At 47.0% G+C, this 71,609-nt stretch overlaps 2 protein-coding genes across 2 annotated transcripts; both read right to left on the bottom strand.

The window, feature by feature from the left end:
• Positions 1 to 22,868: 22,868 nt before the first annotated feature.
• CH25H (cholesterol 25-hydroxylase) lies at positions 22,869 to 27,441 on the bottom strand. The gene has a single exon (XM_082750878.1). The coding sequence runs from the start codon at positions 24,245 to 24,247 to the stop codon at positions 23,435 to 23,437; it is 813 nt and encodes a 270-aa protein (XP_082607004.1). The 5' UTR covers positions 24,248 to 27,441; the 3' UTR covers positions 22,869 to 23,434.
• Positions 27,442 to 32,058: 4,617 nt separating this feature from the next.
• Positions 32,059 to 63,963, bottom strand: LIPA (lipase A, lysosomal acid type). Its single transcript, XM_082750879.1, has 10 exons — positions 63,758 to 63,963; positions 60,278 to 60,386; positions 57,566 to 57,683; positions 43,894 to 44,092; positions 42,710 to 42,819; positions 41,092 to 41,228; positions 37,418 to 37,564; positions 36,362 to 36,433; positions 34,158 to 34,229; positions 32,059 to 33,523 (listed from the first exon to the last, which is right to left on the bottom strand). Exons 2-10 carry the CDS (start codon positions 60,377 to 60,379, stop codon positions 33,290 to 33,292), a joined length of 1,191 nt encoding a protein of 396 aa, XP_082607005.1. The 5' UTR covers positions 60,380 to 60,386; positions 63,758 to 63,963; the 3' UTR covers positions 32,059 to 33,289.
• Positions 63,964 to 71,609: the final 7,646 nt, after the last annotated feature.

The raw sequence follows: 71,609 nt of genomic DNA, 5'->3' as shown, positions 1-71,609 counted from the left end.
AATCTTCTCTGGCATTTCTGTAACTCTGACACAACTTTGTTAGAAAACCGCTTTTTTAAATTTGCTCTGTAATCCATGATTCACCTTCTGGAAGTGCAACATTTTCCAGAAATTTCAGTGTCTGATTGTTATCTCAAACACAGTTTTTACAGAGAAAGTGAGGTTTGCATTTGACAAGCATATACAACCTCCACAAATTCTTTTCTTCTCCCACTCATGATAGAACTGCTGGATCTCAAATCCCTCATTCTGGTTCTGGCTACGTTATTAATGTGGAGAATGCCATTCTAGCATTGTGTGCTCGAGAGGGAGCAGAGACTTTGAATAACACAGGACCAAATGATTTGTCGTAAGGAGAATTTAAGGGATATTCCAGAAAGACACAAGAGACTCGTCTTCAAGATGTTGTACTCTAATCCCGCCACCTAGTCTCACTCTGTTTCCTACCCCTCCCCATTCCCTGTACACTGAAATGAAATCAGCTCTTGGACTTATCACTTATGGTCCGCAAAATCACCATTATCTCTATCCTTTCTTTGTAAGGATTCCATTCACCACTGAAACCTGGATGTCTCCTTAGAATACTTCTTCCCCAACAGCTCTCTCTTTTTTAAATATATATATTTTATTTATTTATTTGACAGACAGATCACAAGTAGTCAGAAAGGCAGGCAGAGAGAGGGGGGGAAAGCAGGCTCCCCGCTGAGCAGGGATCCTGATTTAGGGTTTGATCTCAGAACCCTGAGACCATGACCTGAGCTGAAGGCAGAGGCTTAACCCACTGAGCCACCCAGGTGCCCCCCTCCCCACGACTCTCTTAAATACTGCCCTCCCAACCCCATAGACTGGATCTGAAGATGGGTGAACAGATGTCTTTCTTGCCCTTCCTTACAACTTGCAACCATTCTCCCTCATTCCTCCCCAAATCACCTAGCTTTTATTTCCACATGACCAGATGACAACCATACCATCCTCTATTCAGCTGTCACAGTCATCTGAGGACCCCTGGGACACTCCTCCTCATTCCATATTTAACTCCTGGCTCACTGTCACTTTCTCCAAATCTCTATTTTAAAAAACTCACCTTTCAAATTCCCTGATTCCTGAGTTTCATGACCTTCTGTCCTACAATGATCTTGTACACAACACTACCTTAGTCACTCACTTTCATAGTCATGACCTAGACCTTGTCATGACCTATAGCTTCATTCCTACCAGAATCTAATGTCAACCATCCCATTTTTTCCAACCACCCCACTGCCTACCTCTGCACCTGACTCTCCTTAAAAACGCACCTCCGTGAGTCCTTTGACCCCCAACCAAGGCCTACAATGCATAGATTCTTCTCAGGTTTCAGGAGTCCTGCTCAGTCATGTCTTTACTCTTCTCCTTCCCCAGGCTAGATGTCACAATCATTCATTATAACCATTCTCTTGCTTTCTCCTCCTTTTCTTTACATTCTGTTTGACAGACTGGCTTGGCAAAATTTTAAGCTTTGTTCAGTCGGGATCTCTACCTACTTTGTACCTGCTCCCACACAGCCACTTGGAGTAGAGGGAAAAGACACAATCATGTTGATGGTCACGTTCAATTCCTAACCACTAACTCCAAATGGAAACTTAACGTTGCTTGGCAATCACACTGTTCTCCCCTAGTCTGTTCACTTTTTCGCTCCCTGAGATGGTTGTTTTACTCCCTGCCCTCTTTCCTCAAACTTCCAACCCCTCTCCCTCATCTTCTCTCTCAGCTGATAATCTTGACTCGTACCTCACTGACAAAATAGAAGCCAGCATAAGGACACTTCCACCGGTTGGTCCTACTGTGTCTACTTGTTGGCGTGACCACCCACATGGCTGCCTTGCCCTCCCCCCGGTTGGTGTAGAGAAGAACTTCCCATGCTTCCGGTGAAAGCCGGCACCTCCCTGAGGAGGACTCTCCCATCCTCAGGGATGCTTGCCCACACAGCTCTCCACCTCCCTGCATCATGAATCCTGGCGGCCATAGACTCTGCTGTTCTGTCACTTATCTTTGAAGAATTCTCAACTCCACCTTCCGCATTCTCTCTTTTCTTCATAGTAAAGTTCTATGAGAATTTTCCAAATTCACTGCTTCTAATTTTTCTCTTCCCATTATCTCTTGACCACACTCTAATCAGACTTTCGCTCTGACCACTCAACCAAAACGTCTCTTGTTGAGATCGCCACGTATTTCTACATTGCAAAATCCAGTAGGCAATGCTCACTTGTCTCCTCTCTCGAACCACTGGGGGCATCTGACACAGGAGCTCCCTTCCTCCTATGAGCTAATTTCTCTTCGCTTGGCTTCGAAGATGTGTCATGCACCTGGCCCTCTTCCTATGTTTCTACCCACTCCTCTTCTATTCATTCTTCTCTCTTTTGGAGGAATCCCAAGGCAGGTTGAGAAAGCTAAGAATATAGGGTGAACAGCCTCTTTGTGTCGAGGAAGCTTGGATTTGATTAATCAAGGCTGAACTGATCTGAGATAGAAGCACTCCCATGTTCATTGCGCATTATTCACAATAGCCAACATGTGATAGCAAGCCAAACGCCTGCCAGTGGATGAATGGATTAAAAATGTGATGCATTTACACAATGGAATATTATCTGGCCATGAGAAGGAAGGCTATCCTCCCATTTGGGCCTTGAGTATATTATGCTAAGTGAGGTAAGCCAAAGAGAGGAAAAAAAGTGTTGTATGATATCACTTATATGTAATAAAGTCAAACCTGCAAAACACAGAGGAGAGTAAAATGGTGGTTACCAGGTGATGTTGGGGGGTAAGGGTGATGGTATGTAGGGGTACAAACTTATAATGAGTATTAAGTAAGCCACAGAGATCTATGCACAGTATAGTGAAAGTAGATAACAATATTGTGCTCTGATCATAACATGTAACAAATATTGCTACACTGGCAGTCATATTGTACAATATAAACAAAGCAAAGTTACATGCTATACATCTTAAACTTATACAACATTACCTGTTAGATTTATTCAATAAAAAAAGAGAATCAGAAAATAAATAAACAAAAATGTAGCAACTTCAAACAACCTCCCAGTTCAGATCTTGAAGTTGGTATGTGGTCTGTAGTGAAACTGAATGGAGGATCTGTTAAGAATATGACCTCAGGGTCAACATTTTAAGCTAGGTCAAGCAAAGGATATTTTCATCTAGGTGCATAGCTTTTAATCCAGTAGTCCTTAAGAGCTTTTGCATTCCATGACTGGATGAAAATCAGTTTATTAAACTTTGTGAAAGCATATTTAATATGGGGAGGGGAAGGAGAGACATGAAGGGGACAGACCAGTCCCAAAAAGGCCACTCGGTTGAGTAACCCTTATGTGGTTGTAGAAGAAAGAGCCCCAGGGTTAAGAAGCAAGGTCTCATCAACAAGTGGGATTCCTTTGTTGTGGGGAGGGAGGATAGAGGCTAATATTACCTTAGCTTATCAAAGTGACCTTTTGGAAGAGGTTGAATATTTGACAGGCTCACAGAATGGGAAACACCCCTAGGAAAAGGGTAAAAAGGGGCAAAAGAGGTAGTAATTTGCCTCTACAACATGGCAGTCTACCAAAACGACTGGTTGATGTCCGTGCTTCCCTCCAGGAAATAAAGCCCCCCATGATCCACAACTCACCAAATGAACTTTTATTCAGTAAAAGTTGTGTGCGTGCTTTCCTCTCAAAGAGCGCATGTGTGACAGAGGAGAGACAACTCTAGAAAAAAAGAACAATTTTGTTAAAACAACGAATACCCTGACATCCATGAATTTTCAGCCAATGTCCTAGGACATCTAGGGTCCTGACAAATGAGACTGAGTTTCAGAATTCTTAAGTTCCCAGGGTTCCAAGTTAAAAGAGAGAGAAAAGGCAAAGTGCTCAGAGGTGAAGAAAAAATCTGATTATTGAGATGAGACTCCAGAATTTGCCACATTAGGATTATTTTAGGGGTTAGATGCCACTGAGAGAATTAAGGTTTTGTAGCAATGGAACATTGAAGAAGTGTCCTGATTTTATTAATGAGTTGATTCCTAAGGCACCAGAGTCTCAAAACACCTGTGTTCAAATCCTGGCTTTGCCATATACTGACCACAATGACCTTGGGTCAGTCACCAAACCTTGATAAGCCTCCTCCTAAGTTGGTTAAATGCGAATAATGCATGTTCCACTCTCAAAGGGGATGGGGGAATGAAAACAAACAAGGCAGGCAGAGTACCGAGCCCAAAACCAGGCACAGAGAAAGACCTCCAAGATCATTAACAAGTATCATTTCACTCCATTTCCCATAACATGCAAATAACATCTGCTTATGTTTTGAAAATTGGAAATCAAAGAGCATATTGGAAATACAGCCTGGTCTTTCAGGTCTTCGGTTTTCTTCTAAAGTCATAATCACATGACTTAAAATAAATCTCTTTCTGTATGTATTTAAAAAAATAGGAAAGAAAGCAATTGTAACCTTTAAAAAAAAAAGATTTTATTTATTTACTTGTCAGATAGAGAGAGAGCACAAGCAGGCAGAGCAGCAGGCAGAGGCAGAGAGAGAACCAGGCTCCCCACTGACCAAGGAGCCCAGTGAGAGACTCGATCCCAGGACCCTCGGATCATGACCCGAGCTGAAGGCAGCAGCTTAACCGACTGAGCTGCCCAAGTGTCCCAGCAATTGTAATCTTATCATCCAGATGATCTCTTTAAAAATTTAGGTGTACATTTTTTAGACCAGGTATATTATTACAAACAATATCTACAAATGTCGTAGACACTTCATATGTAATTGGAGGGGTAAAAAGCACACATTGCAATTCTTTCATGAGGAAAACAATTGGTCTCCCAGCGATTTCCTGGAGTAAAGATCTGAAGTGTTGTTCATCTGCAGAGAATTTGAGAATCGGAAGGCAGGTATCCATCAAGTGCAAATTTCACAGAAATGCCAACAATTATCTAGAAGGAAATTCTAGCCCCGTGACTCTTCCTGCCATGGGTCTGTCTCCACAGAGCCCTGAGTTTATATACTGTCATTGCTTGATTCTAACTTATCAGATAGCTGCAGGATGGCCGGTCTAGGGAGCATTCCCGAAAGGGAAAGGACCACTCAACCCTTGTCAGAACACCGCAGCTTTGCTTTTGGCCCAGAGAACCGCTGCAAACTGTCTAGGACCTATGTGCCAAGGGAAGAAAACTCTTCCCCGCCCTTCCCATGATAGCAGAGCTTCCATCGTGGGTGAAATTTTTCACAGCAGTGCTTTGAGTAGAGCTCAGCTTTCTGGGCAGGGGAAGAGCGCTTTCCTCTTGGACTGACATGGTTCTGTATTTGCCTAACTATGTGGGCATCCATGTTCCCGTACCTGATCTTTTCTAGATAACGAGCAAGCACTGATCGGACTCTTGATACTTGTTTCCTGCTCCTTCCCATACAGTGACTTGCTCTCCAGGGTCCCCTCTGAGAAAATTATCTGCCTGGGAAACAAGCCAGCTACTTTACATTTCCCATCAGTCGTCATGACAATTTATAACCGTTGTATCTCTGATGGTGTAATAGAACGTATCAGAGCTGGAAGGAAGTTAAAGATTGAGGTTCATAAGTGAAAAATGTCAGAACACATACCAAAGACTAAAGAAGGAGGTGAGTTGCACAAGGCTATATTTCATGAAGTAAGGTCATATACGTGAATAAAACTCATCTTTTTTTTTTAACTTCTACTCTCGAGATCTTTATTCTATTCTGTACTTGCAGAAGATTATTTTTAAAAGAATCCCTGTTCAGGACACCTGGGTGGCCCAGTTGGTTAAGTGACTGCCTTCAGCTCAGGCCATGATCTTGGAGTCCTGGGATCGTGTCCCACATCTGCTCTCTGCTCAGCAGGGAGTCTGCTTCCCCTCTGACCCTCCCCCTTCTCATGCTCTCTCTCTGTCATTCTCTCTCTCTCTCTCTCAAATAAATAAATATAAATAAAAGCTTTGAAAAAAAAAAAATCCCTGTTCACAGAAAATCCCATCCATGAAATTTAGTGATTCTCAAAGGAAGAAGTGTCAAAATATTGAATTGGGACAAGACAGAATTTGAGATTTCTAATGTTAATTAAAAGGGAGACCTATGGGGAAGCCTGGGTGACTCATTCGGTTAAGTGTCTGCCTTCAGCTCAGGTCATGATCCCGGGGTCCTGGGTTCAAGTCCCCCATCAGGTTCCCCTGCTCAGCAGAGAGCCTGCTTCTTCCTCTCCCTGAACCTGCCCTTCCCCCCCTTGTGGTCTCTCTCTCTCTCTCTCTCTCTCTCTCTGACAAATAAATAAATAAAACCTTAAAAAAAAAAAAAAAAAGGAGACATATGTTCCAAAAGACTGAAAAACATTGTTTTTGTAAGAGAACTCTAAGTATCAAAAAGATTCTTGGCAGAAATCTTCAGGTGCATGTGTGTTATGTTTATAAGGTCAGTGAATTTTGGTGTGGTGTTTCCCACTTAGCTATGAGTAAGAGCTGACAAGATTGAGGGATGATTGAGGGATGAGAGACCTCATCAGTAATCTGGGGATGTTTGGGCTGTAAAAAGGCTGTTCAGTATTTGCTTGAAACAAAAGATACCATCACTGATGCATTCCAATGAGACACAATGTGACTAATTCACACCTCCTATAAAGAAACCAGAGTTGCTCAGAATATTTTGGAGTTGGGGGTGCTGGGGAAGGGAGTTCCCTTTGTAACCTGCCTCAGAGGCTTTTGTCTGCTACATACTATTTCAACCATGCTTTAAGGTCTTAATTTTTTTTTTTTACATTGAAACTGAAGATGGAACCGGCATCATTTCAGATATTTCTTTGTTTCAAAAATTACTTAATATTCTAGATTTCAGTCATATGTGAAATTTAAGAAACGAAACCAGCAACCAAAGAAAGAAAGAAACAAACAAACAAAAACAGACTCTTAACTACGGAGAATAAACTGGCCGTAACCTGGGGTGGGGGAGGGGAGGACGGAGGGGGGCTGGGTGAAACAGGTGATGGGGTTGAAGGAGGGCACGTGCTGTGATGAGCACAGGGTAAGGTATGGAATTGTTGGAACACTGTACTGCACACCTGAAACTAACATAACATCGTATGTTAACTATACTGGAAATAAAATAAAATTAAATTAATATTCTTAAATCAAATGTAATGTTATATCTACCTCTCAAGGCGGCTCTGCCAACTAATTGATTAGAATAGCCCTTCCTAAATATTTATCATACAAATATCAGTTGTTATTACCATCTAAAGAGCACGCCTTTATAGTCATAATTCTTAGCTCCTAGGAAAATATCATAAATCACAGAGGAATTTGATTTTTCCTCCTGTCCTGCCGGTAGATTTCAATAGTCTCCCAAGGAAATGGCTTTCTGGAGAAAATGCGGTTGCAGAGATCCTGTAACCTGTAACTGCATTGCTCTGCTGCTCTCTCCCTACGTTCTTCTGAACACATTCCAGCTACAACTTTTGGGGCGATCCCTGGGTTTGAATAGAATTGTGTCAAGACAGCAAATCAGGCAATGGCTTTAGTTGGGGTCACCTTCCCAAGGCCTCCGCCGAGCGAGCCCCCCAGCAGAGGATGGGCTAGAAAGCTTACAAGGTGGAACTTCCCACCGTAGGAACCTCTGGACAACTCGAATGCACTGGGGCTGCCTTCCAAGTTGCTGCAGGGATTCTTACTTTGCCCAGAATTCAGGAAATCTAGGAGAGCTGTCAGCTCCAAGAACACACAGTTCCCTCCCATCTCCTGCACCTTCCGCCCTCGGCTATCAGGGCCTGTGAGCCTTTTGGAAAAGGGCTCCTGCTTCCTACCAGGGACCTGCTGGATCTGACCCTCTAATATACCACCCGAATTTTTTTTTTAATTTTTTAATTTCTTTTCAGCGTAACAGTATTCATTGTTTTTGCACCACACCCAGTGTTCCATGCAATCCCTGTCCTCCCTAATACCTACCACCTGGTTATACCATCAGAAATTTATCACTTCCTGAAGTGATTCTCAGGCACTCTAAAATTTGAAAAACATGCTTTACAGGTTCTTACAGCCAACTTCAAGGAAAAGTATGAACTCAGCCTGACAATAGATCCAAGTACAGCTTCATTAAGCTGGAAAATTGATTAGTGTTAACCTATTTTCTTCCTCGGTAGGACTCATTTTCTCCAGGGAGGCGACCCACGAGGACCTCAGGTCCCATAAGGTTCGCATGCCTTCTCCTTAAGATGCTTACTTTCCTGTGCTCCCTTGGTTTTAGGTACTCTTGTCACTCAACTGCAGATTTTGAAAATGCAGCCACTTAACAGATGGCTGAATTAATTAGCACCTATCATGAGCCTGGTCTCTGGTCAACAATAGTAAGTTAGAAACCTTCCCATAAAGGGTTCACACTTGAATCCCCTCTTCCTCACTTCCTCTGGCAATTGCTCAAGAACAAACACCTCATTCCCCACAGTGAAATTCTAGAGACTCCCTAGTCCGCTGGATTTTCTCTGTGTTCACTCAAGCTCTTGAAGTGCCTCAGATGTTCCCCCAGAGGATATATGGGTGACACATCAAGTAGGCTCTGTGTGACCACCTCCCATTCAACCATAACAGCTCCGACTCTCTCTACCTATGTTTTATATCATGGCCCCACGGAATTTCCATTAAGACAAGAAAGAAAAGTGGCAAACCATCACCCTAGAACATTCCCAAGTATTTCAAGTCTTCGTCTCCAGCAAAGACTTTCCGATGCCATATATGCCACTCATCCCTCTTGTCTTGTTTGGCATTTCTGGTTAATCAGAGGGAACACCTCCCATGGTGCTTTTGCATTAAAAACTCTCTCCCCACTAGCTAAGACTTGATTAAAGGCAAATGCCCTCAAGGGACCTAGAGGTAGTCAGAAAAACTAATATTCAGCAGAACTACTGCCTTTGTATTTCACTTGGAAGACGATTTTGGAACCATGTCAAGTCAAACAAGGAACTTACTTGAAAACCTCAAAACTTAACTCTCCACCTCCTGAATTCTCTCTTTCATTTCAACCTATCCCAGGCTGATGTCTGTGCTCAACAATTCCTCGAGCTGCGGGTCCGCACCAGCTTCCCCTGAATTAAAAGACGTTATCTGTTTTCAACGATACTATTTACCTTCCCCATCAAGTGCAGCCTACTTCAAGTTCATCCGATTGTTCACAACCACTTAGAGGTTGAAAGAGAACAAGACATCCCTCTTTGTCATCCGCTCAGGATGGGCTTTAATGCATATGGTTCTATCAACATACACATTTAGAGGCAAAAGACTCAAGCCCCCCTGAAGACCACATTGTAAGACAGAAGTGGGAGAGGGAACCATGTAGGGATGGGAGCACAGTTTTCTGAGGGGATAAAGTGATTTCCACATCCCTGAGAAACAGTATATCATAATCTGGCTGAGTGGGGCGCCTGGGTGGCTCAGTTGGTTAAGTGTCTGCCTTCGGTTCAGGTCAGGATCCCAGGGTCCTGGGATCGAGCCCCACATCGGGCTCTCTGCTCAGCAAGGAGTCTTCTACTCCCTCTCCCTCGTCCTGCTGCTCCCCCTGCTTGGGCTCTCTTTCTCTCTGCCAACTAAATCAATAAAATCTTAAAAAATAATAATAATCTAGCTGGCCCTGTTTGTGCTCCACCCCTGCAATGCTCTGTAGGTCACAGCGGGTTATGAACACCTGCTTGGTCTTGGGGTAGTTCCTGTTGATGTAATTCTTAGCAGATAACAGTTGTAGATCTGCCCCTATTATTTACGTCTCCTCTTGTAAATGAGGCAAACGGGGTAGAGAATTACAGAAAGGGCTATTTCTGGATGAGGCAGTTTACAGAGACATGGATTTATCCTTCCAGAATTCTCTCTGGACTTAGCCAACATCTCTGTGATAATTTGGAGAGGCTTTAAGTGTTCCCCACATTGCCATAGGGAATCTTTTCACTTAGGAGTTGAAAAAAGCAAAGATTTTCAGTCTCCATGACCTCCAAATGGATACAGCGGTCACTATGGGAATCCCAGAAAGGAAAGCTCAAACAAGGCCCAGACTCTCGTCTGCTTTGTGCGCTCAGACATCGTGTTGGACATCGCCAGCCTCGTGTTCCAGATCTGTCTTTTGCAAGACATAGAACTATCTGTCCATCCAACTTCACAAGGTTGTAATATAGATCCAAGTTCCCGATTGCGAAGACATTCTCTACAACTCCAATACATGTGAGGAGAGTACAATAATCATCTTGTTACCGTTCCTGAGATCATTAAATAAAACCACTAAGTGTGCCTAGCCCAGACTGCAGAACTTGCTCAGATCCCCTGAAAGTTAGTAACAGCATTATTAGAGCTTGGCTCCTCGGGAAAGACCTCGGTAAACCAGGGCATCTAGGAAGTGCGGCTGGAGAAAAAAGGAAACACGCCCCAGTGGAAACTGCTCACGTCCTCTATCTGATGCCTAAGCTCACATTTCCTCTCCTGTCCGAATAAAGGCTCCTCCCTCAGCCAAAGGCACAGAGCAGCGCTGCACTGCGTTTTCTGGAAATGAGACAGGAAGGATATATTTCACAGAAGATTGCCTCTAAGACTCGGGAGTGGTTTACGTACACACAAGGACATGAAAGAAATCTTCGAAGATGACCTCCAAGAAGATAAGCCGTGTTTGTCTGTGTTCTGACATCAGACTGTCCCGTGCAGCGAGGTAGTTCTTTCGCAGTCCCTGGACGGTGGCAGGCATGTAGGCACACGTGGAAGGTAAACACCCAAAGAATAGTACAAACACAGGTACATCCTTCGCCATCACATTGAGAAAACCACACCACACCCTAAGATGTATTGTGGTCAGGCCCCTTCAGGTCATTTACTCAGAATTCTGAAAGTGTGAAAAGTACCTCCAAGAACAATTAAAAGAAGGAATGCAGCAGGGTTGAAGATATGGTGGCAGCAAATCTCTGCTCGAACAAAACCCATTAACTGCTCCTGAGTCTCCCCGTACATGTCCGCAGGTTGTGCACTGCACACATCCAGGGGGCACCGTTCACATTGATGCTGATGAAAAGGACACTCCCTGGAGCTGTTCAGTGTAGGAGCCTGCATGGTGGTGCGGAGCAGGCTCAGAAGAGCCTCTCCATCATTTCAGGGATGGAGTAGAAGGGAGGTGTGAGGAAGACAGAGGCTTTGCTTAAAATTCACTTTGTATCTTGGTTCCTGTATACACTCTGGGTACTTTTTTTTTTTTTTTTAGATTTTATTTATTCATTTGACACAGAGAAAGCGAGCGGGCACAAGCAGCAGCAGCAGCAGAGGGAGGAGAAGTAGGCTTCCTGAGTTGGGCTTAATTCCAAGACCCTGGGACCATGACCTGAGCTAAAGGCAGACGCCCAACTGATGGAGCCACCTAGGTGCCCCTCACTTGGCACGATTACGGACGGGTGAGTCACATAACCACTCTGAGTCTTGATTTCCTCTGTAAAAAAGTGACAATAAAAGGATCCTACAAGGTTGATGGGTTAAATGAGGACCATGTAGATAAAAGTGCCTGTCCCATGGAAGGGACTCAGAAATGGCAATTATCAGTATTGTCTCCGACCGCCAAGCAGACATTGAAGGAAACAGACACCCTCTGTTTTAAGGAGAGATAATTATAATAACAGCACTGAGTATTTAAGTAGTGTTTGACATATTACTATCAAAATAGCCTTTTTTTTTTTTGTAGGCACTATGAATAGATCCACTTTATAGATCACTGTAAGTCACTTTCCCAAAGTCACCAAGTCAGGAAGTGAAAAGACAAAACTTCTTTTTTTTTTTCTTTTTTTTTTTTTTTTAACTAAAAGGTCAACGCCCCCGTCTCCAAGTGATTCAGCAAGAAACAAATGGGCTGGGGCAGGGGCGGGGGGAGAGCATTTTGAAGGAGGCTCCGTGAGCAGAGTAGGGTTAGCCCCCTGAGCTGGTTGGGCAGCGGGTTTTATGAACTCACTGACAGAGAGCTATTTCAGATGCCTCCTTTTTCCATCCGCCACCTTGGGACTGCTTTTGTGCAACCTGGGGACAAGAAGACAGAGCTCAGCTCTCCCAGGCCATGTGGACATTACGAGAAGAGAAGAACAGAAATGTGGAATCCAAAAGTTGGCTCCAGCCTTCATTCTATTTTGCCAGGAAACTTGTGTTGTTTTCTCCTCTCGATGAGAGGTGTGGGTGATGTGCCAAAACTGGAACCAGTTCAATTACAAACAAAAAGCCAGATTTCCAAGGGAGGTTACGATCCCTTCCCCTGGCCTGGCCAGAGCTGGAATTACCACTCCACACCGAAAATAACACGCTTGTGGAAACCAAGGACTCGGACATCTAAGTGCTTGGGTTTTTCTCCTGCTGTGTAAAGCTTTGTATGTTGATTTTCCTTTCCTGCCTAAAATTGAGATTGTGGTGACTGCACACCTTTTTTTTTTTTTTTAAACCACCTGAGCTACCCAGGTACCCTCTGATATGCTTTTAACAAGGGAAGGAGGTTGCATAGAGAAAGCAAGTAGGAGAACATTTGCCACAGAGTAGGTTGTCCATAAATTAGGAGTGTGTAATAATCCTAGATGTTTCTCTACTGTACCTCATGCAGCAGAGTTCAAACACACGAGGCAAAACCTGATAGAAGCAAGAGAAGAGACACGTCTGCAATTATAAGCAGAGATTTCAAAACCCATTTTCAGTAATTAATAGAACAAGCGGAAGGAAGAAGAACGATAGAGGGCAGAACAGAGAATTTATGCCATTTTAACCGACCTTAGTGCCAACACCTACTCCCGAGCATGGCAGTGGCCTTGGAAGGAATAGCCCAGGTCCCCAGTGCAGGGAATCCAGGTCCAGACAAAGAATGGACTTCACTCACAAAGATCACTGTTATTTTGTTTTGGCCAGCCTTGAGGATGGGCCCCACAGACCGGCCTTTTTCTAGCCTAACTCAGAGCTCATGGCAGCGCTGAGCCAATGGCCCTGAGGTGAGTGAGGGGTGGGATTTGTCGCTCACATTTAAAGTACATGTATCTGTCACTGCTGCTCACGGAGTCCAACAAGCCATCGACTAACCAAAAGCGTGGACGTCAGCTCACTAGAATTAGGAACGGTCAGAAAAGAAAGATGCTCTGGGGAATAGATGCTCTAGGGAATAAAGGCTCTGAAAAGTTCTGAAATTTTCCCGGGAACCTAAAGGTCATGCAGAAGCAGCCCAGGGCTGGGTGTGTGCTCCAGAAGCTTGGGAGGAGGCCCTAAGCATTCACCTCTGACTCACCTTCAGGCTCCGGGCAAGCGGGAAACGAAGGTGAAGGCTGGGTTGTAGGCTCGAGGCTCTCAGGGTGTCCTCACAGGGTCTGCTCCAATGCCCCAGGCGTTTGTCTACTTCCAGGCATTTTGGGCTTTGGAAGAGCCATGAAACAAACTCAACAACGAGAGTCAGCAGAAACAACACGATCTGGGGAGGACAGGGAGGCTCCTTGATGGAGCTGTCATCCTATAATATGCTAAAGGGCTGCTTTTCACAAAAATTACGAGCCAGGCAAAGAAACAATCAAGCATGGCTCATTCACAGGCAGCAAAAACAACAAAAAGATGCTCTTCCTAAGGCAACACAGTCTGTGGACTGAGGAGACAGAGACTTTATTTATTTTTTAAAGATTTACTTATTTATTTGAGAGAGAAAGAGAGCAAGCAGGGTGTGGAGCACAGAGGGAGAGGGGGAGAGAGAATCCCAAGCAGACTCCGAGCTGAGCACGGAGCCCTGCGTGGGGCTCAATCTCACGACCCTGAGATCGTGACTTGAGTGGAAACCAAGAGTCAGATGCTTAACTGACTGAGCCACCCAGATGTCCCAATAAAAACTTTAAGTCAACCATCTTTAATATGCTTAAATATTTGTATATCACATGTCTGGTTAAGGGTCTAGTGTCCAGAATATATAAAGAACTCTTACAACTCAATAACAAAGACCACAAATAAAATGGCAAAGGACTTTATTTTGGTTTTGGCTTTGTTTTTTTTGTTTTTTGGGTTTTTTTGAGCAAAAACATTTTATTATTTTTTTCCAGTGGAAAATCTTAATTCATTTTTAAAAATTTTTTATTATTATGTTCAGTTAGCCAACACATAGTACATCACTAGTTTTTGATACAGTGTTCAACAATTCATTAGTTGTGTATAATACTCCAGGCTTATCACCATACATGGCCCCCTTAGTACCCATAACCCCGTTACCTAACCCCCCCATTCCCTTCTGTAACCCTCAGTTCATTTCCAAGAGTCCAGAGTCTCTCATGATCTGTCTCCCTCTCTGATTTCCTTCCATTCTGTAGGCAAAGGACGTAAATAGGCATTTCTTCAAAGAAGATATATAAATGACCAGTAAGCACAGGAGCAAATGCTTGACATCTTTAGTCATAAAGGAAATACAAATCAAACCACAGTAAAAGACCACTTTACACCCACAATAATGGCTATAATTTTTTAGAAATGAAAACAACAGATAGTGGGAGGATGTGAAGAAATTGGAACACCCATGCATTTCTGGTGGGAATGAGATATAATATTTTGGAACACTATGGCGATTTCTCAATAGTTCAAATGTTACGGTATGGCCCAGTAATCCCATTCCCATTTATACCCAAGAGAAATGAGAAAATATGTCCCCACGAGAAAATCTACATGAATGTTTATAGCAGCATTATTCACAACAGCAGCCAAAAGGGTGAATCGGTGCAAGTGTCCACCAACTGGTAAGTGGATAAACAAAACGTAGTATATCCCATGCAATGAAATATTATTTGACAATAAAAAGAAACAGGTACTGATCCGTGCTACAACATAGATGAACCTTGGACATGTTATTTTACTTGAAAGAAGCCAGTTGAAAAAAGCTACACATTGTGCGGTCACACCCACATAGCCTGTGGCAACCACCTAAGATATGTTTATTGGATGTCCGGTGGTGACAACCACTCGTAACTCCTAGACTGGTTGGCATCAAAGGGATTTCCTCCTTCCACCTAAAGGTAGAAAGGTATCACAGAACACTTGTGGTTTTGTTTTATTAGTTGTTGTTGTTGTTGTTTTTTAAGATTTGTTTGAAAGAGAGAGAGACAGAGGTAGCAAGAGAGAGCATGAGCACGGAGGAGAGGGAGAAGCAGGCTCCCCACTGAGCAGCGAGCCTGATGTGGGGCTCGATTCCAGGACCCTGGGATCATGACCTGAGCTGAAGCCAGACGCTTAACCCACTGAGCCACCCAGGCGCCCCAGAACCCTTGTGTTTTAACCATGTTCTCTTTGCATACAAGAACCACAGTGGCATCTCAACAGCCAATAAGAGACATTTAATGGAAAGTCATGAAATGCAAAGGCAGGAACGATAGCAGGCTTAACACGTGAAACCTGGTGCGCAGATCCCTCAGGATCCAAATCAGCTGACAGCTCTCTTCTCTCTCCCTCCCCTCACTCTCTTTCCAGGGAGGTGTGCATCTCACCTCTCCTCGCTGAAAATCTGCTCATCCTTCCTTTATTCTGTAGACCAGCTTCCATGCCTCTCTATTCACATGGCACAAGATGGTAGGCCAACATGGTCATCTCGACCCCCTTGTCTACATATCGTAAATTCCTGAGTGAGGGTCTATGTATTCCTCTGTGAAAGTGATGTCCGACCCAGGTCCAGAAAGCTATAGCCACAGTAAGGGGATCAAATAGTATAGCCTGACCTAGCCATGTACATGATGGTGGGGGAGGGGAGATCCTCAGAGAGGGGGGTTTTGATCTTGTAGGCTCTCAAATGGGTTCTCTTCCTTGTGAGGGTGTCTGTTTCTGATAGGTCAGGGGTACAAATGTACAAAGGATAGATCTTGGATTCTGTGTAGGTGTGTGTCCTTATGATGTTATTGTGACGTTCCCTCCTGCCATATTTTGCTCACGGTAAGTTGGCTCTAAAGCTAAAATTCATAAATGATTAATCATCATTGACACGATCATCATCATTACTCAGCATAACTGATATAACTGATGTACAATAAACTACAGGCATTTAGAGTATACAGTTTGATATATATATATATATATATGAAACCAGTACTACAATCAAGATGGCGAACATATCCATCTTCCCTAGAAGTTTCCTTGCGCCCCCTGGAGATGCATCTTTGAGGCCCACTCCCTCCCTTAAACAACTACTGATCCACTTTCTGTCACAGTGGATTCACTTGCATTTTCTGAAGTTTTGTGTAAATAAAACCACAGAGGACACACTCTTTTTGTCTGGCTTCCCCATTTATCACAATTGTTAGATTCGTCCTCGTTGTTGATGTACAAAGAGCCCCATTCCCCGTTGTTGGGTTCATTGTACCCTATGGTGTTGAGGCTTGCTTCAACATTCTCAACACGGAGACTGTCAGGGTTCACAGGGATACAATAAAAGTTTACACTGATTACCAGCAAGGGTATGTGGCAAGATAGATCTGAGCCAAGTGTGGAATAAAGGCTTCACTCAAGTTGCTAAAATTCAGCAGAGCTGATTATGTTGCGTTTATGTGAGTGATTAACGAAGACTGTGGTTTGAATGATTTCTAGGCTATTCAGCAGGAGGCTCTGAAAACCCGAGGGTGGGAGGGAATCTGCGGGGAGGCGGGGGTGGGGGTGGGGGCACTGGTCTTAGTTTTCAACCAGCTGTGTGACCCAGGAGAAGTGACTTCCCATGCCTGAGCCTCAGTTTCCTTATTCACCAAATAGGGAAACTGGACAATGCTGTCTCAGCCTTAGCAGTTGTGGAATCTCCTTGGCTTGACAGTGTCGGCACGTGAGCTCCCTTCCCTGGGCTCTGCTGCATCCCAGGCAGATCAACCCAAGGCCAAGGTGGAGCCACTCTTGTCCATTTCACTGGGAACTCAACATGCCTGATAGGGGGTGCGTTTTTTTCCACTTAGTGTCCAATTACACCAGGCTTCTTCTTTCAAAAGCCCTGTGCTGCCAAATTCGGCTTGTGTAGCCAGCTGCAGCTCTGGGTTTGGCATTCGTCCTTGGCACGGAGGAAAGGAAGAGCATCTCAGATCTACATTGCTTCTGGCTGGCACAAACACGCCTGCCCGGGCTCCTTCTGCAAACTCACTGTCTGGGGGCCAGCTTCCTCCATCTCTGGGCACTCTGACGGCCCTCCCCTCCTGTATTCTCCCGAGACTTAGCAGGGAGGCAAAAAGCAGGGAATGAAGAGGAAAGGATTCCCAGGAGAGGGGAGGATTCCCAGGAAAGGAGGTCAGCACGAGCCCTGCGGCAGGGCTGATGGAGGAAACGGTGAGGCAGAATCGCTGTGTGGAGATGGAGGGAGACAGGAGCCACGTCACCTCAGTACCTTCCTGACACACCCAAGGTCCATGTCATCACACTCTGCACACAGAACATCCACTCCTCCCTCAGCATCCTGCTGATCTGCTTCCTTAGGTATCCCCAGCAGCCTGAGGACCACAGCAACCCCCAACCCCCACTCATTTCACAGAGAGGGAAACTGATGTCCCAAGGGAGTGGATGGTTTCCCGCAAAATGGAAAATCAGGGAGCTCAACCAGAGCCTGTTTGGGCTCCAAACCCCAGAGCCTGCATGCCAGAGACACTGATTGAGCACTTTTCAAAGAGTCAAAGATCTGCAAGACGTGGCCTCTTCTTCAGGGACCTCTGTGCCGTAGCAAAGGAGTAGAGTGGTGTTTCCAAGAGAGGGGTCGAGGAAGGGCGGTAGGCACGAGAAGAGGAGCAAGGAGGCTCCCAGCTGCAGAGAGTGGGGAGAAACTCGCTTTTCCTTGGTGCTGCCCTTCCTGCCACCCCACCGAGCAAGCCGCCCTTGAAAGCCGGGGAAGACAGACAGCTTAAGTTTCTCTTCTTGTTTTGAGTCATGATCAAAAAGTACAGAAAAAGGAAATAAGCAAAAGATATTTAGAGGGAGGAAATGCCCTTGGGCTTTTGTCTAAAAATTTCTGTTCACACTAACTTTGCTTTTTTTTTTTTTTTTTTTTTTTTTTAAACTTTCAAACACCATTTAATGCATCCTAGTGAGAGACGGAGAGAGTCTGAATGACTGACTTTCTGGTCTGGTAGCCCAGGAAAGGGTTAACTCTGATGATCTGTGCAATGGAGAAGAGCCTGTGTTGCTTTTCTGACAAAAGAGAGGCCCATTTCTTCCTGTCCACCTTCACCCACACTTGTTTTAGAGCGAGCTTATTATATCCCGTATTATATCCCGTCTGCAATCACAATGCTTTTCGAACCACTTGTAACAAAAGTGCTACTACTCACATGTTCCTGCTCTGCCGAAGCGGAGTGCTAAATTCTCCAAACATCTTTCTTATGGCTCACAATTCTACCACCCTGGTTTTCCAGATGAGAAAACTGAGTCGTAGGTTAAGTAACTGGTTTACATTCACAGTGTTGCTATGCCAGGGAGCCGGATGGAAGTTGAGGAGAACCTGGATTGGTCCCTCGTTGGAACCAGGACCACCGCTCTCTGCTGCCAATTACCTTCTTCCACGGTTTCTAATCGCATCACTCCTTTGCCTAAAGTCTGTGGTGCTCTCCCCTCACCCTAAGGGACAGGCTTCCTGGAGAATACGAGCCGAGCTTCTCAGAATATCGTTTCCCATCGAGTTTTCTATTCATTCATCTGTGTAGTCATTATAAATCAACAAATAATAGCAAGCCCTGACATTGGCTTGGAAGCACTTTTACATACCATCTCCCAAAAGCCCTGAGCAGCGGCAGGTGAGCAAACAGGGTTAAGCAGGGACCGAGGTTTGTCAAGTGGCCAGACATTCCTCCCTTGTTCTCGAGAGCTCCGTGCTTCCTTCCTCCTCAGGAGCTGCCAGGTTCCTTCATTCCTCTCCGCCTGGCCCTGCTGTTGCTTCTCCCAGGGACACCCCTTACCCTGCCTGGGGAACATATCCAAACCCTTCTGGGTTCCTTTCTTTCTTTCTTTTTTTAAGATTTTATTCCTTGGGGGGCCTCGGTGGCTCAGTGGGTTAAAGCCTCTGCCTTCGGCTCGGGTCATGATCCCAGGGTCCTGGGGTTGAGCCCTGCATCGGGCTCTCTTCTTGGCAGGAAGCCTGCTTCCTCCTCTCTCTCTCTCTCTCTCTCTCTCTCTGCCTGCCTCTCTGCCTACTTGAGATCTCTGTCTGTCAGAGATTTATTTGAAAGAGAGAGCACGAGCAGGGGCAGAGGAAGAAACAAACTCCCCACTGAGCAGGGAGCCTGATGGGGGACTTGATCCTAGGACCCCGGGATCATGACCTGAGCCGAAGGCAGGCACTTAACCGACTGAGCCACCCAGGCATCCAAACACTTTGTGGTTTCTATTACTCAAATGACCCACCTTTCCTGGGCCTCCCTTAACGACCTGAAAATACCCACCACTGGAGAACTGACTACATTGTTAGATGGATTTGCTGGCCGGATGATCTTTCTCGGCAGACTAGGACCTCCTCTAGAGCAGAGATTATGTGTTGTGAGATTATGTGACCTTAGTTAGGAAGCCAGGATGAACTAGTGATGGATGATGGGACCGCTGAAGAAAGACGGGATTCAGGGCAAAGCTGTGTTTCTGTGCTCCCAGGATTCATGCAACACTGAACCAGCCTTCACCAAGAACGACTAGAGTATGAGTAAGGACAAAGAGAAACGGTGAGCAGGACAGAAACGGTAGCGTGTGGCAGGGAAGGGGGGTGCGGGGGTGGGGGGCACTGAGTGGCTCAATAGGGTAAGTGTCCGACTCTTGGTTCAGGCTCCGGGCGTGATCTCATGGGTCATGGGATGGAGCCCCGTGTCCAGCTCTGTGCCAGGTGGGGAGTTTACTGGAAGATTCTCTCCCTCTGCCCCTCACCCCTCTCACTCTCTCAAATAAATAAATACATAAATAAATATTTTTCAAAAAGGAAATGGTTGTGTGTGTGTGTGTGTGTGTAGAGACAGACAGAAGAGGAATAGATCTATACTCTGTGTGTGTATATGTGTGTATGTGTGTGTAATGTATATGTATGTGTATGCATATGTGTCTTTGTGTGTATGTATATAGTGTGTGTGTAAATGTATGCCTGTGGACATATAATAGTGTGCAGATTTGTGTGTGGCCACATAATGTGTATTCACACAGAGTGTGTGTGGACGTATACATCATGCCCTGTGTGTGTGCCGGAATGCCATGCAAGCAGAGATCTCAGGATTTGCTGCTACAAAGGTCACTCCTCGCACACGGCATAGACACTTTGTAACAAGAGAAATACCCTGAGGCTGGGCTCCCTGCTGGGCAAAGTGGGGGTGGGGGGGCGCCCTGGGAAAGAAGCTGGAGACTTAGGAAGGAAAGCAGTTTGGAGAAAAAGCACTAAGATCAAACAAGAGTGAAGAGACTGGTTAGCAAAAACGATTACCCTTTAAAAAGAAAAAAGCCGGGCGGAGGGAAATCACTGGAATTGATCATTGGGAGGAGAGCAGTGAACCAGGAGCAGACGCTTCAGGAAGAGGCAGGGGTAGGATGTCTCGGGGTGAGGAGGGAGAGCCCGACAAACACAGACTTCTCTCTTTCCAACACCTTAGCCTTGAAAGGACAAGGAAGCAGCGTTCCAGGTCAGGCAGGATCAAAAATTCAAAACCGGGGCTATATTTGGGTCCCTGGGGAGGTGGGAGAGCTCAAGAGTGTAGACGGGAGGCTCAGGTCCCCCCGGGACATCCTGAAGCCCAAAGCACTCGCCGCAGCCAACTGTGGTCACGCAGACTCTCCCACGGGGACTCCGGGACCTGGGGTCTGGGATGATCCACATTCACAGAGAGGACGCCAAGGCAGAGACACTAAGTCACTTTTCCAGAGTCACTCAACTAGGTAAGGCCCAGAGTCAAGCTTCCCTCCAGGGCAGTCTGGCTGTAAGTCCCCGCCAGTGTCCAGCGAGGGAGACGGAAAACAGAGATCTTGACCTGGGTTGTGCTTTCTTGCAGCCTGCCTGCTTACACTGCCTTTGAATCCAGTAAAATTCACATCCAGGTAATGACAGGTGGGGGTGGAGGGTAGCCTCAGTCGGTGCCTGAGGGCAGCGGCAGTGGCTGGGGAGGAGGAGCAGACAGAAGCCAAATCTCCAGCAATTGTGGAGAGTTTCAAAAGCATCCAAAGACCTGAGTTCAAGAACTGGCTCCTCCTTCTAACATTCTAATAATGGAGAGCAAGTCACCTCACCTGTATGGGTACCAATTCTCCCTCTGTAATACAGGATGGTCATCATAATGGTAATAATAGCAACCACCCGACCTCCCTTTGAGCTTAAGGAGCAAGAGGAACAATGTGTAAAAGCATCAGAGTGCATGCAAAAGTGAAGTATTTCACTCTCATTGTTTCGAGCTCTTCTGAAAAACCTCTCTTCCTCTCCACTCCCCTACCCTCGGCTGCTAAGGTATTAAAAAGTAATCAAACATCAACTGAGAGAAAGGGTTTCTGGGCCCAAATAATTTCCATGGGTACAATTGGCCAAAATGCAAAATTCCCTTACACACTGAGGCCATGGGAGACATTTTACAACATCTCTGAGAGCGAGCTGTGACAAATGGTCATTGTGGCAGATCTGTCGGCAGCCCAGAGCTGCTCAAGACAAGTAACACTTGCACCCCATACTTCATACCTGTCCGTCCCCGCCCGTCACTTCTCCTGTCCTTCTTCTGCGCAGTATGTCACCCGTCCTACTCCGAGGCAGCAAGTTCCACTTGCGTCTGATGGCCTTTTTGCACATTCGCAAGTCAGGTCAGTGTAATCCATAAGACCCTGCTTAGAGCCTCTGCCCACCGAGGAGGCAGGGGCCTTTGTGAATAAACCCAAGGAGCACATGTATTGGGAGGGAACGGAAGACCATCTGCAGAGAAGCTGGGCATTGTGACTGCAACTTGTCAGAGATTGGGAGAGCTGGACACCCTTCCTGGGAATCTCACGGGGCAGAAACCCAGGTCCTTAGGCAAATGCTTCACCTTTAAACAGGATAATTCGGTTCGCATATGAGCCTAAAACTACATGCAAAGTTGCCCTTCTTCATACTTGTCTGCCTAAATTGTCTTGATGTTTTATTTTACCCTATATAGCTCTGTTCCAAAGATAAAGTGAAAACAAACAGGCAGCAGCCGCTTAGGATGGGGTACGTGACAGGTGACAGGTGTGTGGTGGGTCATAGGGACATTGAGGGCAGTAAATAATCTGGGAGAACATCTGGAACACAGTCTCCTTTTACAAATGAGGAACCAGGGACCTGGAGCCAAATGTCACTTTTTCTCCATTTAACAAAGGGGTATGCAATTTGCATGTATGTCTTTGCTTAAGAAAAGTGAAAACCCCCAAATCCCCAATTGCAGAGCTGTGTGCATGATGGTCACTACATGGATACGTAAGAAGCCAGAGCTGACTCAGAATCTCTTTCTGTATCTATCAGCCCTTCTCATGCACACCCTGGACTAGCTGGTTTTGCAAAGCAAGGCACTCCGCTAATTCTAGTCCTCCCCCAACACCACTGCCCTCCAGTTAATCAAATGGTGGAGCAGGGTTAATCTCTCTAAAACTTTAGAAGGTAATTCTTTGAGTTGCTTGTTATGCAGAAATCAGCTGAAAACCATTCAGAACAATAGTGATTCTCCCTCTGTGCAATGGCTAGACCCAAACAGACAAACTAACTGACCCCTTCTGCCGCCTCTATTTTGTCTCTCCTACAAAGGCCCCACAAAACACCCCACCACCAGACTCCTCTTCTTCTGTGGCTGATGGAGGTCACCTGCCGCCCCAGCTCCCTCTTTCCATTTTAGTACTGATCAGTCTAAACGCCCAGGAAACAGCAGGCAGAACTTGTTTGGTTTACATTCTGTTCTTTCTTTCTTTCTTTCTTTTTTAAGTACAAATAATATTTCTTTCAATATAAATATATTGTTACATGAAAAAATAGAAAAAAGCACAACAATTGTGATCACTGTCCAGCAGGAACATGTTTGTTGCTAATAGAGTCAGAGATCCTACACTCCGTAAGAAGACGTTATTTTAGCCCATTTCTATGACACTTTGAAACACAGGACCTTCCTTGTCCTACAATCAAGTCTTTTTTGAGATGATTTAAATATGCCAGTGATGAGCGGCTAACATATCTGGGAACCAAGGCTATTGAAGTGAGCTAGACTTTGACTCCAAGAATACAATTGCCAGATACAGAAACCATATAAATTACTTAATCAGACTAAAAATACATCAGACTTTAGATCTCCAGCAGGTAATAAATTACTTACAAAACCAAAACAAGACACAACAGCTCAGGTGTGTTTCTTCTGATTCAAGTGTAAAGTGCCCTGAAGGCAGTCCTGGGTCCGAGTGGGGGGAGGCACCACCTGCGCCACCCCACCGCAGCCTGGGAGGGAGGCTGTGAGTCACTTGGCATGAGCTGACCGCAGAGTCCCCAGAAGTTTGTCCCAGTGCGTGAAGTAAGGGGCAAAGTTGCAGTTGAACTGCGAGTGGTGTAGGTCGTGGTGCCTCACGCCACCGTACCAACCGAAAGGCACGAGTCTGTGCGTGGACCAGGGGAAGTCATAGCCGGAGTGGTCCTCCACCGACAGCCAGATGTTGAACACGTGGAACACCAGGACAGTAAGCGGGTGGCACTGGAGCAGCGTGACGTTCACCATGTCGAAGAAGCCCAAGGAGAGGAGCTCCCAGGCGCTCATGTACTGCGTGGCCAACGCGAATGAGGCTGTGTTCTGGTGGTGCATCTTGTGGAAGGTGCGGTAGAGCCATGGCACCTTGTGGTGCAGCACGTGCCACGCGAAGAACTCAGCATCGAAGAGCAGCAGGCAGCCCACGACGTGGCGCGCCAGCTGCAGCAGCTCGGGGGCTTCTCGGGGCCAGGGCGCCGGGCCGCGGGCCCAGTACAGCAGCGTCAAGGGGAGCACAAACACCACGTGCTGGTAGAGGGTCTGCCCCAAGCAGGGCAGCAGCTGCCGCGCCGTCGGCGAGAAGTCCGGGTGGATCTTGTAGCGCCGCAGCGCGGGCACCCAGGGGCACAGGACGTCCAGCACCACGAAGGGCAGGCAGAAGCCCACGTACGTGGTGATGGAAAATAGGACCGCGAACAAGGGCGACTGCGTGAGCGCCTCCCGGGCCCGCACTCGGTCCCAGAGCGGCTGCAGGAGCAGCTGGCCGGAGCTGCAGAGGATGGGGAGCTCGGACGCGTTGTGGCTGCTCATGCTGAGGCTGTGCTGGGGCGGCTCGGGTCCCTCCGACTTTTCTCTGCGCTGCGCCCCGCCCCGAGTGATGTCAGCAGCCCTCTCGCTCCCCTTTCCCGGCCGGGCCCATCTTGCAAAAATAAACAACCCCACGGAGTCGCGCTCAGTTGCCAAAATGCGTATCTACAGCTGCGCTGTAGCGGCTTTTTCCGGGCGCAACAGGCTTACTTATTAGCTTTTTCTATGCGAGCAGATGTATGTGCGATTTTTTTTTTCAACTGACGTGCCGGGTACACTCGATACAATACGCAGATCTTCAGTGTAGTTTCTACCAATTTTGACAACTTAGTTCCTCTGTCATCATCACCCCCAGACAAGGTAGAGAATATTCCCGCCACCGCGCTGAAGAGCTCCTTGGCAATCAGGGCGCAATCGCTTGTATTTTTAAGTGCGTACGGAGAATTGCGTCCATGTGCTTTCCTAAAGAAGCAACCATCACTGCATTTTAAAAAACTTTTTAAAGCGACGTACCTTCCTGTATTTCGGATCCTTTCTGTCGGCACACCTCCTCTCGATCTAATGCGCTGCGGGCTGCACACGTACCATCCCGCAGGGGGAACCTCGGGGCTCCCGGGCGCGCGCGGCTACCCGCACGGTTCCAGCGTCTCCGCGCGCAGCTCTCCCCGCCCGATCGCCGCCGGCTCGGGATCCCACCGAGCGCGGACTCCCCCCGGGGGCGGCCGCTCGTTTCTTTGTCTGCTGCGCCCGCGGGGCCCAGAGCAGCGACCCCGACGAGGAGGCACGGCGACAGAGCTGGGACCGCGGACCGCGGCTGGGAGGCTTCAATTAAAAAAAAAAAGAAAGAAAAAAAAAGTGCTGGGTTTTACCATCTAGAGCCTGCCCACATCTGGCTGCAAAGCCGCGGCGTCCTCATTTGGAATGGAAGCGATGAAGGCAGTAAACCACCCGCTTTGTTCCTCGGCGGCGCCCCCGTGCGCGCCTGCAGCCGGGCGGGACGCTGGGCCAAGAGCGGAGGAGGGCGCGCCTGCGCTGCGCTCCTCTCCGCCGGCTTCGCTGGACCCGGCTGCAGCTGGTCTCAACCTGCGAACCTCCGACAGCCCCTGGCGCCCGGAGTGGCACTGCGCGGCCGGCCCCACCTCCGCGGCTCTCCGGGGGCACCGGGCCGGAGAAGGTCGGTACTGCGCGAGCTCTGGGGCCGCCCGGGACCGCGTAGAAAACCACCTCCGCCCTTGACCCGGGTGGCTGATACGCGACTCATGAATCCCCTAGAGGATAAAAGTTGGGGACGAGCACTTGGAAGGCGGGACCACGCGGAACTAATTCTAGCTTTGCGTCCTGTGTCTGTGAGGTTGGGGTTCACTCACTCCCCGAGGCTTTGCATGTTGTCGCCCAACTGCCACCCCTCCTCACCCCTTACCCCGCCGAAGGAAAAGAAGAGTAGCCACCGCGGAAAGTTATTTCAAGCATTAAAATGGGAACATAACAACAACAACGTCTGCCAGGCATGAACTAAGCGTTTCACTTGAAGTGATTTCCTCCTGGGTTGGGAACCCCAAGCTGTTAGCCCTGTGGCCTCACAGAAACAGAAGCCCGGTACTCCGCACACCAACTTGCAAAGGAAGACGCATATTATTTTAGCTTTGTGCTCCACATTTTACCTAAAGAACCGAGGAAGTTTACAACTAAAATCCAGTGAAATCGTGTAAAGAGAAATAAAAGATGGAACACCACATATTAGGAGGAGAGAAGAAATATGAAGAAATAGAGCGCTAAGTGTGCTAAGTATATTATGATTATAAGGATATTATGATATTTTGTTTGTGTACTGATGAGACAGAGGTGCAGAAACAGCTGAGTTTCTTGACAGGCAATGCAGGCAGGGAAAGAGTGGATTTTCTAGTTGCTTGGACATCTAGATGGTAATGGACCTGGGTACGATGCGGGCCCCTAGCCTCCCTTGCCGTGAGTTTCTAGCACACAGACACCCTGTGGGTTCTAGGCTCTTCTTCAGCCTTGCCCTCCCCCAAGACTCTTCCCAATTCACCTTTAGGGCAATCCAGGAACTGCCTCCTTTCCCATTCCTTGTACACAAGGCCTGCCCTTGAACTTTGCCCGGTTTTAAGAGAAGAGGAAGGGCTTGGTCTCCTTCGCTCTTGGACCCCTCAGTGCTCCAAAGGGACCGTCAGAGCTCACGTTCTCGGACTTACAAATGAACTCTGCTCAGAGGTGAAGTTATCACTCAGATTTGCCCTCGAAAGAAAGGAAGTCAACCTTCACATTTCCATTCAGCACACGCTGTGCTCTCCCTTGTGGTCTCGGCTACATGCTTGGGTGCTTGGGACACTCGTGTGGATTTCTGAAGTGGGTGGCACGGGCAGACTTGCCACACTTGGATTTGGCTCTGAGGTTGCTGTCAGGACCGCCCCCTTTGAGCCCCCAGCCCCAACCAACCCATTCTTTGCCTTCTTTGGTTCTTGCATCCTCCATCACAAAGCCTGTTAAAGTCCTCTCCGTGGGCGGGTGGCACAAAGCCCAGTGCAGCCAGACCCAGAAGCCTCTGCTGTCCCCTGCTCAGCCCAGGCTCTCTCCTCCTGCTCACAGCACTCTGCAGAACAGCTACTGGCTTCCCTGCCTTGCTTGCCCACCCATCAGCTGCCCCAGGGGACAGAAGTCTGTGTCCCATGTACCAATACAACCATCTCGGGAAAAGTAGTTAAACTCTTATTGTCTGCTCCGTGTCACAGGGAAGAAGCCGAAAAAGGAAACACAATGTCACGTGGAACAAAGACAGCATCACTTAGTGGACCTGAATGAGACTGAACCCTGTTTAGTCTTGAGTAAAGTGGTATCATTTCCTGAACTGGCAAAGGTGCACCTTTAAGCACTTCATGTACACAACATACGTTTAACAGCTTGCAAGATGAAGAGTTCTTTTTAGGGCACAGGTACTATCTTTTAGGATTTTTTCCCCACAGTGCCAACCATCATACCTTGCACGTAGTGAGTGTTCAAAAGATATCTGGGGGGCACCTGGGTGGCTCAGTGTGTTAAGCGTCTGCCTTCGGCTCAGGTCATGATCCCAGGGATTGAGCCCCGCATAGGACTCCCTGCTCTGTGGGAAGCCTGCTTCTCCCTCTCTCACTCCCCCTGCTTGTGCTCCCTCTCTGTGTGTCCCTCTGTCAAATAAGTAAATAAAATCTAAAAAAAAAAAAAAAAAAAAAAAAAAAAAAAAAAAGAGGGGGCATCAAAGGTATCTGTGGACTCGATGCTTGTTTCTGAAGATACTAGCTCTAAACCGAAGCTAACAAAGTAGAATCCCCCCGCCCCCCGCCCCCAGAGCCCTGGCTGGTTTAGCTCCTTACCCATGGGGATGGCTTTCCACAGACAAGGTTATTTCCTGAGCTCTGGTGGTGCTAGGACTATTTCTTGTGCTTCTCCAGTTGACTTTGACTTCCTGTGTATGCTTTTTACCTGGCGTGCTTTCTGACAGGGCTGGAGGACAGGATTCTTGGCTTCTCCAGCTACCCCAGAGTTGAGACCGTTTTTATGAGCGCAGCCATTGAGTCCGCGCTTTTAACACAATCTTGCAGTGACTCGGGACTCTGCACTGAAGACTCTGGATACTACCCCGGCACCCACCAACAGAGCATGTACTTGATGTATTTGCATTACCAGGGATATCCTCTCTTTCCCGATGTGAACTTGATGGTTTTTTTCTTTCCCAAATTAGGCAAGATGTTCTTGGAGCTATCTAACTGAAACAGATACTGCCAGATATCAGACATGAGAAGTGTTATGATGCCTTACAACTGTAACACGTAAGACTGGTAGAGGATAGAATAATTCCAAAGACTGAAACAGAATCCCTTGAGCGCCTGGGTGGTTCAGTAGGTTGGGTGTCTGTCTTCTGCTCAGGTCATGACCCCAGGGTCCTGGGATCGGCTTCTTGCTCAGTGGGAATCTGCTCCTGTCTCTCTCTCTCTCTCTGCCTGCTGCTCCCCCTGCTTGTACTCTCTCTCTCTCTGTCAGATAAATAAATAAAATGTCTAAAAATATTTAATGCCTTTTTGTAAAAATGAAACCTTCTTGTCAGAAAAGTCAGGACTAACTAGGGTTGAATAGAAAGTTACAGCCAAGGTGAAAGCAGAAGCTTTTCAAAGTCCTGTGGAGGACTTTGGTGCTGGTGTGAGGGACTGAAGTTTCACTTAGAGGGAAGTTTCCAAAAAAGTCAGAAGACACGCCTTACCCATACCAAAACAGAAGACGCTGGTGAAGAATGTGGGAGATGTTAGCTCCCCCAGCAGACTCCTCTACGCTTCTTCCCTGTGACATGGAGCAGACAACAAGATTTTCACTACTTTCCCCGAGATGGTTGTATTCATATATGGGACACAGACTTCTGTCCCCCGGGGGCAGCTGATAGGCGGGCAAGCAAGGCAGGGAAGCCAGTAGCTGTTCTGCAGAGTGCTGTGAGCAGGAGGAGAGAGCCTGGGCTGAGCAGGGGACAGCAGAGGCTTCTGGGTCTGGCTGCACTGGGCTTTGTGCCACCGGCCCACGGAGTGGACTTTAACAGTGGAGATGATAAAAATCATCTCCACTAAAAGGCACCCAAGTGCCTGTAAAGAGAAAATACTGCACCTCACCAAAGGATTTGCTGCAAAAAAAAAACAGGCCTTGTAAGAAGGTTTTGAAAGTCAGAAGGCACAGTGTAAAATGCACAATATATTTTAGTACCACTAAAACAAGTGGGCAGAATGAGTTTGGCTTGCTTAGTTGGGAATTGAATGTAAAATCTGCACCTAGCACTATGTGATATCATAAATACTCTTGAATGAATTATTGACAAGCTGTTTAAAAATCAGAAGGGAACCTGGGTGGCTTAGTCGTTAAGTGTCTGCCTTCGGCTCTTTGTGATCTCAGGACTGAGCCCCGCATGGGGGTGGAGGTCCCTGCTCAGCGGGAAGCCTGCTTCTCCCTCTCCCACTCCCCCTGCTTCTACTCCCTCTCTTGCTGTCTGTCTGTCAAATGGATAATTAAAATCTGGGAAAAGGCACAAAAGCCCTGTGTTGGGCTCCTTGATCAGCGGGGGTCTGTATCTCCCTTTCCTTCTGTCCCGTCCCCAGCTGCGCTTGCCCTTGTTCTCTCTCAAATAAACAAATAAAATCTTTAAAAAATAAATTAATAAAAATAAGTAAAAATCAGAACTATTGTCATCTAATGCTGCCTTTCGGGGGGGCGCATTTTGTAAATATCTTCCTATATTAAAAACTAAATGACAAAAGTTAAAACTACAGTATATCGGGGCGCCTGAGTGGCTCAGTGGGTTAAGCCATTGCCTTTGGCTCTGGTCATGGTCTCAGGGTCCTGGGATGGATTGAGCCCCAGATCAGGCTCTCTGCTCAGCAGGGAGCTGGCTTCCCCTCCCCCTCTTTCTGACTGCCTCTCTGCCTACTTGTGATTTCTCTGTCAAATAAATAAATAAAATGTTAAAAAAAAAAACAACCTACAGTATATTTTGAAAGTTTACATTTAATAACACAGTAACACCTCTAACACAAACATAAAATAATTTTCATCATTTGGAGATCGTATCAATAGTTTTGGTCCTTCATAAGCATGAGGCCTCATTTAAAGCCTCCCCTGCAGCCCCTTCCATGCTGAGGTTTTGACCACCCTTTTACCCATTAGGCAAATTTTTATTTTCACGTCACAGCTGGGGCACAGCTATTCTTTGAGGACATTTTTTAGATATTATGAATTAGGCCAGAATTGGTCATAATCCTGGATAGAAATGACCAGAAACATGATTGGCCTCACTGGTCCTCAAATTACCATCCAACACTCAAGAATCAACAAAATTCTCTGTCTTTCCCAGAAGAGACCAGAGAAAGCCTCCTTAGAGAAAGAGAAGCTTTGGGGGCGCCTGGGTGGCTCAGTGGGTTAAAGCCTCTGCCTTTGGCTCAGGTCACGATCCCAGGGTCCTGGGATAGAGTTCCGCATCGGGCTCTTTGCTCAGCAGGGAGCCTGCTTCCTCCCCTCTCTCTGTCTGCCTCTCTGCCTACTTGTAATCTCTGTCTGTCAAATTAAAAAAAAAAAAAAAAAAAAAAAAAGAGAGAGAGAGAGAAAGAGAAGCTTTGGAGGCAAAGCCAAGAGTGCCCTCTGGTGGCGAATGGGAGAAATGACTTTGTTCTCAACTGTAACCTCACTTGGCAGCTTTGTGCCCCGCCCCCCAACCCAGGGACTGCAAGGTCTTAGAGTGCCAAGTTGGCAGTGTATTAATTAGTCTTTTTGTCCTAGGGATCTGTGGACATCTTTGTGGGCTGCTCAAAGGAATTTATATCAAACCAAGCTGAAGAATCAGAAGTCCTACCAACTCACAACCGGACTTCTAATGAAAGGCACAAGCTCCTTAAGGCAAAGACAAAACAAGATTGTTTTATTAAACAATAAAACGGGTGCCTGGGTGGCTCAGTGGGTTAAGCGTCTGCCTTCGGCTCGGGTCATGATCCCGGGGTCCTGGGATCGAGCCCTGCATCGGGCTCCCCGCTCAGCGGGAGTCAGCTTGCTCTCTCTCTCTGCCCTTCTTCCTACCCCGGCTCGTGTTCTCTCTCGCATGCATGCTCTTTCTCGCTAATAAATAAAATCTTTAAAAAAACAATGAAATAAAACAATGATGAAACATTAACACAGCCTAGGGTTACAAGGATTTAAAGGACCTACGTGGCAATGTCAGGAACAAGAGGCCACCAACAAAGGCAAATGCGCAAGGGAACTGGACTGTACCAGGAACAGCCACATAACATCTTCACCTCTAGACTGGCATCACACCTAAGAAAACTCCCCAGAGAAAAGTCCAGAAAGGAGGGAAGAGAGACATATGCCAGTAAGAGGCGGACTCTGTAGAATGGACCCCTCTCCCACTGCTCATCCGTGTCACCTCGTGTGTGAAAGATGGACTGACTCATTCTCAGGGGAGTCTGGGGGGTGCCACTGTGGCATCAGCCCAAGCTAGAGACAGCAGGTCACCTGAGGCGCTGAAGGCATTCTCGGTGGGGCTGCTCTCTCCCCTAGTGCCAGAAAACAGCAAACGAAAACACCTACTCACTGTCCCTTTCTGTCTTCTCCTACCCAAGAATCTTTTACCTGGTTGGCCAAGCCAGTTTGCTTTGGTCAAAGAAAGGCGGCTTCAGGGTACGGTGGGAGGACCTAAAGCCCGTGAGGAGAGTGGCACCTTCCCGGCATGGATACCCATCCTTTGCGTCCAGCACACTCGGACCCTTGTCTGAGGGAGCCGTGAGAAAAGAGACTCTGCTTCAGTCCTTGGACCCTCCCGGATGTTCCGTGTGCATCTCACTGCATTCAGCTAACTGGGAAGGTCTCTCACTGTTCACACAGCTTGTGGGTCCGCATGTATGGACTGACTCACTACATTCCAGGCTTTGTGTTCAATTTGGGGCATACAGAAAGGGAGGAAGGTGTATCTTCTCCCCTCAATCTCAGAGAGTAGTGGGAGAGATCTCATTGGACAAGCCCCACTGCCCACCAAGATCTATGCTTTGGGGACCCTGCGGCATGAATGACTTGTCTCTGCCTTCTTCAAGGAGGGAGTTAGAGGGACAGTCTCTGAATCCATGGTCCCACCTGCGGATGGGTCAGTCTCTGCTTGCTTTCCACGCAGCATCACGAGCTCCTAGGACCAGTGTTTCCAACCGATCCCCCAAACCCCTTAGTTTGTGACCCCTCTCTCCTCACTATAGGAGGGGACCAAAGGGCCACGGGCAATAAAGGAGAACACAACATACACATAGTCCTTCAGGCCTAGGAGGCTACTGCTTTTTATTGAAAAGTTACTCAAATAAGACTCTTTAAATGTTACAAAGTAGTATCACGCGGTCTGCATACATTAGCCAGTCCCCAGTATCGTTTATTACCGCAACTAAAAGAGCTCTGTCAGAATCACATCAATTGTCATTCTGTCCATCCATCAGCACTGCAAAGAAATCGTGCATCAAGAAAAGCAGGTTCATGAATAAGGGCTTCCTGAATTGGGACGCGAATCAACAGTATTGAAAATATGGACACGTACAAAACCAAAAAACAGAAAGAATCCCTGAGCATTCGTCTGAAAACATTCACACTCACATTTCTTCCATGTGAAAATGGTTAGGACACTCCTCCCAGACAGCCCCTGGGCTTCTGCTTCCCCCACGGGAGCACCGACCTAAGGCAGCAGGGAGCCACGGCAGCTAAGAGAATGCACTGATTTTGCAGAAAAGAGGGGTACTTGTGTTCTCACCCACATGGACTGACGGCCCACCACCCAATTATAAGTTTATGAATTTGGATGGTTGCCTGCATTGGTCTTTGAGCTATTTAAAATATAGGGTTTGGGGTTTTTCTAAATGAATGTCATTTATTTTCTGAAGATTCCAGCAAACTACTTGGCTTCGTCTGAACAATTTAAACACTTGCTAAAAAATGACTTATCATGGTTAGGTTTCATAAAATTCATTCTAGAATCTTTCCAACTGGCCCAGCTAGGGTGTCACAGGATTAGACTCCGTGCCTAGCATGTGAAAGCATGAGAACTTGTCACGTAGCTCCCTAGTGACCACAAGGCCAGTGGACTGCAGAGCCCTTTAAGGCAAAGAGGTAAAAACTGAGTGCACGGGGAGCTTTTTCAAATCAGTGTCAGGTCATTTACCAATGGAACACAGTTTCCATTTACAATGGAAACTCCGACACCTGCCCGGCATGGCCTGTGTGACGGTAAAAAGGCAACGTTGTGTATGTTAAATTCTAACCCCAGAAGGGTTAGGACCTTTTACAAGTCAGTGGTATTTTTAAAAAGCCTTCAAGAAGCCACCCTCGATGAGGCCATGATTAAACCAAAAACGTGCATTTCTAATCCTGGAGGCACTTGAAAAACATCAATCATAATTTGATCAGAGACAAAAATGCAGACAGCCTGGGAAAGACAAACAGCTCTTTCCGAGAAGGGAAGCGCATGCACTGTAATGCACAGTCCCCTCCCGTGGCCTCTCACGGGTATTTCCTCATCAGATCCACTATGTCATTATAGAGCCGCCACGGGGCATCCAAGCCCCAGATAAAGTCCAGGTGCTCCCACTCCGGGATGAACTTGTTGTGCACCAAGTTGGTGATCTGCAACAGTAAGATGCTGATATCCTTGACGTCCGCCAGCGAGTCCTGGCCCCCGCTCCAGACGGCCGTGGGCACCAGCATGTCCTTCACGCTGTACAGCGGGGGATAAGTCTGTAATAAAACCAACAGATGGCTTCGTTGGTGTTTTGATTTACAGAAACACAGCCAAATAATCCCTCGTTAGATGCTGGTTCCTAAATGTGACAGCGGGAGACCCAAGTTTTGAAAACCGTTCCCAGTTTACCTTTCAAGTTACCGTGAACCAGAACCGAAACAGTAAGAATGACAATAAGCATTGCACCTGTCACATGAGCGTCACGAGATGAAACAAAACAAAAACTGCCTCACACTTGAGAGCACCCAGGCACTCAGAATATGGTCCATTTCTTTGTACGTGGAAGGCAAGGCTTAAGGTGATGGAGTCTGGCCCGGCCCCCCCAGCTGCTGGAGAGCAGACCGAGGCTAGTCTGACTCAGGTCTGTGTTCCCAGCCATGACGAAGGATGTGGGACTGTAACAGTTGTTACAGAGTCAAGGAAAAGGACCAAGAGGGACGGCCCAGGCCTCAACACCAACCACAAAGCTTGGGTTGTTCTGGAAGACAGAGGGAAACCAACACCATCTGTTTGACCCTCCCCAGCATTTACCGCAGCACCCAAGCCCCCCAGCAGCCCTATGGCTCGAGCTGGCTTCCTTGGTGGCTTTTCAGAACGCAGTTGCATTCTAAAGACTTTCAAAGCCTTTACCTGGTTGTAATGGAAATAATTCCTGGCGCTGCTTCCCCAGTCAAAGGCTTGGAACTTCAGGGATTTAATAAACTACAAAGAAGATAATTTGGGAGAACATGTTATCTGATACAGAAGTTTGAAAGAGCCTCTCAGGGGCTTCTTAGTTAGCTGTATCCTCAGAAGCCCATTTTACACTGTACCCAGACTTACTATTTCCAAAGTGTAACTTAAAATAAAATGGCATTAGGGGGGTGGGTAGCACCTGGGCGGCTCAGTCTGTCAAGCATCCAATGCTTGACGTCGGCTTGGGTCATGATCTCAGGGTCCTGAGATCGAGCCCCACGTTGGGCTCCGTGCTCAGTGGGGAGCCTGCTTGAGATTCCCTCTCTCCTTCTCTCCCTCTCCCCACTCTCTCTCTCTCTCTCTCTCTCTCAATAAGTGAAAAATAAAATCTTCAAATCAATAAATAATTTTTTTATATGGCACTGCAATCGTGATAGTGATGTCTGGTGACAGAGGGTAGGAACACTTGCGGGAAGCACCGTGTAACGTGAAGACTCATGAAATCACTGTGTTGTACACCCGAAACCAGTGTAACACAGTGTGTCAACCAGACTGCAAGAAAATAAATACGAATTTTACTTCAACTGGAACGTAGCTACCATATGACACAATAAAGAAGCTACACACATGACTGTACTTGTTAAACTTCATGCTGACTTTTACTGAAATCTGAATCTTCAGCTTTTTCAAAGAGTTAACTATCTTATTTGGGAAAGAAATACATACTACATACGATGTACGGACTAAGACTTAGATGTAGGAGGGCTTGTGATGGCAGGAGCACTGGGAGTCGAACACAACTGAAGAATCGCTAAGTTCTACCTCTGAAACTAGTAACATTCTATATGTTAACTGATTGGATTTAGATTTAAAAATATACATCTTTTTATACTGTCCTACAAAGAGTATTAAAATTCATAAACTCTGTGGCTGAAAAAAGACATGGATTAATATGTATTTATATTAATTAATATATTGATGTCTGTATGAAAAATATTGATTATATATTAATATGCATATATGGACTAACAAAAACACCAAATTATACTTATGTTAATCTGTGAATTAATATATTTGTTTATCATCCCCATCAGTTTCCACATATCCAAACATCCAGCCAACCCAACAGCTCTAATGTGAGCCCAACTCCCCTTACTTTTTTGAAACAATATTTTTTAAAAGGTGTCATTTTACAGGGAACTCCTGATTCAGATGCAGACAGTGACTGTCCCTCATTTGGCAACTGTTCTCCAAGACACCCACAGCATCTTGGTTTGGAACTTAAATGGTGAGTTATTTCATGTTTCAAAACAAGTCAGGGGGCGCCAGGGTGGCTCAACTGGTTAAGCCTCTGCCTTCAGCTCAGGTCATGATCCCAGGGCCCTGGGACTGAGGCCGCCATCAAGCTCACTGCTCAGTGGGGAGTCTGCTTCTCCCTCTGCCACTCCCCCTGCTTGTGCTCTCTCTTGCTGTCTCTCACTCCCTCTCTCAAATAAAGAGAACCTTAAAGAAAGAAAAAAAAATTGTAGGAAGGAAGTTCCTGTAAAAATACGTCCTGAGGTAGAAATAAGTCCCTTATACGCTGTTAGGTGGGGGAAAGCAAGTTAGAATAATCAGAAGAAAACAATTTACTTAATCTATTTCTACAACAGTTCTTTCTACCTGCATGTTCAAGGAGCTCTTTCTGAAATGATCTGTGGCAAGAGGCAGACAGTGGGATGCAGAGACACTTCACAGTTCTGGGTACACATTTTCTATCTCTGGGTCTGGTTGCCGAGTCTTGTTTTTCATAATGAGAGAATTATTACCTTTTTCTTATACGTAATTTCTAAATTTTCTAGAATGAACAAGCAGGCATTGCTTTTGTGGCGATGTGATGAAAACAATCAAAACATCATTTTAAAAGCAAGTGGCTCCCATTTACTCCCACGGCTGGTTTGGCTCTGGCGTGTCCCGATGGGTTCAGTCCTATCGTGTTCATGGCTTCGTGAGGATGTCGCAGCCTCCCTCCCAAAGCTGGATGAACTCGCCCAGAGTGCAAGGGCACAATGGGAGGAACCCAGGACTCTGGAGAAGGAAACCAGCTCCCATGGGTGAGCAGCCTGGCTTTGTGCAGGACAGGAAGGGCTTGAGAGGGGCTGGCAGAGAAGTACGCCTACCTGGCCCCAGTGAAGCACATTTTGCACAGAGGTTCCGGCAGGAGAGTGTGCTACATACACAGGCACTCTGGACTGCAAAAGAAACACGGTGAAATAAAGAATGGACACAGCATTAAGGAGGCATTGACACTAAACCTCTTTTGCACTTCAGAGCCACAATCTCAAATACAGGAGACTACAAGCAGGGGAAAGAGTTCTAGTTCTCTGATGACACATACGCCCTATAAAAACCCATAGAGCCGCACACACACAGAACACGGACAAAGGACGCAGAGCAACACGGTAACTGACTGTAGGGCTGAGCTGACAGGTCATTCTGACTTTGTTCTTCAAACTTTTCTGAATTTCCAACATTTCATGTAACAATCAGAAAAATTAACACTACTGTAAAAAACTCCCTAGAGCCTTCATTCTAGAATTTTAAAGCCTGCTTTCAAAATGCAACAGACAAACAACAAATATATTTAGAGATTCCAGCAAAGGGACGCCTGGGTGGCTTAGTAGGTTAAGCCTCTGCCTTTCACTCAGGTCATGATCTCAGGGTCCTGGGATCCAGCCCGAGATGGGCTCTCTGCTTAGCGGGGAGCCTGTTTCTCCCTCTCCTTCGGTCACTCCCCCTTGCTCATGGTCACTCTCTCTCTCTCTCAAATAAGATTTGGGGGGTGGGGGAAGCATTAGAAACACGGGCATACTGCTGGCCGAGAGTCTACATTTTATAAAAAAGGTAAATAAAAGTATACACACATACACACACGCACACACATTTAAATACACTCACAGTCATCTCTTAAAAGAAACAGATCACTAGAACGATTACAAATACCAGGACTTAAATTATGACAAGTCTCCTCGTTCAGTAGGAAGTTGCTAACGGCAGGCCTGAGGAGAGCGGCAGACAGCTCCCCGGGCACCTGCTGGAGATCCGTCTGTGCCTCCTCAATGAGAGACCCGTGAGCTGTCTGAGGAGGTCGTCCCTGCTTCTCTCTCACACCGCCCAGCACAAACAAGCAGCTCCCCAGACAAACGCACTGAAAAGGAGAGCAGGTCTCAACATACCATGTTTAAGTTCTTCTCGTTAAATCCACAGAGAACAAAAAAGGCATTTCCACAGAGCTCCTTCAGAATGACGTGGTTGCAAATGTGTGTGCCCAGCCACTTCAAAAGCGTACTCTGGGGAAGAAATTCTTTGACCCCAAACAAGTCCTAAAACATAAAAGGAAACCCAAGAGTATCTCAGCACTTCATTCTGGCAGAAGGTTTCCCTGACCCACCCCTGAAGCAGAGACACACGCCAAGCGTCTCCGCATGTGACCCCAGAAAAGAAATGGCAACGGGAGGCAGACCGTCGCACTAGGACACGCAGGCCAAAGCTGATGTTAGAGCAGTGGTCGAAAGTCTCCCTTGAGAAGAGGCAGAAAGTCACATCCGTTCACAGCAGACTTTCCACCGCGGGAAAGGGCATTAATGACCACTCAGTCCTGGGCCATCCCCAAAGAGTGCCACAGACTGCTGGGTGGGTTGTGACTTCCAAGAACGAGTCGCAGCCAAGCCTGCTCCACCACGTGTCTGCATGGGGCAGATGCGGCCTGTCCTGCCCCCTGCTCTTGTCTTTTTCTTCTGACACTTTTTTTCTTGAGCTAGTGCGTGCGTAACACAAAATTTACCCTTTTGACCCTTTTTTTAAGTATTCTATTCAGGGGCATTAGGACACTCAAATTCCTGTGCAACCGGCATCACTACCCATCTCCAGAGCTCTTCCAACACCTCAAGCTGAGACTCCGTTCCCATTAAACAAGAACTCCTCATTCCTCCCCCACCAGCATTGCCTAGTCTTATAAAGTTTTATTGACACAGACACACTCCTTTTCCTCTGTTTTGTCTTTGGCTCTTTTCACACGACAGTGGCAGAGTTCAGTAGTTCCAACAGAGACCGTACGATCCAGAAAGCCAAGAGTATTTACTCTACGGGCCTTTAAGGGAAGAAGTCTGCTGACTCCTGGGGTACGTGAAGCCGTGACCAATGTGTTCCAGTATTTTGAGGCAATCACAATGCCTGCGAAGTTCTTCACACACTGGTGCAATAGGAAACAGAAAAAAAGATTTTCCGTATATTGAACCCAAATGGGTCCCCCTATAAGTCGCACTTCTGCTGATGCCTCCCCTGTGGAGGGACAAGCAGGAGTGAAAAATTAAAATGCCTCCCAAGGCAGTGTCCCCCCACTCCAGGAAAAAACAAAGATCCATTGAGATCCTAATTCCCAGTATCTCATCATGGGACCTTATTTGGAGACAGGGTCTTTACAGGGGTCATCACGGGAAGATGTGGTGATCAGGGTGGGCCCCACGCAGTAGGGCGGGGGTCCTTAAAGAAAGGAGAAATCTGGGCAGAGACAGACACACACAGGGGCACGCGCACACGTGGAGATGAAGGCAGAAATGGGAGTGATGTTCTCACAAGCCAAGGAATGCCAACCCAGGCACCAGAAGCCAGGGAGGAGGCCCAGGGCAGACGCCTCCTTGTAGCCCCAGCAGACTCGTGGGCAGGCAGGGAACTGTGAATGTGTAAAACGGGCCTCCTGCCCAGAGTGAGGTTTCGGGAGCTGCTGAGAACCACAGGAACTGTAACTCACATGCCTAGCCTAAGGGCACAACTGCTTTGTGGTACACAGCGTCCTTTATCCCCACCACCCCGCCCAAAATAAACACGCTTTATAAAGGGTGTGACTAATCTGAAGTTGTAACACTGTGTGGGCCATATTCAGCACTTCTTCGGGAAAATTCCGTCCACATACACACAGCCTGTCCTCTGTCGAGTCTTTCGACTACAAGACAGCCAACCAGTACCTGAAGACAGACCCTGGGTCCCCTGACTGTCTTCTCCTAACTAATCACAAGATGGGTAGCTGGGCAGAACTGAGGAATACCGAGTGCAGAGAGGGTCATACCATGGGAAACGGCATCGGTATTTAAAACTCCTGGCTTTGAGTCTAGGTAACGGTCACATGTGATAAATGCAGATATTTGTGAGGTTCTCTCCTAAAAACAAGAGGACACCGCATCACCGACTTAGAGGGCAATAAGCCACCCTTTCCTCCTGACTGACCACGGACATGAAGTTGACCTCGAGCTTCCCCAAAGTGACCTGAATGCCACTGTGACCTTCTCCTGGGAACTCCATGCGAGCAGGACAGTACATGCAGGGAAAGTAAAATTCACCTTACGCACTTACAGGCCCGCTCAGATCAATCTTGATGCCTTTCTAATTTATAATATTTGTGTTCCGAGAGTGAGGACACTAAGCTTTTGTGGAGGCCACGTGGATTTCCCAGAGCATTTACTTTTTCCCTCAGTCACTGTCCTAGGATATTAGAAAACACCACCATCGGGGACAGTGACTCCCAAAGACCAGTCTGTTTGTTGACACTAGGATTCGGTGTTGTGCTTTGTGAAAATGCAGGTGCTGGGCCCATCTCCAGATTCAGTGAGCTACCATCTCCAAGGTGAGGAGTTGGCGGGGGGGGTGGGGGGAGTGTCTGTAACTACACAGCTACTAAAGCACAATCTCCAAGGATTAAATTACAACAGAAACCCTCCTATGACAGAGCCATGCAGGTCTTCGGGAGGAAGGGCACAGGAACATGGCAAGGGCAAAGGAGCAACGACCTAGGGAAGTGATAGTCCCGAATTAATGAAGTACTCGCTACACGGCCTTCTAGAATGTGACGGTGTTTTATGCAATAATGTGATAGCTCTCCCACCCTGAAAAATGCATCTGCAGAACCTATTTAAATTCCCACGCAAGGTCTATAGGAAAAGACCCACCCTGAGCCCTGTGTTCAACTCTGAGGAAGGAGTGAGAGCGACCCTGGTAATGGAAGGGGACATTACTTGCAATCTCTGAATGGTTTATAATGAAAGCTGAAGCTTCTATGACCCGAGACATTAAAGGTAAGTTCGGTCAGAGAGGGCCACATCTCATCTGTGTGTCTGGACCCCAGTGTGGAGAACCCACCTTACGGGAGGGTCAGATACTGAGGTCACAGGATGGTCTGTATTCCCTGTGAACTTGTCTTAAATGGCCGATATGTTTATGCTCCTGTATGGGAATTCATGAGTGCATATCAATGTACCATACATCAAACACAGATAGTGTGTGCATGACAGACCATCTGGCCTCAGCTGGTTCTCAACTCGTCCTCCTGAAAACTGCTTCCTCCTTCAACAGAGCTTGGGGGTTACGCCGTTCTAGGGTTGAGTCTCAATGAGGTTACTGGCTTGTGTTAGGGGCCACGTTATTAAATGTAATAGGAACAGTGTCTTCCGATAGCCTTCATTGTGGCCAGGGTCAGGCATGTGGGAACAACAAGCCCTCCCTCCCCCATCCCCTGCCTGCTCCCACCTGCCGGCTCACTGTGTGAGAAAGGGCAACTCCAGGAGTTTAAGCTGCTTCTCCCGGACTTCCTTGTGCTCCCTTTGCATGGTGGGTGAAGAGTGCTGCCAAGTTAACAAGGAGAAGATGGTCTCTCTTGTAGAATTAGTGATACACCTTCCCTGACTCCCCAGGACCTGGAAGTAGGGATGAAGGGGGAAAATACACCCTGGGGAAAAGCAGCCCCACCATGCCATCACTAGTGAACCATAGAGGAGGAAGAACCCTCTAGAGGCCAATTCTTCAGATCTGAAAAGGTAGTTTGTGGGGCAAGAGAGGGGTCAGGGGGGAGTCCAAGTACCTTCAAGAGAAATTCTGGCAATTTTCCTAATTTAGTTAGTGGGCTCGTAGAGAACTCGACTGAAACCACAGGAGCCAGGGCAAAAAACATTTTAACCTTCTTGGCCAGCTCGGGAATCTGTGAAAATGCTATAAAACCTGTGGGAACAAAAGGAAGATAATAGGAATTTCATCCTGTAGGACTCTCTCAGGAAAGGCGGCCGTGCGTTTTGCCCTCTAGTGGCAGCCTAAGGACCATGCAAGCAATGTCCCCGCAACCAGGAGACAGCTCACACCGGGGCCTCTGAACTTTGTTTGCACAGAGTGTGATTAAACTAGTAAATCAAGTACTTGTTAAGTGCTCCAGTCAATCTTCAACCTACATGTGCACTGGAAAAGAGCCAGAAGCTGTCCCTGTTCCCTTAGTCATGTTAGCTGAGCGAAGGAAAGTCTCTCCCTAAGGGGGCTGCCCACCCAGCCCCACCACCCCAGGAACAACGTCAGAGGCCTTCAGATCAGTTGCCAGTGACTCAAAAGGGACTTACACACTGAGAATGCTCTAGTGCTAAAATATTTTTTAGCCTCCTCTTGGGTCACTCCTTGCCTTGAACTTGGCCCTAGAGTGACCCTGTAGAACGCATTGGGGCAAAGGCCACAAGTAGACAAGTCATGGGACAAGGATTACAAATGAAGAAAAATCCTTAACTCCACTCATAAGGAGGATACACCCATGGGTGTTGCCTTCTGTCTGTAGCCTCTCAAACTGGCTAAGTGTTCCAAGGCAGTAGGGGTGCAGACATGGAACCAAACACATTAGGACTCTTAGGAGCACACCTACCTTTCACTGACTGACTGTGCTTTTAGGAATGTATGGAGGTTGTGTGCTAGAAACACAGACACTAATCTTAGCACATACTAAAAGAAGGAATTAAATAAATTATGGGACAGGTCCCTAGGCCTAATCAGTGGAACTCTTATTTGCTAGAATTACAGGTAATTTTTATTTTCTTTAAACTTTGCTGAAAAAAATTTTTAAGTAGGCGCCACACTGAGCATGGAGCCCAACACGGGGCTTGAACTCACGACCCTGACATCAAGACCTAAACTGAGCTGGACGCCTAGCTGACTGAGCCACCCAGGTGCTCCCAAATTTTTTATTTTTGCATAAAACGAACACACTTTCCTTTTATAATCAGTATAAATAAAAAATGCGTACGACTTTTAGCAACTATTTAGAAATGAAGCATAACATGGCATGTTTGCGGTTAGTCTGATTCCCCTTAAGAGTCAGTGTATTTTCTTATTTTCTGTTTAAAAGTCTCTGCACTTAGAACCCCCTTGTTTTCTGGCCTCTCACATCCCCACAGATAACCCAGGAAAATTCGTACTAGGTTGTGACTCCCATCAATTCCTTCTGTGTCAAGAGTACCATACACGTCATCCAACCATTGATACAAAAGTCTGAATTTCCAGAGAAGGTGAATTATTACCCCAAATTCCCTGCCCTTCCCTATTCAGTATTCAAACACCTCTATGCAAACTAACATTACTTTTTCACATTCTACTTCTAAGAACAGACGCAGACTCTGTATTACGTACTGACACATTCGGTCAAGCTCTAGTCTTTATCACATACATACCTATCGTGGTGCCTTGAGAGTGACCCACATAATACACTTGTTCTTGGCCAGTTTTATTCAGAATGAAGTTAATCGAAGCTGGTAGGTCATAATTTGCCATTTCATCAAAACTGGAATCCACAAAAGGAAGGCTTTCATTAAGACGTCACACACAAACACAACTGTACGCAAACGGGAAGGGTGCGGTGGGACAGGTGCCCGAAAGAGGGGCTCCACGGGGAAAAGCAGCACTGAGCACAGGAGACATTAACAGGACTGTGTAGACCCCTCACCACCATCCTCCTCTTTAAAAGCATCAGTTAGTTTTACCCATTCTCGAACATTTCTGTAAGTGAGGTCCAACGGTAGGCTATGCCCACACTGTTGTGTGGCCACTGGCCATTCATTGTGTAAACACACAGCACTCCATCTGTCCATTCAGTGCTGATGGGACTTGGTAGTTTCGGACCTTCACTATTACAAATGGTGAGACAACACACATGTCGTCGCACATGCCTTGGGAAAAGCTCCTGTTCTTGCATATCCTGTCCTTAGGGAAGCTGTGGTTCGGAAACAAGCCTGAAGGAGTCCACAGCTCTGACTTTCTCTGATACCAGGTACCAAGACCCCACCCTGGACCCACGCACAGGGGGCTGCTTGTCATTAGGAGATGCGCGAGCAGACTGTTACCGCCACTTGCAACATGCCAGGCTCTCTCCCTGCACCCTTGCCTCTGATTCTCCCGCCGACCTCATGAGACAGGTGTTTGTTCGCCCCTTTTATAAAAAAGAATACTGACACACAGAAGGCTTGTGCAACAAGTGCAAGGTCACTCGGGGAGTAAGAGGCAGAGCCAGAAGCAACAGAGAGGAGAGGACAATTTCTGGAAACCGAAAACAGTGCGTGTTGATGGAGGAAGGAAGAAGGTCCTAGGACACAATTTATCCAGCTGGTCCCACACAACCTGGAATGCCAAAATAACTAAAAATCCATAAATGAATCTGATTCTTAAAATGCAATTATTTACTGATAATTTACCTGACTGCGATTTACTAAATTTCTCACCAGGTTTAAAACCTTTCACGAGCCATCAGCTTCTCCTCTCCTACAATCTTGAGTTGCCCATCGATCTGCCCCCCACCCCGGAGGTGTCTGTGTTAAGGGTGCTAAAGAAACAGACCTGGTCATCATCAATTCAAACGTACCTGAAAGCCCAGAATTCAGTCTGGGAAGCTGAAAGAGTCTTGTGTTTCCGAGACCAAGTGTTCCCTCTGCTGTTCCCCATCCACACGTCAAAACCAGCGTCTGCCAGAATGAAGCCCAGGCTGCTGTTGGGCAGGTTTGTGATCCAGTTACTAGAGTCTGCCAGAAGGCCGTGCTGCAGGAACACCACTGGCTTAAGACCTGGAAAACAGCCATGTTTGCAGCACCTCACTGTAAGTGAGATCTTGCTGAGCAGATAATTCGTAAAAGATCGCAAAGCACATAATGAGACAAAACCAAATCAAAATGTCGAGGTAGTAATGTACTCTCATATAACATCGGTCAAGAGTATCTTTCTAAACAGTGCTGGCAAAGTAGTAGCAAAAACAGACCATTCTGCATAACTAATAACCAGAAGCATTGACTTAACCTAGAAAATTGTTACCATAGGGCGCCTGGGTGGCTCAGTTGGTTAAGCGACTGCCTTTGGCTCAGGTCATGATCCTGGAGTCCCAAGATTGGGAGCACTGGGCTCCCAGCTCCCTGGGGAGTCCGTTTCTCTCTCTGACCTTCTCCCTTCTCATGCTCTTTCACTCTCTCTCTCTCTCAAATAAATAAATAAAATCTTTAAAAAAAATTGTTACTATATTCTTAAAACCTGATGAAATGTTTCTATAATGTATTTGCTCCAGAAATTACATTTCTTACCATGTATCCTAACGAAATAAATCAAAAGACAGGAAAAGATTATACACAGGGGCACTTGGGAGGCTCAGTTGGGTGAGCGTCTGCCTTCAGCTCAGGTCACGATCCTAGGGTCCTGGAGTCAGTCTCACCACCAGCTCCCTGCTCAGCCTAGAGTCTGCTTCTCCCTGTCCCTCTGCCCCTCCCCCCACTCATGCTCACTCTCTCAAAAAAAAAAAATCTTTTTAAAAAAGATTATCACATATTCTTTTATTTACATATATATTCTTTTACTTACTTTTTACTTTTTATTCTTCTACTCACCTATACGGTGATGTAGTAGAAAAACAAAAAGAATCAGGAGCCAGAGACTCTTGACCAGAGGTCAGAGACATGACCTCTGCCTGTTTACATTACGCTAAGACCATTTAGTCATTTGTTAAACAAGCATTTACTAAACACCAACTATGTGCCAGGCATTTCCAGAACTGGGGACATGGCCTAGAACAAACACAGGAAGAAAACCATTCCCTGTCCCGGAGCTGTTAGACTGACCACGAGTGTTAGAGACAGACACACCTGGTGTGAACCTGTCCTCTCCAACTTTAGACACGTGCAAAACACTTCAACACCCTCCGAGACTGGTCATCCCCTGTAGCAGGGAAATGTCATGCGCACTTTATAAGGAGTAACGAGCTAGGAGATACGACATGAAAAGTTCTTAGCCAAGTGCCTGATACACAGTAAGAACTCAGTATACATTAGCTCGTTATCGTCACCCAGCCAGCTGCGTCTCCGTTCCATCAATAACTGTCAACAGAAATAAATGAGGTAATGAAGGGACGGACACACAGATCACAAAGTAAGAGCTCCCTTTGCCCTCCACCCGTTAGTTAGGACAGGGAGACGCTGGGGGCTGGGGAAGCTGACTGCTGAGTGGTCAAATAATTCACTGCAGTAATTCAGCCATCGACAACAACAAGGCCTGTGGCAGCCCAGAAAAGTTCATAACCCAGCCTGGAAGGGGAAAAAAAGCAAAGCACAAAGCAACAGACTACTCTCGACAGCAGCTGGACAGCGACGAGTTGCACAATCAAGAAGGGGTGTAGAAATACCACGGAGAAATGGGAAGAAAGATCCATGCGGACAGATGGGAAGTGAACCAACCCATGTTTCCTCCTGTTTCTGTCCTACGATGGATTTGGTAACCAATGGATTGCTTTTCAAGGGACTGTCCCTCTGAAGCCCGTGGGCTCTCCCCACAACCCCAGGAGGCCCCGTCCAAACACTTCACAGCATGAACACCACCCCCAGTCATGATGTGTGGACGCTGCTCCCCGTGTCTGTAGAGCAGCAGGACAGCCTGCCAGGCAAAATCATGACTCGTGATTTTGTAATGACATCCAGCAGCCCCCTGCACGGCCGGGGCCACGTCTCCACCTTCCCCCAGGGGAGAGAGAATAGAAAGCAAAATCGATCAAGACTGGGGCAGCTTGGTGAGCACACTGTTGTCTTCAGTACTCATTCTGGTGCTACGTGACCAGGACCACCTGGTGAGACAGTTCCTCAGATGAGGCCCTGAGGGACCCACGGCATCTGAGACTGGCTCAGCGAAGACCGTACTCCAGTGGGGGGATAAGAGTCATCATAGGAAGTTCAGGTACACTTCAGTGATGCAGTAACAGTGACTGAGATTAATTCGTCTTGAAATCGTAGTTCATGAGATGTGTTTTAAGGATTGGGGGCTCCTCAGCAGAGCTGTCCTGTGGGGACAGTGACTAGAGGCATGATGGCTCAGGGTAACTGGGCAACGCCATGGGAAGGGCGCCGGGGAGCCCCACGGTGGTGTTCAAAACCCCCTCAGCATGGTAAGACCCTGTCTCTCCTCAACTGTGCTTTGGGGCTGTGCCAGGAGGAATAAGACTTGGTCTCAAAAGACCAGCAAGACAGGCCAATCCAGGCAACCCTCTGGCCACATCTGGGCAAAACAGGCTGCCCAGGGCACAGATGGACAGGACCCCAGAGCACACACCAACAGCCCCCTGCAGCAGCTGGATAACATGCGGGGTCAGGGACCACTGGTAAAGGTCAGGGCCTTGTCTGACCTGGAGACGTGAGGAACGCTGTGCAGACCACACCCTTCCCGTCTGGGCCAGCTTCCTTTCCTTCTAGAACCAAAGAGCCCCACTGGGCTTCCAGCAGCCATGATTCCATCAGACAGACAAAACATTAACAAAGCCCGGCCTGGGGTGGCAAAGTGGTGTGAGAAGGTTAGTGCCTTCCCTCTGACGATCGGTGACTACAGAAGGACACTGCAGACAGGTCTGCCCACACGCCTGTGGCTTCCCTCACCTGCTCCCACCAGGGAAAGGAAGGAAGGTATCAAGTCATTCCTTCCCTTCCTGCAACCAGGCAAGAACTTAAGCACTTGCTGGACAAGAAGTTTCTCTCCAGGAGTCTCAGTCCTACCGCCATCCATATCTTTCAGTGAATTAGTCATATTCAATTTCTTCTCACCTTGCTGAGAGAAGCAGACTTAGGAGCAACTCGCCATTACTGTGCACTCCTAGGCTCTCAGGACCACGCCGAAAACAGAACAGGGCCCAGCGCCTGAGAGAAGTCAAGTACTCTACCCAAGGTTGAGCGAGAGCTGCTAAAAGGGGGAGACGGGATTCGAACCGGGAGTGTCTGATGCCAGGGTCCAAGCTCTTCACCGCTTTGCCATAAAAAGAAGGTTACCAAGAGAGAAGTCATTCTGTAGCATACTGAGGCCCCTAGAGAAGAGGGAAACTTATCTGGGAGGCAGCTAGACTGGGTGCTTGGAAGAAAGTAATTTTGGGTGGATGGAGGCACAGAGAAGGAGATAGGGACGCGGTAGCCAGTCTCCCCGGCTCAGGGAGGGTGCCCAAGCCCTGGCCCAGGCCACACACTCCAGCACCTACGGTCTGCTCTGTCTGAGTGACAAACTAACACAATGGGACAAGGGCTGGCTCCTTGGCTGTGCCCCGAGCTGGCCTGTTGGTCTCAGACTAGCTCTGGGAGAGCTGGGGGCTGAGGAGAGGGCCTAGAAGCCCATCCCCCCAGAGAGGGCCAAAAGTCACCTCAATAGCTCAGAGCCGGTGCGAGGAGTGTGCTGCATGACTTGGTCCAAATGTGGGTGGAAGCAAGGAGGGGATTTCAGGCTCTGAAAACAGATGTGCTGAGCCCACAGTCTCGCAGGAGGAAGCAGACTGTGCGTGGGAAAGACCCTCCTGCCTCCCAAGGCCCTGGCCTTCTCCACCAGGCGCTGTGTGGTCAGGCGTCCACTGTGCTCCAACAGGGTGAAATCAGCTGAGTCCAAGAAGCATAAGGACAACAAAATGAGGTCACCAAGGTCAGGTGTTGGCATAAAACAAACCTTGGTTCTCACTAGTTGTGAACGCTTGTAAAATTTACTCAACCTCTTAAAGTCTAAGTGCTACTTTCCAAAGCAGGAATCGTGCCACAGTTGATACACAGTAAAGGTCAACGAATAATAGTCGCTCATAATCATAATAAATACACAAAGGTCATAAAATATTATCAGAACACAAGCACTGTGAAGAAAGATACAATCAAGGGCATCCCTTAGCCAGGATAACATAATCACGGTTACAGCAGGAACATACTAAGTGAAGACTGTGTTAGGCGCCATGCCAAGCACCTTGCATGCTTTATCACCAAACAACTGGGTGGTGGGCTAAAATACTGGACCCCCAGATGTGTCCACATCCTAATTCCCAGAACCTGTAACTGTATCAGCTTACATTGTAAAAGGGGCTTTGCAGATGTGATTAAAGATTGTGAGACGGAGCGAGCACCCTGGATTAGCAGGGGTCCTTCTAAATGGGAGCCAGGAGAGCCAGAGAGAACAAGAGAGGGCAAGAGAGAGAAAGACTGGTAGAAGATGCTTTGCTGCTGGCTTTGAAGGTGGGGCATGGGGTCAGAAGCCAAGGCGTGTGGGCAGCTTCACGATGCTGGGAAAAGCAAGAAAACAGATTTTCCCCTAGAACCTCCAGAGGGAATGCAGCCCTACCAGTGTCTTTGTCTTAGGACCTCTGACCTCCAGAACTGTAAGACAATAGAGCTATAGTGTTTTGATCCACAGTATGGCTAAGGAATCTCCCTATAGACAGCAACCCCGAACCAGAACAGACAGGTGGGAGTATGTCTTCGGGCCTAAGGAAGAGAGAGGCTGGGCTCCTTGCTGCTTTGGAAGGAGCCTGCATGACCTAAAACCTTCCAGAATAGCCTAGAAGGTAGGCTACGAGTCACCTATGGGCTCCCCCTACTCCTGCTCCTGTGCCACGGCAGATTAGAGACAGAGGGGCCACGAGGACATGCTTACAGCGCACACACACTGCCGCCGTGTCGCATGGAGGAATGCAGAGTCAGAATCGCCCCTGGTTTCAGAGCCCCTGCAACCATCCACGGGACCGGACAATTGGAGCGAGCTTCTGACCCAGCAAAGTCAGCCCCCAACTGTGCACAAGCCCGAAGTCCGGGGCCAGCACCGACCATCCCTGAGACAGAATTCAGGTCACCAGAGACTTCTGAACCTTCCCCAGCTACTCACGCTAGACTGCAGCCAGCCTTCTAGCATCGGGTTAATTTCAGCGCTTACCGATATTTGTCACAATGGCTCCCGATCACGGATCTGGTGCTGCGTGCCACATGGATTATGCTGTCACAGCAGAGACGCGAACACCCACCCCCATGCTACCCATAAGGGAACGGATGCCTGCAGGGAGAGGGCGCTTAAGTGACCTACACACTCACCCAAGCTCTTCTCATCCCAAAGTCACTGCTTTAACCCCTACTCCAAAAAACACCCGTGTCGTTAAAGAATAACGTGGCAGGGGAAAGAGGTGTGCTTACAAGTATTCTGTGTGAACCCAGCCACTTCGAAGCAAGCCAAGCACCCTTCTCTAGAACTGGCTGCCTGCCAGACTCACCTGGAGCACTTCAACACCACACGTTTCTGGCCCAGCTCCCGACCTGGGGGACCAGGAACTCCAGGGGCAGAGCCGGCAAGGATGTATTCTTGGCAGGTTCCATCTGCTCTTCTGAGGCAGCCCACGCACAGCTGGGTTCAAGGCGGCTTCATCCAAAGGGAAGCATGGCCGCCCTCAGCTCCACCAGCCTGGCCCCGAGAACACGCTGCCTAAATTGGCCAGAGAGAGGTCAGACCCGGAGATCCCTGGCTGACATGGGACAGGCCCTGGAGGTCGTTGCAGAGCTCCTTCTCCAGGATTATGAAGAGCAGACCTCCGTTTATTCAAAGCAAGGGACAATGGAGTGAATTCCTGCCCTTAACATGGCTTGAGGCGTTGGCCTCCAAACACAGCCACAAGCTCGATCAGCAAATAGTAGTGGGAAGCCTTGGTCATAATGCTTAGAGTCACTGGAGAGAATGAGGAGGAGGAGCTCATCTCCAAAGCAGGAATTTCCACGACAGAAGCCATGCACAGATCACCTACACAGGGCACCTCCCACACCGTGGCTTTATTGGGGCACTGCCAGCATCCCCAGGGCTGCGTGGGTAGGAGCCTGGTCCTAAGCCCGCTGCCCTAGCACCGGCAAGCTCACCACACCCTACAGCCCTGGTTTCCTCACCCGTAACAGGGATAGAGGTGTGTGTGAACTCACTTCCCCACCAAGGCCCCTCCCCAGGAAGTGCTCAGAAAGCCTGATCGCTCACATTCTGAGGTCGCCCTGCTGAAGAGGGGTGACCCTCTGCAGGAGGGGACACAACCGTGCTCAGATCTCAGGGCAGGCTGCAGAACCACCCAACCTCCCCCGACCAGCCACAGCCTCCGTGGTCACTGAACAATGTGAGGCCAGAGATCTGGGCCAAGTGAACCCCGGCAGCGTCCCCAGCACCCCATGCGGAGTCCGGCACATGCTGCTGGCTCAGGGAGACTGTGGAACTAATGCCATAGCGAAGGAATGGGTGAAGTCAAGAAAGAAAGCACACCCCACCGTTCGCACTCTCCGGGGTGCCGCCTTATTAGCCTACTGTGTACTCAGAGGGCACAGGGCCTCTGACCCACTCCCCCCGCCTGACAGATGGAGACTCCGAGCCCAGAGAGAAGCTCTCACCCCAGCGCGCACACGGCCGGCACGCCGTGGTGCTGGGAACCAAACTCAGGTGCACACAAAGCTGCCTTTGGGCTCTGTCTGTCCCTCGCCAGGCCACCGCCTGCCTCTGGGGGGCTTCGCGCTATGGTGCCTTGCGTTCACGCAGTCTCACCGTTGGTCGGATGCCGGGAATTACCCAGCTACATCCAAACACTCCGTGAGCAGAAGGAATGGAGAGGCCCAGAGATGCACGTGCGCCACGAGGCAGTGGCCAGGCACGGGGACTCTCAGCCCCAGACACAGTCACTCCTCTCTCGCTCCCTCTCCCTTCAGTGCCGTCTGTGCGCAGCCCACAAATCCTGACACAGACATCTTTCTCCTTTTCTTACAGTGTAGACTACATTCCGCATCCACACATTCGGGCTGCTATGACAGAAAACCACAGGCCGCATGGCTTCGGAACAAGAGAAATTCTATCCATGCTTTCGGAGGCTGCGAAGTCCAAGATGGAGGCTCTGGCTGATCTGGTGTCTTCTGGGGACCCCCTCCTGGCTCACAGACAGTTGTATTTTCACTGTGTCCTCACAAAAGGGGCAGGGGAGCTCCCTAGGGTCTCTTTCCTAGAAGGGCACAAATCCCATTCACCCAGAGTCACTTCCCAGAGGCCCTACCTCTGAACACCACCACATCGGGTGCTAGAGTTCAACACAGGAATTCAGGGGGATATAAACATTCCATGATCACACCTTCCCTGTCGGAGGTGCTCACTACTGAGGAAGCAGACAAAGTGACTAGAAAGTGTCTTTTCTTTTCCCATTAAAAACAGAAACTAGAGCTTCAAGTGTACCACACAAGATGTTTTATGGGTCTCCTTGCACCTAATTTTCACAGGACCCCATGAAATGTGTGTTATTCTTCCTGGTTAGTAGATGAAGAGGTTAATTATGTAAACTGCCAAGGTCACACACCTGGTTATGGTAGTAGAGCAGGAACATAAACCCCAGGCCGGGGACGCAAACACGCTCCCTCACCGTCTGCACACACACAAGGGGTCCGGCCTCAGATTCCACGCCCAGTGCAGGATGCCCCCACCTGCACCTGTGGCTGGCTCTGAGCTAGCAGGACCGAGTCCTCCACCAGCACGGCTTGGCCATGGATGCCCTGCTCTGCCGCGTCCCAGGAGGGCCCGGCCCCAGAGGAGCTCTGGGAGACACCGAAGCCTTGGCTGCAGTGACGATCAAACATCAGAAGCCGCTTCAGCCTCAAAGAGCTTCCAGTCTAGTGAAGTAGAAATCACGTACACCGTCACCTACATAATCTGTCATGACCTATGGTCTTCCTGCCCTCGGTGCTGGGAAGGACATACCCAGGGAGCCACGAGAACGAGTGCCTGGGGAGTGCTCCCTGAAGAAGTGACCAGGAGGCTGAGGAGGGTGGGGATTGAGAACTGGTAGGTGAGACCAGTTAACCGGGAGCAAGACGGGGAGGGTACAGGAGAGCAAGATGCTAAAAGGACACTCTCTTCCCCTTCTAGCCTGACTCTCTGCTCCTGTCCCAACCAGCACAGGGGAGGAGATAGCTGGAGGTCTCACTGGCTCATGCCGCTCTGGGAGGCAAAGGTATGAACGGAATCCACTACCTGGCGAGCCATCAGAGCCAAGCACAGCTCGTTGGGAGTTCAGTTGGTCAGAGTCCACAAGCCAGGGCACCCAGTCATGACCCTACATCTGGCCAGTGTTGCTGGGAGGCAAGGAATTACGTGTCGGCCCACCCAGGGCTCTGGGAAGTCTGTTGGAACACAGTATTTACTCAGAGAGACGTTTCCTTCAGGAACTACGTAGAAGAGAAGAACAGAAAATCCATAAATAGAATCCTGTAACAATCAAAGGAGAATACAAGTCAATAGCCTTTCTGTCCAAAGATCTAATTCATAAGCCAGACCGTGAATTTTCAGTTATGACCTAAAGAGCTCAAGGGGCAAACCGTCTTTGGGGTGTCTTTGCAAGGTGAAGTTCAAACTGCCTGAAGATGATTACTCATGTCCCAGAACACCATTTCACTCATTAGGCCACCAGATACCTACCATAAATCCTATCAGACTTCGTATGTATCATATCTGCATGTATGCATGTATGTATGTATATCCACAATATGATATAAATAACCCACTGTAGATGCTTTGACAATTTTTATGAACAATACATTTCCCAGTTAGGCAAGAAGTCTGCCTTGTTGTAGTCGCTGTTCTATTTTAGGCAAGACAGTATGCATTTCCTTGTTTTACTTAACTAAAATAAAAATCTAATTATCATGGGATCAACTTGCTCAATACTTGTTACATAAGGTCACATCCTCTAGTCCAAAGAACACTGGCTCTGGGGTTAGACTGGCTGGGCTACTATTCTTTGCCTTAAAGCCAAAGTCTTTCTCTCTCACACAGGAAAACGAGTGTGTTCATTTAGCACACAGGCTCCAGAACCCAAGGACTATACCTTGGAATGCACAAGGAGGTATGTTAAAAATGCAAAACTCTCCGAACCCTCGGCTCACATGGGGCCTTGCGATCCTTCTAGTGCCACTAACATCCCATGACTTTCTGGAATAAGGCTGAGCATGTGAAAAGAGTACCACTTCCCTATTAAGGATGAATTTCTGAATTTCAATTCCCTTTTGGAGTCAGTACAGGGCGGGGGTAACTCAACACTTGACAGACGTTGGCGTAACCCCGAGAAGCACACACAGAGGTTCCATGGGCCGCTAGGAGCTTTCTGAAGAGGTGTTCCAAGCTGACCAGTTGGCAGGGGTCTGACCAGACAGGCAAATGATCGTCTAAATCAGCGTATCCTTTACCGGATCCATACACACTCTACACACGTAGGGAATACATGTGTGTGCATAGGGTTTGGTGCCATTTCGCTCGAGAGATGGTGCTTGCTTTCATGCCATTAAGAACCCCGATTCTGAACTCTCTCAGTCAGCCTAGCCAGGCAGAGGGCACGGTGCTGCCAACTGTGCTGAGGGACACGTAGATGACAGACTGAGAGGAAGGACGGAAGTGAGACCCTCCCAAGGCAGAAGAAGGAAAGCGCGTCCAGAGCGGTGTTAGTGAGGGGCTGGGGAGTTCAGAGGAACAACGTCTCCTTCCCGCTCAAGCAATCCAGGAGAGCCGCCAGTTAGGCTGGACCTGGTGGGAGGGAAAGAACGGTTTTTATGAAGGTGGTGGGCAGGGTGCGCGGCATCCGAGAGGCAGCTGTCGCCCGCTGAAGTCCAGGCGGCTCTGCAGAGCGGGAACGCCTCACTCGGATTTCCGAGTGCCCAAGACTCACTCTTTGAGATTCACTCCTACAGCAGACACGACTTCAGGTACTCGTAGCTGGGCTGACGTGTCAGCTTAAACCCGGACAGACCATAAGTGATGAAGGCTCCTTCGCTAATGAGTCCACCTGGCTGGCCACCGACAGGCCTGAGGTCTCCTCTGCCAGGAGCAGACACAGACCCTGCCCATCCCCAGGGGAGCCTCAGGGTTCTGTGGTGCGAACGGTCCAGACAACGGAGAAACAGAAGGTTCAGTAAAGGAAGGTCACTTCGTGTGTGAGGGCCCTGAGGATGGCTGAGTGGTCCTACCCTATAACGACCTCTGGGCTCGAAGAAGCTTCCTCTTGCAAAACTACAGAAGACTGAGGAGACCGGGGAGAGGAGGAGGAACCACGTGGCCAAACCCTGGGACCATAAAGGCCAAAGGTGATCTCTAAGTGAGGTGCTCAGTACGATCCGAGGACCAGGGCGACGGCCTCGAAGACACTACCCCACGGCTTCAACTCAGGTCGCGCCGCATCGCCGGAGAGCACAGAAATGGAGAAAACTACTGAAAAGGGGTAAGTCTCCCCAGTTAATAAGGAAACAGTTCAAGGTACCCTGCAATGCCCTATAACCAGCAGAGATGCAGGGCATCATATGTGGGTGGAGCAAAAGCATTAGTGTCTTAAAGAACAATTTTTGTGTTGAAATTCTTCCCTTTTCTGATACACGGCAAACCTCCAAAACGAAAGTGGCTGAAGCCTCCTCTCCGGGGTGGTGAGCTGACTCCGCGCGTCTGGTGAAATGCTCCCGATCGCGCAAGCCGGGCGGCGGCCCTGCCGAGTGCGCGTGCGCAGAGAGGCACTGGGGCCGCGTGACCCACGACCCGGCGGCCGAGGGAGGACCCGGGGGCTGCTCGAGGCCCCGAGGCAAGACCGATTCTGCAGCGTCCAGGGCAGGATCACTGGGAGGACTACGGTGTTCTTAGGAAAGGAGGAAGTCAGGGGAGGGGCACGAACGAGAGGAGGAGCTCCACGTTGGGTGTCAGGGACTCTTGGGAATTATTTTTGTCTGTTCAGCTTCCGTGAGCCAAAGTAACAGCGCTGACAAGGAGACCTCCGCAGGGCACAGGGAGCAGGTGGGGACCTCTCGTGGCCACCAGAGTCAGAGAGCTTTCTGCCTGTGCTCCGCATTCTGGAGACCAAGGGTATCCCCGACCCAGCAGCGTGCATGCCTGCCAATGACAACAACAGAGGAGGGACTAGAAACCATAGAACCAGAGGGACCAAGACTAAAAGGGACCTTGGGGATCATCCCAGCCAATCAACCTTGCTTCAGGTGAAGATCCCAAGACACACAGAGGCGAAATCACGTGGGCGTCTGTGGCCGCGGAGGCAGATCTCACGTTGAGCCCTCTTGGTTCCTTCCTGCCACCGGGAGCACATCCAGACTCGGGCTCACTTCCCCCACCTTGGGGAGCACAGTGCTTCCCCTGCAGGAGTACGGACGTTTGTCCCCACGTAAGTTTGGCAGGCGGCATCCTCTGCTCTAACAGTTGGGAGAGAGAAGCATGGGGACTGGGATGGGGGTGGTGTTCTCTAAGCATGTTTTTACCAAACTTTTTTTTTTTTTTAAGATTTTATGTATTTATTTGACAGAGAGAGACACAGCAAGAGAGGGAACACAAGCAGGGCTTCTTTTAACAGTGACTCACGTTACTAATTCTATGAGCCAATGAACCACTTTTAAGAGAAATGATATCTGTACATATTCTTCTATATATAGAATCTGAAATCAAAGATAATCTCCCCCCCCCTTTTTTTTACTAAAAAAAAGGGAAGATCAGATGTTCACACTGGAATAAAGTATACATTATATGTGTTTGAGTAAGAAAAAAAGATAGAAGCCCTCACTACAGCTCACTACTCATTTTTACAACACTCAAGAAGGAGCTTAATAACATATGTGAAACCATAAACATCTCAAGAATGAGGAAGGAAATTTCAAGAAGAGCACTGGTTATCTCAGCTTCTTCAGCATTATGAAATGCCTTCTTATAGTCAGAATTTTGGGGAGAAAAAATAGACAAAGCAGACTATATTAAGAAAAAAAAAGAATAGGGGTCCCTGGGTGACTCAGTGGGTTAAGTGTCTGCCTTCAGCTCAGGTCATGATCTTAGGTTCCTTGGATCAAGTCCTGTGTCGTGCTTTCTGCTTCAGCGGGGAGCCTGCTTCTCCCTCTCTCTCTGCCTGCCTCTCTGTCTACTTGTGATCTCTGTCTGTCAAATAAATAAATAAAATCTTAAAAAAAAAAGAAAGAAAGAAAATAAAGAATAACACTACAAAGCTCATGTTAACCATAGGCTTTTAGTTTGCTTTGAATAATAATTAGAGAAGAAATTGAGGCAAAAAGGCCCTTCTGCTCACATACAATGTTAGTTGAAGAACAGCTCGTCATCAAATTTCCTTCATGTCCATCTCAGTTTTCCAAGGAAAAGCTCCAGAAAGAGCAAATGGTAAAGAATAAGGTAAGTCTGGAAAGATGATTGAATGGGGATGAGATCCTTATTCGGACATATGTTTAACAATTTCAAGTAGTCTGTCTAGAAATTCATTAATCTGAACTGGAAACTGCAGTTTTGCTATGGGAAGATAAATGCACATCTCCAAAGCTTTACGAACTTTCATATATTGCTAGCGAGGTGAGAGCAACTACTAGAACAAGACCGCGTGGAAAGCAATTTACCAGTATCTATCAAAATCACAAATGTAAACAACATCCTCTGGCTCAAAAATTTCATTTCTGGAAGTGGATCTTATAAACAAACTTGTACCCATACAAGGTAATTTTCAGCAGCAAGATCTGTCTTCTACCAGAAGACTATAAACAGCCCAAATGCCCATCCCTAGGATCTCTATTAAATAAGTCACGGTACAACTTGTGCGACAGAACGCCCTGTGTCTGCAGAACTGAACGGTGAAGTCTTCTATGTACTATATGGAAAGATCTCCAAAATATTAAGTAAAAAATTCAATGAACAAAAGAATATGCATTATACTCCAGCTTTTGCATTAAAACAGAAGTAGGGGAAAAGAATCACTATGTTTATATTTGTTTCTAAAGAAATTCAAGAGATTTTAGAAGGATGCACACAGACCCGGGGAGGTGAACAGCGAGATAGGAGGGAAGATTTCACCGTACGGCTTTTTATTTCCTTTAAAGTTTTGAACCATGTGAATACCTTGCCTATTCAATCAATTAATTTTCAACCACCAAAAGCTATCTCCTTAGTGCTCAAAACATTTCAGGAATAAGATGCTTTCTTACAACAAAGAAAGTGATTTCAGCATATCCTCAAATAAAACTGACTTCTGAATCCTTAAGCAAAACCTGAACTAAGACAACTCGTCCTTGGTTCTTTCCAAGAAGTATTTTTATAGACCTTGCGTACATGTGACACTTTTAGTACTTTGGCCTAAAAAATAACCCCATTTCAATGCTTCCAGGTTAAATCTCAACCTGGTCACAGACATGAAAACCAGCCAAATTCCAGCCACACCGAGTGTGCCTGCCTCACCACGGAAACACCCATACCTTTGGCAGAATTGTTCTTTCTCCCATGAGGGATACGGTGAAGGCAAAGAATATATCCGTCTTCTGTCTCGATGAAGTGCTCCTCACTAGGGAAACCCCAGTGAACGATAATTTCACTCTATGGAGAGAAAGAATATTGGAAAATCTCTGGACAGAATGGGACAAGTTCTTCCCACATTAGCAGGCAAAGAAGACAAGATGTCAGCAGACATTCTCCAGGCTTTAAGAAAAGTTGTTACTGAAATTTTAGTGTGCTCCGTCAAGCAGCACATTCCATCCAAGAATAAATCCCCACCTGTTTTATCCGCCTGTCCCACTGACAGGCATGTGCTTACCCTTGGTTTCGACATTCAAGCATGTTAGACACCAAATGTGTCTGATTTCACCACTGCTTTGGGCCTCTCTGTTTCCATCCTCGCTTCACAAATAAACACAGTTCTTTCTTTCTTTCTTTTCTAAATATGCCAGCTAATATCACAATCTACCACTATCTTCATTTTAAGAGGTCCTGTCCTGGGAAACAGAGCATAGCACCAATCCATTTTCATCAATGAACTAATAAGCGAATGCTAGCAGAGGACACTACTAGAATGCACAATGGCAAGGGAGAGCTGAAGAACGAGAAGAGAAGAGAAACAGGAAAGTATGATCAAAATCACTTCTCCAGTCCAAGGAGCAAGGGTTAATCGGGAGCTCGGTGGGATATGGAGAATTCGATGATCTAGATTTAATGTAATTGAGTGCTCACTATCCTCTCTAGCCCAAGTATTTGGAAGAATTTAATTGTATCATTCTTATAGTTTAAAAAAAAAAAAAACTTCAAAGGAGGGGGAGGAATAAAAGAAAAAAATTGGGGACGAGAAGTAAACCTTGACCTTAAGACCCTGATTAAATTCTCGACTCACTATGGATTTATCTGCCTCTAAGAGGGCCTTGATTCTTCAGTGGGGTCACTGCCATCATCTGCTTCAAAGTAGCTATTTTGGGGGCATCTGGGTGCTCAGTCAGTTAAGTGCCCAACTCTTGATTTCAGTTCAGGTCATGACCTCAGGGTGGGGAGATCGAGGCCAGCATCCGGCTCCTCACCGGGCGTGGAATCTGCTTAAGATTCTTTCTCTCCCTCTCCCTGTGCTCCTCCCCACCATGCTCACTCTCTCACTCTCTCTCTAAAGGAAGTAACAATTCTAAAAAATAGTTACTTTCTTTAGTCATTTGCATTTTCCCAATATTTTATGCCTAAACGAGGTATTTCCCGGTTTTATAGTTTACCTACGATTAGTAACTTTGAAATTACTCAACAATTACTCAACAAATTATATTGTTTATTGGTTCTAACAAAAAAAATTTTCAGATTATTTTGGTTTTTGTATCGAACCGTATTCCCTGGACATTGCTATCACACTCCTTGTTCAAGGTATTATAAAAGCAGCAGTTGGTAGTAACACTCTTGGCAAGTCTTGCTACATTTTTATCGTTCTTTCAACAAATTCAGTTAACTTAAAAATGAAATGAACTTATAAAATTTTCTTTTCCTGCATTAAGAAATATGTAGTTTTAACAGTTAAGTGCAGTTCATAAAAAACACATTACCATTGTGTATATATACCACATCTTCTTGATCCATTCATCTGTTGATGGACATCTAGGTTCTTTCCATAGTTTGGCTATTGTGGACATTGCTGCTATAAACATTCAGGTGCACGTGCCCCTTCGGATCACTATGTTTGTATCCTTAGGGTAAATACCCAGTAGTGCAATTGCTGGGTCATAGGGCAGTTCTATTTTCAACATTTTGAGGAACCTCCATGCTGTTTTCCAGAGTGGTTGCACCAGCTTGCATTCCCACTAACAGTGTAGGAGGGTTCCCCTTTCTCCGCATCCTCTCAATGGAATACTATGCAGCCGTCAAAAGAAATGAAATTTTGCCATTTGCGACAACGTGGATGGAACTACAGCATATCATGCTTAGCGAAATAAGTCAAGTGGAGAAAGACAACTATCATATGATCTCCCTGATATGAGGAAGTGGTGATGCAACATGGGGGCTTAAGGGGGTAGGAGAAGAATAAATGAAACAAGATGGGATTGGGAGGGAGACAAACCATAAGTAACTCTTAATCTCACAAAACAAACTTAGGGTTGCTGGGGGGAGGGGAGTTGGGAGAAGGGGGGTGGGGTTATGGACATTGGGGAGGGTATGTGCTTTGGTGAGTGCTGTGAAGTGTATACACCTGGCGATTCACAGACCTGTACCCCTAGGGATAAAAATATATCATATGTTTATAAAAAATAAAAAATTTAAAAATTTAAAAAATACACATTACCTGGGGGTAAGTCAGCAAACTGAATCTAAGATTCAGAGAACGTGAAAAGTGCAATACTATATAAAGAGATTAGTTTGTGGCTTCATGTAACCCACGTAATAGAATTGCAAAAAATCCTCGACATCTGTCACAGAAGCATTTTAAAGACTTTATTTATTTATCTGACAGAGACAGAGAGATCACAAGTAGGCAAAGAGGCAGGCAGAGAGAAAGGACAGGAAGCAGGCTCCCCACTGAGAAGAGAGCCCAAGACACACACACGGGGCTTGATCCCAGGACCCTGAGATCATGACCTGAGCCGAGGGCAGAGGCCTTAACCCACTGAGCCACCCAGGCGCCCCATCACAGAAGCATTTTAAAAGCATCCTTGAGACTTTAAGAAACTTACCACATTCATATTTGTCTCCGGATCCAGATCCAGACTGTCTCCGGACACCTCAGAATGCAGGGTCCCAAGGACCAAACAGACCACCAATCCCAGGAGCTGCATTTTCCTTCTGTAGAAAATAGCCTAGTGTTATTTGGTCTGAATTTCACTACACAGATGATGTTGGTATATGAATGCTCCCATAAAAAGTTCTGAACCAGGTTTAGGGCAAGTAAACCTCAGGTCAAGGGCAAATAGGAAACAGAGGACTCCAGCCACATCAGAAACAAACAAACAAAAAAATTATTTTTTTACTAGGAAATGCAAATAGGAAACAGAGGACTCCAGCCACATCAGAAACAAACAAACAAAAAAGTTATTCTTTTACTAGGAAATGCCCCCACTTGCCACCACCAGTTTTCATGTGACCTCTGGAGCCCAGCATATCCACTCACCCTCTCACCATGAGGTTCACCAAACTGTTCTGGAGAAAAAATGGAGAAGAGGACTTAGAAGACAATAGCCTGAAGAAAAGAGGAAGATCCACAAAATTCCAGATCCTGAGAGCCACCCACCTTTTCCCCTCTCACTGCGATTTAAACACTTTTAAGTTCTCATTTTTAAGCTGAGTATTAGTTCTTGCCTCCCACTGTCTATTTCTGTTCTTGTCCAGAATTACACATCAGGATTCATATTTGTCACCTAAATATTAGACTAAGTGAAGTAAGCCAGACTGAGAAGACAAATGCCATATGATTCCATATGTATGTGCGATCTAAAAAATGAATAAACAGGGGCGCCTGGGTGGCTCAGTGGGTGAAGCTTCTGCCTTCTGCTCAGGTCATGATCTCAGGGTCCTGGGATTGAGCCCCGCATCAGGCTGTCTGCTCAGCAAGGATCCTGCTTTCCCCTCTCTCTCTGCCTGCCTCTCTGCCTACTTGTGATCTCTCTCTCTCTCTCTGTCAAATAAATAAATAAAATATTTTTTAAAAATAAAAAATAATAAAAAATTAAAAATTAATACATAAACAAAAAGCAGAAACAAACCCATAAATACAGACAACTGATGGCTGCCAGAGGGAAGTAAGTAGGGGAAAGGGCAAAATGGGTGAAGGGGAGTGGGAGGTACAGGCTTCCAGTTGTGAAATGAGTAAGTCACAGGGATGAAAGGCACAGCATAGGGAATAGAGTCAATGGTGTTGGAACAGAGGGTAGCTACACTTGTGGGGAACACAAGATAATACACAAAGACGTTGAACCACTATGTTGCACACTTGAAACTAACATAACATGTGTCAACTGTATTTCAGTTAAAAAAGAGTAATAATAAATTTTTTAAAATAAATAAAACAAATAAATATGTCATCCAAGGAAAAGAGTGAAATGAAAGAGAGACTGAAAGAGAAACAAGATAGAAGACCACCCATTTCCCCTTCTGAGACCCTCCAACCACCAACAAAGATGATCTAGCTTCCACAAGTGATGTGCAAAATCACAGCACAGCACAGACCTTGGGGCTGAATGTTAAAGGCAAAGCAAAGTGAGTCTCCCAAGGAATCTGGATGGTTAGAGGCAAGACTGGAGCTACAGCACAGGCATCCTGCATTCTTGAAAAATATAATCACTTAAAAAAAGATACATGCATGTATACCCATACAAAGACTTGTATAAAAATGTTTATAACAGGTTTGTGTGTAATAAACAAAAACTGGAAAAACCTGAATACCCCAAGTGGGCAAATGGAGAGATATATATAGATATGTAAATATCTATATATATCTCAGAAATAAAAAGGAATGAACACACAATAACATGGATGAATATTAAAATAATTACAGTGAATGAAAGCCAGACCCCCCAACAAAAGAATAAAATATATGATTCCATTTATATAATACTCTGGAAAATGCAACCTAATCTCTATGGACAGAAAGCAGATCCCCGGCTGCCTAAGAAAAAGGGCAAGAGGAAAGGATTACAAGAGGATATGCACAAAGAATCTTTTGAGAGTGATGGACAGGTTCACTATATGGAAAGTATGGATGGTTTCGTGGGAGTATACAGACATCAAAATTTATACAAGTTTTCATTTAATATAAGTCTTGTTCTTGTATGTCAATACAATACGGCTGCTTTTCAGACTTGTGCCTAACTGAGTATTCCACAAATCTTAAGAGATAGGTTCTCAGGAGATTACCATAGTGAATTCTGCCAGTGCAAGTCCTTTGGGCTTCTCCAAAGCCATGAGGAACCCTGAACATGTAGGCAGAAAGGAATGTAACCTTGACCTGCACTGTCAAAGCGAGCTCCCCTGGCCTTTGCTCACAAGCTTTTATCTCTCCGTGGTGGTTGGGGAGGGCTGTATACTCCCAGCCTGCCTTTTATCATAATTCAACCACCCCAGAGTCCTTTTTTACTAGGAAACAGGGAGTGGATTGAAAAGGGAAAAAGAAAGGTGGTGCCCAAAATTTAAAACAAAGAATCTTCCGGCAGCAGATGCTTCCCACTGGGTACGGATCCCACAGCACCTGGACCAGCTGTCTGCAGAGAAGCTCCAAGAGACTAGTAGCAGAAGATCCTTACCCGCATATGCCACCCTGTTCATGTTTCCTTCCAACCAACTAGTCAAGTGATTCTCGGAAGGATGATGACTGAGAAGTGTACACGGAGAAAAAGCCCCGTTCCGGGCTGGAGTCTGGTTTTCTGGGCTCTCTTAGCCAGTTCTAGCTCAGTTCTCCCTACAGTGTAACAATGCAAGAAGGTGCTGCGCTGGCTCTCCTTTCGCCCCAGCCTGAGGGCAGAGCAGGAGTCTGACTCAGCTTTGCATCCTTAAGGATCTCTAGAGGGGTCCTCACCTAGGAGATGCACGGGACAGATTTTGAAAAATGAGACAGGAGTCGGTCCAAAAGTTGGGTGGTTGAAGAAAAGCAAAGCCCCAAAGCAGTCTCCCATTTTGCTTCCTAGTAATGAGTGTCAACACCACCAACAATAATTGGGGCTCCCAGGAAACTCTCCTACGCTCCAGACACCCGGCAGCACTTCCGACCTATGTTAACTCCCGTGGCATACCGGTGCAATACCGTTAAAGCCTTGTTCCGCGAAGCTGAGCTCACCCAGGTCGAGCACGGGAAGCAAAGGGCCAACTGGTAAGGGGGAGCTTAACCAAAGGAAGAAGGTGGCTGGGAATTAGGAATCCCGGAGGTCACCGCGATCCAAGGGCTCTGGGCGGCTTCGCGGATCGGCGACCGCTCCCGTCCAGGAAATCAGAGAGCTCTCACGGAAGGAAGGGCAACTTCGGGGAGCCCCGCGAAACCTGGACCACGCGGCCCGCAGGAGAGGCGCCCGCAGGTGCTCCAGGCGGGTTCCGTCAGGAACCGAGCGCAGCCGAGCGCAGGGGGTCCCGCCCCGACGCAGAGGCTCGGGCGTGGGGGGCTGGGGGGGGGGGCGCGGAGGGCCGAGCTGTTGCACCCGCACCCAGCGGCGCAGTCCGGCGACACTCACCCGCACCGGTCCTCCCGGGCCACTGTGCAGAGCCGCAGTGCCCGCTATTTGAGCTGGACACCTGAAGGGGCGGGGACCGTCGGACGCGGGGGCAGGTGCCCCTCCCGGCTCAGGCTGCGCGCGCCGCCAATCGGCACTGCGGGCCAACGGGAAGTGTCGCCGAGACCCCGCCCTACCCAGCGCCTCCACGGAGCATGCGCCGTGGGCGGGCACCGGCGGGACTGAGGCTCCCTCTCCCTGCAGAGCTGATCCCCAGGGGCACCTGCTCGCGGTTGCTGAGGCGTTCTCCCGCATGATCCGCATCCTCTGCGCCTGGCATAGAGCTCTGGGCTCTGTAAGTGAAAAGAAATTCTGTGTTCGTATAAAGCGCTTAGCGTTGTGCCTGATGCAAAGCGATCTTGATATACATTTTATTTTTATTTCTAAAATATCCAGTATTAAGAAACTGGGGCTATAGCAGCCAACCAATGTCCCTGTTCTGCTTACATTCCAGTGGGAACAGGCACACCATGAACAAATATATAACATAAAGTCGTAGAAAGTGCTGTGAAGTACGATGAAACAGTAAAGGGACAATGAAGGAGGGGGTTGTGTTATGAGTGAGGTAATCAGAAAAGGACTCTGATGAACACAAACAGGAAGCTGATTGAGAACCACGTGGATACTGGAGAAAGACCATTCTGGGGTGAGAAAATAGCATGTGCAAAGGCCCCAAAGTAGGAATGTCCTGGTAGGTTTTTAGGAAGACCAGTGAGGTTGGTGTCACTAGAACAGAATGTGATGGTGGAGAGTACTAGAACATGAAATCCTGGAGGTACTTGGGTGCTTTGGAGGGGCAATTGTACAGACTTTGCTTTTTCTTCTGACCAAGAAGCCAGTGAGAGGTTTTCAACAGAAAGACAACATTCTCTGGTTTACAGTTTAGAAAGATCACTCTGTCTGCTAGGATCAACTAGGGAAGCAGGGAGACAAGTTGCAAGTCTACTGCAATAGTCCAAGCGAGAGTTAATGATGGCTTAGAATGGGGCAGTGAGAGCAGTGGAGGTGAAGACAAATACTCGAATTCAAATGAAGAAAGCATCAAGAAGAGCAGCTTGGGAGGGGAATCAAGAGTTGGTTTTAGATGTGTTTATTTTGAGATACTCGTTAGGAAGCTGTCTAGCTAAGGCCCTGTCAGCAGACAGAACCCATTGTATTCCAAACAGGGAATGGTTGCACAGGTGGCAGAATTGTTGGGAAGCCAAATAGGATGTAGGCAAACCCCAAAGAGACCAGCAACAGCAGGAAGGGCAGAGGTGGTGTTAGGGGAAGAGAGGGTCACCAGACACCAGAGGTGGTTGTGTTGTGTTGAGCAGCCTCTTCCAGAGATGCTTCTAAGGCCAAGAGAGGAGGATTAGACATGTTGTGGCCTTTCCTGCCTCCTGCCCTCCCGTGTCCCACCAGTACCTCCTCTGGGTCAATTACAACCTGACTCTGGCTAACAGAGGAGCCTAAGAAATGCAAGCGACAGGGCCCAGACCCCTACACCCTCAATGACACAGAGCAGAGGATGGGTAGGGAATGGATCTAGAGACAAAATGGCAAAGATCAGCGCTGGCGCATACACAGCTAGTGTTCAAAGTCAAATCCCAGCCTGGAGACAGAGATAGAGCTCAAAGCCCCAAGACTGGGTAAAGTCTCCTGGAAAGAAACATAAGAAACAAAGAACACACACAGAGCCATATGTGAGCCATGCAGTTGCCCCAGATAACAGTCTGGGGAGAATTTCAAGGCTGCAGTTCAGGGAGAGGGGAATGTAGGTTAAAAAAAAAAAATTCAGCAGTTTTGGAACACCTAGGTGGCTCAGTCAGTTGGACATCTGCCTTCAACTCAGGTCAAAAGCCCCGGGTCCTGGGATCCAGCCCCACACCAGGCTCCCAGCTCGGCTGGGAGTTTCTTCCTCTGTCCCTTCCCTCTGCTCAGGCATTCTCTTTCTCAAGTGAATAAATAAAATCTTTTTTTAAAAAATCTGGCAGTTTCTCTGCGTGGACTCAGATGAGAATTCATGAAGGCTAAGGCAATCAAGTTTGCAGGGCAGAGGAGTGAGGTGTTAAGAGTTGCAGAGAGAAAGAGCTCTTGGGGTCTGCCGAGGGTTCCCCTCAAGTCTGGCATGGAGAAGTAACTGGAGTTCGCATATGATGAAACTATACTAGACCAGGAGAAAAAAACACCTGAAAGGAGCAAATGGGAAAATCTCCCAAGTTTACACAGGATTGGGAATAGTTCAGGTGGCACGGGCCAGAATGGAAAAACCTTGTTAGAGAAAAGGCACAAGGTAGAAGACTCACAAGGATATTATTGCCTTAGCATGAAGCAAAATTATCCCTGAGTAAGACTACTTCAAAGTAGTCTTTGAAAATAGACTGCCAGTTGATTTTCATAAGACAATGCCTTGGGGAAAGAATAATCTTTTTAACAAACAGAGCTGGAGCGATTGGCTAGTTAAATGCAAAATGGTAAACTTCAACCTTATGCAAAAATTAACTCAAAATGGACCATAGATAGACATGCATCTGAAAGCTAAAACTATAGGACTTTCTTGGGGGTGGGGGGAATGGAAATAAGAGAAAATAATGGATTTGCCAAAAGGATTTCTTAAACAGAACATAAAAAGTGCAGCCCATGAGAGGAAAAATGATTAACAAACTGGACTTCGTCAAAATAATAATAATAAAAAAATTCGTCCTTCAAAAGGCACTTTATAACTGTAATGAGATTCCATTTCATATCCCCAAGGGTGATGGTAATTTAAAAAGGTGGATATTAGCACACGTGGATGAGAATTTTGGGACATGAAGGGAACCCAGGGGCCAGGGGGTGGGGGTGGGGGTTAGGGGGACGTGAGATGATACAGCTGCTTTAGATGACAGTCTGCCGTTCTTCAAAAGGTGAAACATACAGTTGCCATATGGCCCAGCACCTCCCCTGCTGTGTATACACCTGAGAGAAATGAAAATTCACATTCACATAAAACAACTCGTACACAAATGTTCACAGGGTTATTATTTGTAAGACCTGAAAAGCAGAGACAGCTCAATGTGAGCTGATGAATTGAATAAATAAAATGCAGTATGTCTGTATTGTGAATATTATTGCATAATTAAAGACAAATGAAGGACTGATGCGTGCTACAATATGAACAAGCCTTAAACACATGCTAAGTGATAAAAGCCAGTCACAAAAAAATAAAGGGAAATAATTCCACAGACATGAAACGTCCAGAATATGCAAATCTATACAGACCGAAAGTAGATTAGTGGTTTCCTGTGGATGGGAGTGAGGTGGGGTTGGGACAATGTAAGCTGACCACTAAAGGTTGTGGGTTACTTTTCGCCCTGATGGAAGGGTTACAAATTAATTGTGGTATTCATTGCACAACTCTGTGGATAAAATGAAACACATTTAATTGCACGCAGCAAATGAGTGAATCGTTTGGTATGTGAATTATATACCTCAATGGGCTGTTTGTTTAGATCTCATGAAAGTGATAAGTATACACCTTACAATTTAATAACAAGACTCAAAACCCAGTCAAAAAAAGGGCAAAAGGAAGTAGATGGCGAATGAAAATAAGTTCACCATCATTAGTCATTGGGGAAATGCTAACTAAACCCACAATGAGATACCACTATTCTACCCAGCAGTGGCTAAAATTAATAAGTGTTGACGATGGGGAGAAGTAGTAAAATCTCTCACGTTGCTGGTGGGAATGTAAAATGGTACAACTTTAGAAGCCGTTTGACACCTTCTTAGAAGGCTCTACACAGGCTTCACGTCTGACCCAACTACTGTACTTCTGAGTGCTTACCCAAGAGAAATGAAGAGTATTTGTGCACAAGTGACCATAGCAGCTTCTTCGTAATAAGAAGAAACTGGTGATGGCACATGTGTCGTTAGGGTACGGAGTCGACCACCCCTCAATTAGACAGAGAGCACTCTCGATAATGCAAGTCACACAGCGAGGTTTATTTCCAGCTAGCTGGGTGCAGCGGGTTTCAACAAGGACCCCAAGCACTCAAAGCCAAGGGTTTATGTAGCATTTTCAAGGCTACATACATATCACGTACCCCACTTTGACAGTTTAACTTTGTTTAACCTTTTGCCACACTGGAGCCATCTGGTGGTTAAGGGAGATTTAGGTTTAGAGGAAATTTAACTTTATTTACATTTCCTTCTGCCTCAGTCTCCTTCCGTTTTATGGTGCGACTTTGGGCCTTGAGGAACTGAGCCCTTTGTCTCTGGAAACTGGGCCATTGAAGAGATAGCCCTTTTTGTTGTAAATCACCAGACCATTTGCAATCCAAGGGAGACTCCTGTCTTGCAGGATTGTGGTCTCTGCAAGTTAACTATTTTCTTTAACATTTGGTCCCTATGGCACCATCACCTAACCTCCCTGGTGGTATAGGATAAAATTGTTTTGTCAGGTTTTAGCTACTTTCTCTTATCTCAAGTTATGTGTGCCCTGTGGGCTGGTTAGGGATGCTCAGTAAAATGGCTTCCCAGCCTTCAGGATGGCCATTCTTATACTAACCCACTCTTACAGTGCAAGGTGCCAGCTTTTGCTTTGCCAAGATGGCTGTACTTTTGTCAGGGCTAGACTCCAGGTGGGTACAGCCTTGTTTTTTGTGGCCTTCACACCTGGAGCTGGTTTCTGGGACTTGTTTTTAAGTCCCCTGGGGGGGGGGGCAGGGACAGTAAAATAGGTCCTTACATTCCCCCCTTTTCTTTGGGCATTAGTCAAATCTTAGACTCTTCAGCCAGTTCTGTACCCCATTTTAATGGCTGCTAGGCTGTTTTAATGACTCCAGTGTGATTTACCCAGAAACAGTATGTTAAGCACCCCCCTTTGTTATTTCGCACTTGCTTATACTTCCCGCCTATATCTTAACAACAGGGGAACAATGAATTTAATGAACTTATTGTTTTTTGAGTCTTAGTTTCAGTCCAGGATCAGCAGGGTCCATCAGCAGTGGCATCCACCTCTGGGGGGCGTTCTCATCCTCGGCTCATTTGACATGACCCGCGTGAATCCAGGTCCTGACGCCTTCTACTTTTATTGCCATGGGGGTGGTCAGGATGACAGTAAACAGTCCCTTCCAGCGGGACTCCAGGATTCCCACTTGGTAGCCAAATCAAATCTCCGGGTTGGTAAGGATGTGGCTCCACCTCCGTCTCCGTCCCAGTATGGGCAGTCCGGATCCCTGCCATGGGCTTTTTTAGCGGGACTCCAGGATTCCCACTTGGTAGCCAAATCAAATCTCCGGGTTGGTAAGGATGTGGCTCCACCTCCGTCTCCGTCCCAGTATGGGCAGTCCGGATCCCTGCCATGGGCTTTTTTAAGACAGACTGAATGCCCGCAGGGACTGGAGTACAGACTGATCAGTCATTTCTGCTACACCAACCTCTTGTAGTCGAGGGCAAAGGGGTGGGGGTCTCCAGAACATTCACCTTATTTAAGTAGGGTGTACATCGTGCCCTGAGGACGGTGAAGGGAAGGAAATCTACCCATCCACCGCCAGTCTCCAAAATTAACTCTGCCAAGGTCTCTTTGAGAGTCTGTTTCATTCTTTTTATTTGCCCAGAGCTCCGGGGCAGGTAGGCACAATGTAGTTTCCAATGAGTGCCTATAGCTTTGACCAATACCTGTGAGACTGAACTCACAAAGGCAGAGTCATTGTCTGACCTGACCGCCACAGGTAACCCAAACCTCTATCTCTTTTCCCTCTTTCCATTTTAGTTCTTTCCGCATTTATCACCTGACATTGAGTACATCTATCAACCATATCATGAGCCATACACCCTAATTTAGAGACCTGGACCTGCTTGCCCATAAGCTCTTTAAGCTTGTGTATCCCCAAATGAGTGCCCTGATGTATTTGGCTTACTAATTTTCTTCCTAGTCTTCGAGGAAGAATTAACTTTCCTGTTCTAGTCTTAGCTCAATCCCCCAATAGTCTAATTTGCATCTTTGACCAGGAGGGCTGTGGCAGCAATTATGCGGAGGTAAGGGGCCAGCCACTGCTGCATCTGGCTTCTTGCAAAGATAAGCTATTGGCCTTTGCTGAGGCCCCAGAGTCTGAGTCAAAACTCCGTCAGTTACCCCTGTCTTCCCATCCACATACAAGTGGATGGGCTTGGTAACATCTGGGATGGCCAGTGCTGGGGCACTCAGTAAGGCTGTTTGTAATTCCCGAAATGCTTCTTTTGCCTTAGCCATCCACTCTACCATAGTGAGTCCTCCCTTAGCCAGTTCGTATAGAGGTCCTGCCATCTCCACGAACTGCGGTATCCACAGCCTGCAGTAGCCCACCGTCCCAAGAAACTCCCTCACGGAGATCAAAACCTAAATAAGTGGCATGGCTCCCTCAGAGCTGTGTTTTCATTGCTGACATCGGATACTCTTTTCCCTGCAGAGTCTGTAAGAGAGCTCTTGTCTCCCCACAAGCATGACCCATTGTCCTCAGCGGCTATTTCTACTATTCCCACTAATTCAGTCAGATGCTTCCTTTCAAATCTTTCAATTTTCTTAAGTTTCCTCCTTATATCTGGGGCTGACTGACTGGCAAAAGCAAGATCGTTTACACGAGTTACTGTGTAACGTCCCTGAAGTTTACCTTAGGCTGTCTAGTTTAGGTAAACAACCATTTGAAAACAATCAACTTTAGGATTTAGCACCCATAAAGGTGGGTTATTAAAACATAATTCTTCTCTCAAAAATAACCACTTCCAGAGATAGCCAAATCAGGACTAACTCATTTGAATAACAAGTCCAGTTTTAACAAACTTGGCCTAATTATTTACATAAGCTCAGCAAGAACAGTAAGTAATCATATAGATCTTTTAGAATCTGCTTTACTGGAACTTTTTATAAGAAATCTCTAGGTTGAACTTTTAGTAGCCTCTCCAGGCCAGAAGCCAAGCCACGTACTTTCCTTCATATATGCCTGTAATACCTGTCTACTTGGGCGAATCCCTCTTCCTGAGGCTCTGCACCAAGGAGTGACATTCTTTACTCACCTGGAGAGGCTGCTGGGAACTCTGTAAGCAAGGTATCAGGCCAACAGTTCCAAAGGGCTTTAGGGCTCCAGGTTTCATGAAGTCAACCTTCTTTTCTTTAAGCTGTCCGGTCATATCTGAGTCTTTTCAAATATGACGTTCCAGTCAAAGCCTTGGTAAAATAACCAGTTTCCAATACTGTCCTGTTACAAGGAGAACAGATTCTTATTGAACCTGTGCAAATGACTGATTGCCATGGAAGAAAGAATACTTATTGAGACCTTTTTGGTTTCAGAGGGTTCAGATAAAGAGAAAAGTTGAATGCCTTGATTCATTTACAAATGAGCACATTTACATCGCTATAAGTTACAGATAACTTGGGAAAAAGTTTCCCTAGTCTGCAGGAGCAAACATTACAGGACCAGTAATGTTTAAAACATTAAGAGACATAGCATTACAACCTTTCAGTTCATCTAGTCCCATGTTACTAATTCTGGTTTAGTCTGAATGTAGCCCTTACTTCTGTAAATTTTTATCCCTTTCACTTCCCAGGATTTTAACATATCAAAGACCTGTATTTGTCAAAACATTGAATTTTAGTAAATGTATTGAACCTCTAGAGTGGCTACAGTATTTATCCAAATCTAACCCAAGGTATAACATTGGTTTAAGTCTTGTCAACAGTTGCTAAAACCTTAGAAAGTTTTAAAACACATGCCTAAATATAATTAGGGATGTTAAACACCTGATAAAACAAAAAATAGGAACTGAATTTTCTGGGCAGGCAAGGAGAAAACCATTTACATTTTTTTTTTTT

Source organism: Mustela nivalis (assembly GCF_964662115.1).
Source record: "Mustela nivalis genome assembly, contig: HAP1_SCAFFOLD_1990, whole genome shotgun sequence".
In the NCBI taxonomy this organism is placed as follows: domain Eukaryota; kingdom Metazoa; phylum Chordata; class Mammalia; order Carnivora; family Mustelidae; genus Mustela; species Mustela nivalis.
This window is presented reverse-complemented; position numbering and strand designations above follow the sequence as displayed.

Excerpts from the sequence above, each read along its gene's own strand:
- CH25H (XM_082750878.1), bottom strand. The coding sequence starts at position 24,247 with ATGAGCAGCCACAACGCGTCCGAGCTCCCCATCCTCTGCAGCTCCGGC.
- LIPA (XM_082750879.1), bottom strand. The coding sequence starts at position 60,379 with ATGCAGCTCCTGGGATTGGTGGTCTGTTTGGTCCTTGGGACCCTGCAT. Across the intron at positions 44,093-57,565 it reads AAAGAACAATTCTGCCAAAG|GTCTTAAGCCAGTGGTGTTC; the intron begins GTATGGGTGTTT and ends GCTGTTTTCCAG. Across the intron at positions 37,565-41,091 it reads TGCCAGAATTTCTCTTGAAG|GACTTGTTTGGGGTCAAAGA; the intron begins GTACTTGGACTC and ends TTTATGTTTTAG.